At 39.0% G+C, this 72,089-nt stretch overlaps 1 protein-coding gene and 2 non-coding genes across 3 annotated transcripts; all 3 read left to right on the top strand.

The window, feature by feature from the left end:
- Positions 1-18,257: 18,257 nt before the first annotated feature.
- Positions 18,258-18,365, top strand: LOC131252404 (small nucleolar RNA R71). The gene has a single exon (XR_009174426.1). It is a non-coding gene; the product is annotated as a small nucleolar RNA R71 (small nucleolar RNA).
- A 27,368-nt stretch (positions 18,366-45,733) lies between these two features.
- LOC131250592 (large ribosomal subunit protein bL19cz-like) lies at positions 45,734-46,455 on the top strand. Its single transcript, XM_058250880.1, has 2 exons — positions 45,734-45,883; positions 46,165-46,455. Exons 1-2 carry the CDS (start codon positions 45,734-45,736, stop codon positions 46,453-46,455), a joined length of 441 nt encoding a protein of 146 aa, XP_058106863.1.
- A 2,294-nt stretch (positions 46,456-48,749) lies between these two features.
- LOC131252437 (small nucleolar RNA R71) lies at positions 48,750-48,855 on the top strand. The gene has a single exon (XR_009174458.1). It is a non-coding gene; the product is annotated as a small nucleolar RNA R71 (small nucleolar RNA).
- Positions 48,856-72,089: the final 23,234 nt, after the last annotated feature.

Genomic DNA, 72,089 nt, shown 5'->3' with positions numbered 1-72,089 from the left:
GCCCCTACGCGTAAAGGTTTTATTGGTAAGTGGTACCTTAAATTCAAACAGTGATGTCCATACATGGTAAACACACAATAGGTCAATCGGTTCATTTAGTAAGTTCGATTGGTATGAGCACATGTTGACTTAATCGACATAGAGTGCATAAGCACCCCTTGTGGCCTAACCACTGTCGACAATCGTCGTGCGACACAGATTCGTCAAGTTACCCAATGTGGCAAGACTAATTTAGCCACCTGTACAAGGATTGTTACCGATTGCTAGGGCCACGTTGTAGCCCCATTCTTACTCAGATACAATAGGTAGACACACGTGACAAACATATCAACATTTAACAAAAAATCCAAATACAACCCTCATTTGAGCATTTTATCAAACATATTGAACATGTCACCAAGAACTTGCATTTTATCCATAAATTGCGTAGCGGTAAATATGATTACATGAAAGAAACTATACATATGATTAAGGTAATTGAGAATCCTATCTTAATACACTTAATAAATACAAATCATCAACATTTTCTCATTCAGACATTTTATCAAACACTTAAGTTACACTTCACTACATACATAGACTAGATTAGTTACGACATATATTGTGGCAATTCCTTGCATAAAGAGATCATTATGCATACAACAAATATGAATCCTAGATTAACAGTCATGGCAAGCACAAATCACGTTTACATGTTCATTCAAACATTTCAATAAACACATCGAATGCATATTTGGTGCAACATAGTTCATACATGTAAAATACATTGAAATCAACGTGTCTAAAACGATATGGTGGCAATCCAGTCAAATATAAATCATTAACTGACATTGAAAGCATTAAAAACCATAACCTAAACATTTATAGTCCGCACCTTCCGTCGAAATACTCGATTCAGACTCAATTCGAATCCTACATTCGCAAAAATGGCAGGGCAACCTTGCTGGAACAACTTTCAAAAGAAATTGAAATTCAAGCTGATAAAGGAATAGCTGAAAATAAGTTCTACACTATTACAACATTCTCACAAAGCTTGAATTAAATGATTACAGCATTCACCACCATACATACATCCTACAAAAGAATAATTAAAGAATAGAAGAATAAAACAATCAACCACAACACAAGGGTTTATAGTGGTTCGCGTGTGTTGTGGGACTAAACAACAAACACACAAAAGCTACTCCACTCTTAATATCCTCACACAGGGATATTAGCGTTCACTAAAAATAGGTTTTCCTGTTCACCCAAAACCCTTACAATTGTGTCTTTGTCTCGTGGGCTTACACAATTAAAAACCCCACTCGAGTTTTCCTAGCTTTCCTCGTATAACCAATATAACAAGATTTTTCGCAAATCTTAAAAGAAACCAAAATAATAGAAAGGAATTTACAATATGCAAAATACCTGAATATTTTCTTCGTTGTAGCAGCCCGGTAGATGATTGAATGTCCAAGTTCAATGTCCAGTACTCGATTACAATGGTTCTAATTCTAATAGATTTTAAATTAAACCAAATAGGGCTTGCCTTAATTGAATTTGATTCTAAAGAAAGGGAATAATAATTCCTCTTTATCAAATCAGATTGGAATAGCAGAAACAAAATCAATTAAAATAAAGCTAAGGAAAGAAGAATATTAAATAAGCACACTTAGCTTAGATGGAGCACAATTATCTCTCGAAGTTCGACGAAGATTGGCTTGAATACTTTAATTAATTCGATGATTTCTTCGAGATTCGTGCACTATTTATAGGTGAGAAGATCGGGTCTTCGAATGCGTCTAGAGTGCTCTTTGACTAGTCAAGCGAACAGATATTTGAAAAATTCGGCGGGATATACTTTGACGTTCTACGAGTCGTAGCCTCTCCTACGACGGTCGTAGGTTTCCTTCGTCGTCGTAGGTCCCTGTAAACCTCGGACTTCGAGTCGAAGGTTGTACGATCGTCAAGATCGACGACACTGCTGCTCGATGTCGAATAGATTCTGACTAGTCGAAGGCTAACAGATTTTATCTGGAATATGTAACAAACTTACGACTGGTCGAGGAATATCTTAGACTAGTCGAAGCAAGTCTAGGACTAGTCGAAGAAGACCTAAGACTGGTCGAAGAACAGACCAATCACATGTAAAATAAACATTCAGTTTATGTATCCGAAATGACCTACTTCTAAGGTCAACCTATGGTCAATCAAACCTCAAACATGAAGTATAGACATTGAAACATTAGGAACTTGAGACCTTGAAGTATGAGCCTTATAATCTTGATGTAGATCAAACCTTGATGTAGCTCAATCTTGAAAGTGTATTAACTGCTTTGAACTCTTCTTGAAGTCTTGCAGCTTGAGTCTTGTCTTGTGAGCTTTGCTTGTTGTGAGCTTAGCTTGGTCATGGAGTCATGAATGTTGATCCTTAAGAGAGCTTCACTTAAGCAGGTTATATATAACATAACAGTGATTTTGGCACCACAAATTTGACAACAAACAGGGATATAAACTATAGCACTTACAATATCTACCCAACCTATCAAATCAATCAATCAAGTACATCCCATCACAACCCATACCTAGCCCATCCCTCTCTTACCAACAAAGCATGGCACCCATCCCTCTCTCATCTAAAAGTCAACTCTCACCCATCTTTCTCTTACACACACCCATCCCTCTCTCCTTACATCTCCTCTCTCTCTCTCTCATTTTCTCCACCATTCCTAAGCAACCAAAGAAAGGAACGTCCAAGCTCGAACCCAAGTGTGTGGCCCACTTCCTACCCCTAATCTCTCATCTCAACCCTTCAATCTTCATCATCCTCCATCAACGAGCAAGCATGGGAGCTAAGGAAGCGAAGGGGCCAAGAAGAAGTGAAATAGGTGGGTGTTTATAAGACTATATTTGTGATTTTGATGATGGGCCAAGTGGGGCCTACTGATTGATGGTATGGATCTCACTTTGGACCCTAGGTGTGGCCGATGGACCACCATGATTCATATGTTCATCCTATGATGGGGCCATTCTCCATGGACCCCATCATGATGTTTATTTGATTACCATTGTAAGAAGGTCATCTAGACCTTGCATTTGTTGGTGGGAAAGGGACATCCACCATTAATTTTGATGATTTGAGGGTGCACATGTGGTGGGACCCATTCGATATATGCTTTATATCATGTATAAGGAGGGCTAATAGTGGTGGAGCCCCTCCCTATCACACATTTCTCTCTCTCTCTCTCTCTCTCTCTCTCTCTCTCTCTCTCTCTCTCTCTCTCTCTGATCGTAGATCGCCTTAATTAGGCCTGATTAGATGATCCAGACCGTCCAGCAAGGGGACAGCCTTGCTGTCCACCCTGCTGGATAGTTAATTCGTTTGGACTGTTTAGATGACGGGAAAACACAAATATCATCTTGTTTCAACAGGTGGGCCACTCACGTGGACCCTGCTGTGATGTACGGGTTTTATCTTCGCCGTCTAGGGGACAGGGCCCACCTAGTTGTCTGTTTGGACAGGCCTGGATGAAGGGAAATATCAAATATCAGCTTGATCCAAACTCTGGTGGGCCACCACATGGACCCACCTGATGCAAGTGTTTCATCCATGTCTAGTCCCTCGACGTCGACCACACATGATATAAGTGTTTTATCCACGACCGTCTAATGGATGGTGGGACCTACTGTGTTGTATGTGTTTCATCCACACCATCCACGTAGGGACGGTGGGGCCCTGATGTGTGTGGTGTCCACATCATCCAGCAGGTGGAACGGTGGGACCCACCTTGATATGTATATGTTTCATCCAACCGTCCCTGCTACAACAGTGCAGATCAGTAGTGTCAAGACTACTGACTATCTGAATGCAGGAATAACAAAAATATTAGCTTATTCAAAGCAGGTGGGCCACCCATACGTGGACCCACCTTGCTATATTGGATCCACACTGTCCATCCAGACCTCACAGGCCATGGGCCTGGGAATGAGGCAGATTCAAATCTCATGTAGAGCACACCGCTGGACAGCACATTGTCCAGCGTGTTCTCGAACACTGTGAGGCCCGCTATTGGGTCTCACTGTGATGTTTATGTTTATCTACACCCTCCATCTGTCCAGCCAATAGGGCCAGCAGCCTAGCAGGCCCTCTTGTTGTGATGTATATGAGGCCCATTGTGATGAGGCCCTTTGCAATGTATGAGGACCAACTGTGATGTGTAAGGCCCACTTATTATACATATGAGGCCCATTGTGATGGTATGAGGACCATTGTGATTGTATGAGGCCCATTGTGATTGCATGAGGCCCATTGAAATGTATGTGAGGTCACTGTGATGAGGCCCATTGAGATATATGTGGCCCATTGTGATGAGGCCCTTTGTGATGGGATGAGGACCAACTATGATGTGCAAGGCACACTTGTTGTATATATGAGGCCCATTGTGTTGTGTCAGGCCCATTGTGATGGTATGAGGACCATTGTGATTGTATGAGGCCCATTGCGATTGCATGAGGCCCATTGAGATGTATATGAGGTCACTGTGATAAGGCTCAGTGAGATATATGTGGTTCATTGTGATAAGGCCCATTGAGATGTATGTGGCCCATTGTGATTGTGTGTAAGGTCTACCATATTGTATGTACCATGTCCATGCTGGCCACCTTTTGGTAGGGCCCATTTATAATGTGCAAGGACCCCACTCATTGTATGTTTTGCTACCCATTGTGTAGTTGTGAGGCCCACTTTGATGTGCGTATTGTAAGCACATTGTCCACCATTTTCTAGGCCATAGGACTGGCCTATGAGGCCCACCATGATGTACATGCGGCCCACTCATTATTTTCGAGCCATGGGCCCTTTGTCATGAGAAGCCCACCTTGATTTATATGATTATATGTATCCTATCCATACATTCCTTAGGCCATGGACCACCTTGAGAGGCCCATAGTGATGTATATGTTTTATGTCCATGTTAAGGGCTGCCTTGTGACGCCCACCATGTGTGAGTGATGTGTATACGTTGTCCATCCACTATTTAAATAGTATTAGGGTCGTGGGCCCCCATTATAAGCTAGATTCCATATTCCAAATGGGCCGCACCTTAGGAGAAATGGTGGTTAAATGTCCACGTTGTAAACCTCCCTAGGGCCCATCGTTACGTCCATTTCCTCCCTATCTTTAATGGGCTATCCCAAATCGTTGGGCCCCCATTAATGCTAGTGATACCCATCTTTCCCTTATTGATCTATCTCAAACATTCAGCATATATTAATGTAGTGATTTTCACCTTACCTTATTGGGCTAACCCAAGCCATTGGGCCCCATTTGATAATGATGCTCTCCACCACACCCTTTAGAACTACCCAAACCTTGGAGCCCTCCTTCTGTTCTTAACAGGGCCTTCCATAGCAAATGTGGTTCACCTAGATACATGTGTTTGCCCAAGCTTAGTAACCCAAACCTGAGGCCCACTTAGATGATGAGCAGGACCATTTGTAGGGTTACATAGTCCTATATGTGTCGATCCTACCAAGGCCTACCTTGTATTCGTATCGGGTCCTCATAGGAGAACCCAGTTGTTCATGATAAAGAGAGTGAGGAAGCCCACTTGTTATATACTCACTTGACTCACCCCTTGAGATGTATCATACCTTGTAATCGATTGTTAGGACCTTGTGTTATGTATGTATCATCCACACTATCCATTTACCTTCTTAGAACGAGTGTGAGGCCTATCTTTGACATTAGTACATCATCATTACCTCCCCTGCTGTAGATGGAAGATAGTATCAGGTTTGGTATATCTACTATGTAGAACCTATCTCAATATATGGACTAGACCCTTCGTCCCCATTTTGGATCATGTAGAGCCTTAGAAGGCTAATATAAGACATAATGCATGGGCTCCTATAGTTGTAGAAGGAGCACGTCGTTTAGTTTACACTCTTAGTATGTGACATGCCGGTGATGGTCGATTGTGGATTATTTTTGTCTGCCTTATCAGATAATCATGCCTATATACTTTATTACATCATGATACATGCACATACGCATCATTTGTATGCTTATTATGAGGAGTGATTAATCATAGTATATGTCATTGGGCTTATTTATTATGGGGCTCCTTGTGAGGCGGAGTTGCCCCACATGAGCACAGTACACGCAGGATTAATGCATGACTAGATGGTATGACTCATGCATCTTGCATTTGTGTGACATGATCTTTGTACGCCCTAACAACATTAGGGTCGTAGCCTCCACAGGCATTTCGTGGATGGCAGGATTAGAAATTGAAAATATTGGTTCTAGAATGAGGGCATCATAAATGTCCTAGAGTGAAAGTCCCCAAACCCTTATAGTACTATAGAGGATGGTCCAATGTCAAGACCAAGTGGATACATGAGCCCACGAGTGCCGAATACCAAGAGGTTGTGTCTCCCACTATGTCATGGTCGGTTGGAAAGGGGTGTGGCCTTACCCGCCCGAGGGAGGGGGCAATGACTAGGTTGAGTATGACCCATCTTGAGGAATGGGTCCGTTATCTACGAGCCGGGCCGATATTGGCAGATGGATAGTGAGGTCTCTTCCACTTACCCAGTTGTGCGCTTAGATGGGGCGGCAAGCTGGCGTAAAGTGTATTAGACCCCAGTGATGATCCCAGAGATGTACGGTTTTGATATTGTGACACCTCATCTTTATTACACACGTGGGCGGGTACACATGGGCGGACGCTGATGTGGGTGGGGCCTAAGGGCCTGGGCGAGCTACTGGTGGTTGGCAGGCTACTATGCATACAGTGGGGCGGAACCTTGTCCCACATCGGAAGCGTTGTGGTGGTTATAAGTGGACTTACTGAGCAGGAGTTGCGTACTCAGCATTTGACTCATTCATCCATTCATTCACTATCCACTCGGGCTGGTGGTGCACAACCAAATCATTATGTGTACCTTCGCAGTGGCCAGGATTTCGGTTGGGCGTGCGACCAACCTGAGATTGGGAGTTTACTACATTAAGTCTAGCTATCCAAATTTAGGTATGAGACTAGTTTGGATAGAAGTCCCATGTGATGGACCCCACAGCTTGCGATACTACGTACTATCATCTCGACTTCACACCCCAGCTTGGTCATTTCTTTCGCACTGCATATTGCATTGCATCCTTAACACATATCATTTAGCTTACTATGTTTCTATATTGCCTAGCTTGAATAAGGTTGATGGTATTATGACTCGCTAGGATCTCCATATTGCATTACATCTGTGGCATATGACATTTAGGTTGTTATGTTTCTACATTTATATGGCTTAAATGAAGCTAATGGTATTCGTGGCTCGTCAAGAATTGCATATTGTATTGCATTTTTGGCATCTGATATTTGGCTCACTATCACTCCGCATTGCATAGTCGATCTGAATTGCATACTCTAATATTGAATGACTTATAAACTTGCCAGTATTTTGCTTACACTGATCTTATATGCTTAGCACATGCTTTGCGCACACACGTACACCACCCTCTAAGCTTCGTAGTAAGCTTATGCACAACCGTTGCATGCGAGTGACGTTAGGTTGTAGCAGCGTTAAGACAACAGCATATATCAGAGCTTTGGAGTTTTGTTTCATATATATATATTTTCCCTTTTCAACATTGCACTCAAATGATTTTATTAGTGGATATGTGGTGATGATGTTGTTGTGACTTGATTATGCTTGTGGTTATGCTCCTTTACAAAAAAAAAATCATACTGAAAAATCATCCTTGTACGATCCCAGGATCGGAATCTGGCGTATGGGCACTGGGAGCCGAGAATGGGGTACTACGGAAGTTGTTAGCACTGGATTCGAAGATCGAAAATTTTGTGAGCCCGGATCCTGAGTTTGAGGCATGACACTAACTATTAACTCCTAGTATTCATCTAATCATGCATATAAATAATTAAACATTCAATCACATAAACATAATTAACAAGTACGTAAATATAATCTCAAAGACAAGCATGTATAGTAGTTCGATTTCCCTACTCCGCTCTTGGCGGACACGTTCAACCCATGAATGTACCGGATTTCACTATTAGAGGTTTTAAATCAGGTTAAACTCTAACCTTTACAATACTATATAATGAAGGGCTCTTACAAGAGAATTTTTGTGGTTTTCTATAGTCTTGTCACAAACCTCGGTCCTACACAACAACCTACTGACGTACATATCATGAAGCCCAAGTGAAGGGTTTCGATGTAGTAATAACTTGGTGAGATCGAGGTCGAATCCACAGGGAATGAGGAACATGATCTAGAACTAATCTAAGTCTAATGTGTTGGACTGGGTTTTTAATTTAGCAATTTAGGAAAGACTTTTAAAACAAATAAATAAAAGACTAAGGATTCAGGAATCCACTCATATAAATCTTAATATTCGGTTTACTGATTTAATGAATAACTCAATTCGAATTGAAGTCCTATCATATCTAATTGGAAGATAATTCTGTTAAACCATTCATAAACATTAACAAGCATATGATTTCAATTGATTTTTTTTCTCATGAAGTATTCAGATCTTAATCGCAGAGAATCAAAACTATCTAAAGTACCCATAAGCGATATTAAATCAATCAATTGTACAGATTGAATCCTTCTCTAATTCAGACTAAATAATTATTAAATCAAAGCATTCATTGTACCCGAGATACACAATAAATCTGAACAAACAACTCAAAGACTTAAAGAAAATCCAAAGTAAATCAATCTAATATCTGCATTCAAAATAATGTAATTAAATCAAATAAACTAAATACTGTAATTAACTACAAGCTTTATCCCTTAGCTTTAGCTAAAAAATTAGCTAGTCATAGATAACTTAAAAATAAAAGAAAAACTAAAACATCTACTAGAACCCACGAAGATATCGAAGTGGAAGAAAGTTGTCGATGCTCCACCTAAGCATTCTCCCCCTTTCCAAACCATATAAGATGATTTGGAATATCCTAAAGACTTCTTTAAATAGTTTTACTACTCTAACTTTTGTAACGCTTTGGAAAAGGTGCAAACTGACTTTGAATTTATACAGTCATGCACACCTTTGATGGCACCTCGACGGCATCAAAGAACATGTCCAACAATTAACTTAAAAAATTCATGACTTTCTCGATGGGATTGAAGAGGGTTCAATGGGATTGAAGTTACCTTTAATGGCATGAAACTGTCCCTGATGGCATCGAAGGGCCGTTTCTGTAGTTTTTCAGGATTTTGTCTTTCTAGCCTTGGAATTTTAGAATGTGATTTTTCTGGCTATAAATTTCCAAGATTCCTTTTCCTTGGTTTCTTCACTTCAAATCTTTGATTTTCTTCTTTCCTCACTTGATTTTCTTAGATCTTTGGTACTTGAATTCTTCAATATTGTCCTCCATAGATCCAATTCTTCATTATTTTCTTTTGAGCTCTAAATCCATCCTTTTAAACACATATTCATCTTAAGCTTCTGAATCACCTCGCTTGATGAAAACCTATATAATTAAATAGAATTAACTGTTAAATGCTAGAAAAACTAATGTAATTAAAGGGTTAAATACGCAATATTTGAGTCTTAACACACACCCCAACTAGCATTTTGCTTGTCTCGAGCAAAACATGCAAAAGATTTTTTGAAAATAAATGAATAATCTTCAGAAGCCCAAGTAGTTCTAAAGAGATACATATTATAAAAATCTAAAATACATTAATATTGAGTACTACTTTCTCCTAAACTCTAGCACTTAGTAAATGTCCTAATCAAGTTCAAAGCATTAATCTTATAATTAGAAAATGTCTAAACATTTAGTTCCATGGGTGCATAGTGAAGTCTAGACTTATCACAACCAAAGATTCAATTGTCTACTTTATTGATAACATTGATGATCAAAAGAACATTCAGGATAACCAAAACCTAAATAAAAACTTGCCTTACAGATTAACTTTCTACTAATCTAACTTTTGATTTTTCCATCAATGATTTTTACACTATTTTCACACTATTTTCTTCTTCTTCACAGTCCTTTCATATAACTTTAATAGGTAGCCCTTTTCGATGACAACTATTTTTTTTTAGCTAGGAATAATTTTCTTTATCAATTCAATTTTATTTTATTTCTATTCATACTTGAACGTGATGAAAAAATTCACCAAGTTTAGCTCCTATCATTCTCAATCGTCAAGTTAATAATTTCAGTATCAAACTTTAACTTTAATGTGTAAGCTAGATGTGATATGTGAAATCATGACTCAATTAATGTTTAAATTTTTAATTTAAATATTAAATACTTCAAACATAATTTTAAAATCTATCAAATAACTAAAATTCATATTTCAAAAATCCTTAAATTGAAGTATCTTATCATTCTAATATTTGTATTATCTTCAAAATTACTTAAATTCACAGAAAAATTTTATAACTAAAATTTTTTACAATTCAGCACAAATCCGAAGAATTTCTGAAAAAAAAAACCTACTCCCAACCTAAATTCTACATTATTCTTAATGTATAAACATATACAATAAGAGCAAAATTGAGAGCAATGAAAATAAAGATGAGTAGATGAAAAGTACCAAGAAGGATAAAGATAGGTAAGCTAGTGTGAATTTCCTATTAAAAGATGTATCAACAAATAAACTAAACTAAGTAAAGAAAACTAATTCTCTGAAAGAAATAAATTTCTAATCCTAACTGTTAATCATCCAAAGACATCGGTTCTTCCTCTGACAAATATCTCAACATATTTCTTAGAAAGCTTTCAACAAGATCATCTAGAAAGTTACTTTAGAGTAAGTTTAGATGTCCTGTACCATGATCATCTAGAGAAATCTGTGCACCTCATCAAAATTTTCCTTCTTATTGTCATGAGGTGTCTAAAGAATGCATGATTCACCTATGGCAGAAAGTTTTTCAATATTAGTATACCATGGTGAATAAGAGATTAGAAATAGTAGAATATCAAAAAAAATAATTAACCAACATAGTCTCCATAAAATCTGAAGTATCAAACTTCAGTTCAAAATTCAGCTCCTCCACCTGTAGTGGTAAGCTTTCAGCATTGGTGGAAGGAGGATATTCAACACAATTATCTTCCTGGTCAGTGTCAGGCACTAGGACATAATCCCGTAAGGAATTCGCTATGTCTCTAATCGTAGGATGAATCTACAAAGTGTGCCAAACATACCTCTAGAGGTTCAGAAGTTTTAGTCGAAAGAGGTTCATCATCTTCAAATATACCAATCAAGTTTACCTCATGGATCACATTCTCATCCTCTTATGGTTTGTACAAATTAAACACGTTCAGTTTTAATGTCATATTCCCAAAAGATATTTTCACGATCCCATTCCAGCAATTGATTATGGAATTAGAAGTAACCAGGAATGGTCGGCCTAACATGATAGGGATTTGAGTACTCGCATTTATAACTAGGTGTGTATCCAAGACAATGAAGTCTATTAGGCAGTAGAATCTATCAACTTAGATCAACACATCTTCTACCACACCTCTCGGTATTCTAGTCGAGCCATCGGCCAATTGTAATATTGTCAGTAGGTTTCAACTCACCAAGGCTCAATTGCTCGTATACCGAGTATGGTATCAAATTGACACTTGTCCCAAGGTCTAGAAGTGCTTTATCAACCCTGAAGTTTCGTATTACATATGAAATCGTAGGACTTTTGGGATCCTTGTATTTGGGGGAGAGTTTTGATTTATGATGGCACTTACTTGTTTAGTTAAGAAGACTTTCTTATGTACGTTTAGCTTATGCTTTACCGGACATAGATCCCTTGAGAGTTTTGGCATAAGATGGGAATTTTCTAATTACATCCAACAAGGGAATGTTGATCTTGAATTGCTGGAAAACCTCTAAAATATCTTGACTTTCACTTCCCCAATATCCTGAGACATTGGGGAAACAGTGTCACAGGCTTGTTTTCCTACACTGGCTCTATACCATGTGAAGCACTGTTAGATTCACCATCATCTTTCGAGTCTTTAAACTCTTTAGGTTTCTCAACCTTCTTAGGAATCTCCTTGTCAATCTCTTTTTTACTTCTCAAGGTGGTGACGGATTTAACAAGTTCCACTTATATAGTTGAAGAGTTGGGATCACTTATCTTGAATTATCCCTTAGGGTTAGGTTGAGGTTGATACAGAAAGGTCCATTTCTCCATAACATTTAGTTGTATCTCAATTCTTGCAACCGAAGTTCTAAGTTCATTTATGACTTGCAGTCGGCCAATCGCCATTGCATGAATGCATTCAACGTAACCTCAAGAGTTCTCCTGGATGGGGGTCTACTAGATGGCCCTTAGGGATTATTGGTTACATTCGCAGTTGCTCTGTTCCTCCAACTAAAGTTTGGATGGGTCCGCCAATTGAGAGTGTACGTGTTAGAATTTGGTTCACTAAAGGGGCGTTGATAAGTGTTTGTAGCATTTGAAAGTGCCTTGGTTTGTCAATTAGCGTAAGTTTTGAATCAGTCAAACTGCAGTGCCTCATAGGAAGATCAATTCAACCGTCTGCCTCAACTAGGATGTGTACAAGCTCGCCTCAGGTAAATCTAAGCCACACATCCCATATCCCAAAACACCAGGCATATAAAACCCTTAAAACAAATTAGAACATTATAGGGTTTATAAGTGAGAAAACTTTTTCAAAAATCAGAAAATCTTCAAGTTTTCTTGCTCTGTCAATTGTATCGATACACATCTCGATATGCTCGACCTGCTCTGTCGATGTCCTCGATACTTAAACGATATCATCGAAATGAGGACAAAAGTGTCCAACAACCACATATATCTCTAGACCGATTTATCGATATATCGATCTACCCATCCATATCATCGATATTTAAATCTCGAGTCTATCGAAAGTGACTCAATAATATCGACAGACAGATCTCCAGCGCCCCTGTTTTTACTTAGAAAATCACATGTGCATCGATATATCGAAGTCGTTCTTGATACCATCGAAGTTCAAATCTCGATGATATCACAGGGCTCTCGATATTATCGGTCATAGGCGCCTAGTCTTCCAGCAATTATTTTAAGATTATTTATCTATGATCGAGGGGTACTCGATAGAATCGATATTCAAATATCGATGATATTGGTATGGTTTCGATGGCATCAAACAAGGACAGAAACTATCCAGAAAGCTGAAACGAAAATCCTTTGGATTTATCGATGCCTTAACACTCTATCGATATAATCGACATTCAAATTTCGATGATTTCGAAGGTCCCTCGATTATTCTTGTAAACCTGAAATATTTTGTAGCAAGTCTGTAACGACCTTGGATTTTTTTGTGCTAATCTTTCCTTAAGTAGTTGTTTTTGGGGTAATTAGCGCTTTACTCGATTGTTTGTGAAATTCGCATCAATCACTTTAAATTATATCTGCATGGCTCTAAACGTGCAGATTAGTGAGCGCTACGTTACTCTGAAATCTGGGATCCATCGCTATATCCAGTTGTTCTGGGGATTTTTTGGAAGATCTGGATCGGACCTAGACCGCGCGTCGAAAGTCCGATGGCGATGATCTTAGGCTGTTGCGGTCACTGAGTTGGGCTTGGTCTTCACCTCAAAAATCAAGTCGATCTGATGTTCTGGGTCGATTTGGTTGAGCTCGGAGTGAAGAGTGTGAGAACGGTTCGAATTTAATAAGCTTTTTATGAAATCTGAGTCGTGTCGCTTGCGCGACGATTTTAAGCTATCTGACCGTTGGATTCTGACCCAATTTCACCCTCTGATCAGGATGGTTGGCCCAGGCATATCCTAGTGCTTGTGGACCTGATCGAGATTCCGTGACCGTTGAATTGAGTGTGGTCCGCCACGGCTGATCTGAAGAGCCGGTCGGTACAAAAACTCAGCTTGACCTAGATCCAGGGTCAGTGAGCTTAAGTCCGACCTTTCGTGGTTATAGGCCCACCAGAAGTGCTTCGTTGGATCGAGAAAGGCGTACTTTGGTTATAACCTAAGTATACCTTGACCCTAGGGTTATTTCCATCATTTTAAGGTCTATATATAGTCCTTAAACCCTAGCTCTCATTTCCATACGAATTTTCTCTAACCCTAGCTTGGAAAGAGAGTGGAAAAGAGAGAGTTAGTGAGAGAGATTGGTTGGTGAATCACCTTGATTCTTCCTTGTTCTTCTTCACCTTTGAATCTTCACTTTGAATCGTTCCTTTGGCGATTCTGAGTTCTTTTGGGGTAAGTTAAACTAACCCTAACCTGTGTTAGAGCTTAGACTAGACTTGGTGTTGTTGTATCTCATTTCTATCCTTATTTTAGGGTATTCTTGCGCCGTTGATGAAGACAACTCGTCTAAATCAGTTCGGCGGTTCTTTCTTTGCTTAAGGTGAGGACTTTAAGTGTATAGGTTATGGTTTTCAAGGCTTTCAATCCCAGTTAGTGATTTATTCTTGTTATGGATGAGATTTCACATGCCAAATGTTGCGCTTACGTTGCTTTCCTGATATGCATGTGATATGTTGAAATTTGTGTATTCTATGTGTATTTATAAAGTACCGTATACGTATAGAATATGCACTTATGTTTGCCATGATTAATTGTCATGTATGTATGCTGGATGCATGTATGACAACTCCTTGGGAAAAGGAATTGTCTAAGTGCACGTATTTCAACATGCGTCATGTATGTTGTTCCATGTATGCTAAGTGTTTGTAGAAATGCATGAATGATCTAAGTGTAACTGATTAACTAATTGTGGGCGTTGAGAAGTGATTCTCAATACTCCTATTGATGCGCATGATTTCCTTTATGCAAGTTACATTTCAAGTTATTTAAATTCAAGCATTCCTATGCTTACATTTATGTTAAGTTGATATTCTTCAGATGTGTATGCACCATGATTTGAGTGGTTGTTCCATTACTGTTTTACATTCCATATGAATATCTGTAGTAGTGTAATGTATTTGGGACTATGCCTTAGTCCAGGAAATCGGTAATTGACCCTATGGTCATGGTTGAGATTGCTTTCGCCACGTGAGACGCATTAGACGAACCCGAGTCGTATTAGAGTTGTCGGCGGTGGTTCGACCACGCGGAGTGTTTGCGCACTCCATGTCGTTCAATTCAACGTGAGCTCGTGCTAGTCGAGTTCGTCAACTAACCCGATTGTCCAGTGTATGTTAACCATGTATGGACGCTACTGCTTGAATCTAGGGTACCGAACTTACCAGTGAAATCCTAATAACCATGGTACCTGATCCGCTAAGACTCATGAGCCGGACATGGTGGTATGGGACACCGTGGTCGAGCTGTCGGCCTACGCTGGGGTGACGAGCCTCCCCGTAGTGACCAATGAGCAACTTAACTCGTGAGCCGATTATGGTGGTATGGGACACTATATTCGTGCTGTCGGCCTACATTGATTGGTGACGAGCCCTTTGTAGTGACCTCGAGCATACCTGGATACCGCAAGGAGGTGACGAGCTGATCTGTGATAGTAAAGGCATGAAAGGCGTGCATTGATTGGTGACGAGCCCTTTGCTACGACCTCAACTATATGATCGTATGCGATATCTAGGATTGACGACCCTAGTATGGATCACTGTTTGGATGGTGATATGAGGAAGGTATCTTAGCTTCCCAATCCTGTTGTGTGAAATGGACTAATAACAACTTGGTAATCATAACCATGCACCGCATTTGCATGTGCTTTGTAGATGTGGCGCACTTTGAGGCGATGTCATGCGTAACGTAAGATGAAGACGCTGAGGGTGTACATGTGAGGGCACGCATCATATTGCATTCATACCTGCATTAATAAGAGTAATTAGGCTTTATTTAAGTGTTATGCTTTATCATTACTGTTTGATTGAACTGATAGCATGTTAACCAGTGCCTTATTGTTCCACTGAGTTGATCACTCACTCCCACGTTTCTGGGGCGGTGTTTCACACCCACCAGACTCTGTCTTAGGCCCTGATGTTGCAGATGTGGATGCGACGTCTGAGGCAGAGCGGGAGCTGGATGACGACGAGGCTGCCTTCTCCTATATGCAGTTTTCAGACGGGTTCTAGCGAGCCTCGGTCTGTTGCGCGGGATCTATGGGATTACTATTTTAGGAAACTGAAATGATGTAACTTGTACTTATAATTTTGATAAATAACACTTTTACATGATCTGGTTGTATATGTAATTCAGGGACTTACACTTGTACACATATTTTACTATAAGTCTTCCGCTTGCTTTATTCACTTATCCCTGAATCATATCTGCGTTTTGGCTTAATCTATCCCATGTTTATGTGCTAATACAGTCAACATACATCATTCATTAATTATGTTGCATAAGTGATGTTTTGGAACTCGGGAGCTGAGTTATGCTCGACCCCCGAATTTCAGGGTGTTACAAAGTCTCTCTCATTTTCAAGTGTCGAGGAATCAATCTAGTATCGATAATATCGGAGTTCAAAATTTGATGACATTGACGCTTGTATTGATTCCCTTGACCAGTTGGCAAAAGGTTTCAAAAGCGTATAAAATTTGAGTTTGGTTCATCGAGTGGCCGGTCAATGCTATCGAGAGTATACGCTCGATGATATCGACCCTGCTTGATGATATCAAACTCTGTCATAAATGTGACCGTTTTATATCCGTTGGAACCTTTTGCCTATATAAAGAGAGCTTGTCTATTGTTGCTGGTAGAGAAAGAAGAGAGCACTTTTGAGTGTTTAACCTTAGATTATATACACAAAGCCCTTTCTCTCAAGGGAGTTCGTCCTCCAATCCACCCTCATCATTGATATTCAATAGAGTGGATTGGAGAATGAACTTCCGCATTCAAGAATCCTCCAGCTACTACCTTAATGGCAAATTATTAAGCTGGGATGCCTTGAATGCACAGATGATTGGAATCGCTCTATCTTTCTAATAGGAAAACATTTAGAGAGTAGGATTCCATCATAACCTTGACCCAACCCGTCACCATATATTGGTACATCATTTGAGTTACAAATCAAGGGAGAAGAAGACTCTTCATCAACAAGGAGGAGATCTTCGTCAATGAGCTGAATGGGACTCATCCACTTATCTGTAAGTAACTAGAGTCTAGAGGACCCTTTGATCATTCCTCTGTAGGATTGGGTCTAAGGTGTCTCTCACCCTTGCAAGCTCTCATAGGAGGCCTCTGGCGGGAGTGTACGTAGTGGGTGCATTGTGTGGACCCTTGCTTTGTGGAGAGCATAAACATCCGATTGAAGGTAAACCTGTCTAAAACCTTAGGTTAGAGGTGAACCGTGTGAAACCTCAGTTAGGGTCTTATGGAAGATCCTTGGCCAGTGTGCCTAAAAGTGGGTGCGTTGTGTTGACCCTTACTCATGAGAGCATAAACAGTCAGCCTCAGTGTAGGTTGTAAAAGTTGAAGGTGAACCTAATTTAAAACCTTAGGTTTGAGATGAACCGCTATGAAACCTCCTTAGTGAAATCCGGTACACTCAAGGGTTGAGTGCGGTTACGGAGAGTGGAGTAGACAAGTAGTTGAACCACTATAAAAATGACTATTTTTGAGATTGCTATTCTTTTGTTTGTGTGATTTGCTTTAATATTTTCATATCTTAATATCTGTGATCACACCTCACACACTTACATAGTCATATCTATCATAAACTAGTTTGAATATTGTTTACTTCTTAAATAGTTTGTGATTGGATCCTCTACCAGGCTTGGAAGCCAGTAGAGTTACTTTTGAGTAATCTTACATCTGTCTGCTATTAGGATTAGTGTAATAGGATTTTAAATAAACCATAAAACCTTAAAAAGTTCTATTCACCCCCCTCTAGGACATATTGACATATTCCTACTTTGACTAAAGCGGTCTTCACCGTAATTTCAGCATTTAATTGAGCATGCAACACCTCTTATAATGTAGGAATTGTAGGACAATCCTTTGTTAGGTGTACATCACTTTCACAAATACTACATAGTATTTCAACGATAGTTTTGGGTCGGATCACTTCCTTCCTAGATTATAAGGCCTCAATCTTCCTTATGAGATCCACCAACCTTACACTAACATCTTTCTCTACTTTAAGTGTGTACTCCCTTCTCTCTCGGCACTGCCTTGGGATTATTACCTTGGTTATATGTATCCCACAATTGGGTGTTTTTGGCTAGCATGTCAGAATAATCTCAGGCATCTTGCAGTTCCTTGCTCATAAATTCACCATTACACATCATCTCTATGAATTAGCGGATATTTGGATTTAGTCTATCACAAAAAAGTTAATCATCCGCCAAATCTCATAGCCATGGTATGGGCAAGGGAGAAATAAGTCCTTGAACCGTTCCTAACATTCGAAAAAAAGTTTCATCTCTTTTTTGGGAGAAGTTCATTATGTCTTGATTGAGAGTGTTGGTTTTATGAGCTAGGAAGAACGTTTTAAGGAACTCTCGGGTCATCTCAGCTCATGTGCCAATGGATCTCGGCCTTAAGGAGTGAAGTCATGATTTGGCCTTCTCCCTTAGAGAGAATGGGAATAATTTTAATCTAATCATGTTAGAAGGAACATTGTTAAAAGTGTATGGTTGTGACAATCTCTTCAAATTCTTTTATGTGCAAATATAGACTTTCCGAATTAAGTTCATGGAATTTAGGAAGTAATAGGGTCATCCCAGGTTCAAAGTCCACGTTTCCTGCATTGGTAGGAAAAAATCATCATTGAAGGTGTATTTGTTCTCACTAGCTATAGATAATCAAGTAAGGTCCGAATTGGTGAAACTTGGTATACCTCATTCTCATCAAAGTATTGTTCAGTTTCGGCCATAGCTTCAAATGGTGTTTCAAGAGTATTTAGATATTTTCTAAATCATTGAAAGATCGCAAACCCATCGGCTAAACCTCCTTTACTCAGAAGTCTCAATATATGGTCCCTTACCCACTTAGGCATGGACCACACAAAACCCTAATTCTAATACTGGGTCTTAAGTCATACAACAACTATGAAAGAAAATAAACAGGAAGGGTGATACTAAAAGAGAGGTACTAGATTGAAGATCCTACAATAAAAACAAACTAATGTTGTTAGTAATGTTAGAAGATCTAAAACAAAACAAACTTTTAAAAAAATCTGAATATTAGAAAATCCTAAAAACTCTAGGTTAGAAAAATTTAGAAAACTAGAAAAATATAACCTAAAACAAAAATCAAACCTAAAAAACCTATACCTAATTATATTTAACGCCACTCCATGGCAATGACACCAAAAACTTGTTCACGAAGCCCAAGTGCAGGGTTGCGATGTAGTAATAACTCGGTGAAACTGATGTCGAATCCACAGGGAATGGGGAACATAGTCTAGAACTAATTTAAGTCTAATGTGTTGGACTGGGTTTTTAATCTAACAATTTAGGAAAGAGTTTTAAAACAAATAAATAAAAGACTAAAGATCCAGGAATCCACTCATAGAAATCTTAATATTTGATTTATTGATTTAATGGATAACTCAATTGGAATTGAAGTCCTATCATATCCAATTGGAAGATAATTCTGTTAAACCATTCACAAACATTAATAAGAATATGATTTCAATTAATTGATTTTCTCATGAAGTATTCAGATCTTAATCGCAGGGAATCAAAAGTATCTAAAGAACCTATAAGAGACATTAAATCAATCAATTATACAAATTGAATGCTTCTCTAATTCAAGCTAAATAATTGTTAAATCAAACTATTCATTGTACTCGGAGTGCACAACAAATTCAGACATAAAAAACTTAAAGATTTATAGTATATCCAAATCAAATAAATATAATATCATCATTCAAAATAATGTAATTGAATCAAATAAAAAAAATATTGTAATTAACTACAAGCTTCATCCCTTAGCCTTAGCTAAGAGATTAACTAGTCATAGATAACTCAAAAATAAAAGAAAAACTAAAACATCTACTAAAACCCATGAAGAAATCAAAGCGCAGGAACGTTGTCGGCGCTCCACCTAAGCCTTCGCTCCCTTTTCAAACCCTAGGAGATGATTTGGAACATCCTAGGGAATCCTTTAAATATTTTTACTACTCTAACTTTCACATCGCCTCGGAAAAGATCGCGAACCAACTTTGAATTTATGCAGTCACATGCACCTTCGATGGCACCTCGATGGCATCGAAGAATATGTCCAGCAACTAACTTTGAAAATTCATGATTTTCTCGATGGGATCGAAGAGGGTTAGATGGAATCAAAGTTACCTTCAATGGAATTAAAATTATCCTTGATGGAATCAAAGGGCCATTTCTATAGTTTTTTTAGGATTTTGTCTTTCTAGCCCTGAAATTTCATAATGTAATTTTTTTGGCCCTAAATTTCCAAGATTCATTTTCCTTAGTTTCTTCACTTTAAATCTTTGATTTCCTTCCTTCCTCACTTAGTTTCCTTTGATCTTTAGTACTTTAATTCTTTAATATTATCCTCTATAGATCCAATTCTTTATTATCTTCTTTTGAGTTATAAATCCATCCTTTTAATCACATATTCATCATAGGCTTCAGAATCACCTCGCATGATGAAAACATATATAATTAAATTGACTTAATAGTTAAATGCCAGGAAACTAATGTAATTGAATGGTTAAATATGCAATATTTGGTCTCAATAGTAGACTTATGTTGGAGGCTCCCACAAAAGACTTTAGTTCATTTTCTGTAGGATAACCAACAACCATGGTCCTAATCTAAGGACCTACATTTACTCCCGTTAATGGCTCCCACGGAGATTAACATGCAAACACTCGTGCCTAGTGACCTACACAAGGACTTGATTTAGTCCCTAAACAATAGCCAATGTTTTACAATAGCCAATATTTTACAATAGCCAATGTTCTACACAAGAACTTGGATTTAGACCCTCCACAAGAACCAAGGTCCTACACGAGAACCTAGGTTTAGGCCCTACACAAGAGTCAAGATCCTACACAAGAACCTTGTTGAGTTTGAGTCATAAACTCTTATCCTCAATCATACACAAAGAAATAGAGTATATAGACTCCTACACTTGACAACTTGTTGGATTGAGCCCATTTTGTAATGTCATCCTGATTGCTTGATCGATGCTCTCCCATGCTTCAATAAGTTTCCCTTTGCTTCCCTAATCATGATGTTGATGCTTTACCAAAACTTCAGCTCCAAGATCAAACACCTTGCATGAACTGCTCCTTTGAATGACTAAGGTGATGGGAGGTTGGTTAAATCTCCTACAATTAATGGAAAGTTGTAATTCCTAGGGAATTGAACTAAATAAATCTTCTAGAGGATTTAGACAATGGTATGCCTATAGAGGTTGAGTCTAATCTTTATAAAATGGAGGAGTTCAAGTACATCTTCAAGGTGGAGGTTGGAATTCTCATTCGAGTGTTAATCTCAATGAATGTAACCTAGAACTCATTGGTATGCCTATAGACGATTTAGACAATGGTATGCCTATAGATGTTGAGTCTAATCTCTAAAAAATGGAGGAGTTCAAGCACATCTTCAAGGTGGAGGTTGAAATTCTCATTCGAGTGTTAATCTCAAGGAAGATGACGTAAAACTCATTGGTTTAAAGGCTTATAATCATGGATTTACCTAAGCTTCTATTACACCAAAAACCCATATTTATGCCCAAGAACCAAATACCATTTATAAGAAGTTCAAGTTCCAACAATCAGAAAATGGGAAGATAATGGCTCTATTGATACCATCAAAAGGTCTTCGATGCCATCGAGGTGACGTTCGATGCCATCGAAAGGTACCTTGATGTTATCAAGAAAATCAAATAATATGATTTGTTCTTGTTGGACATATCTAAGTTACCTGTTTGATGCCATTGAAGTGAACCTTCAATGCCATCGAAGGAGACCTCGATGTCATCGTGAAAATAAGATAAAATGATCAATTCTTACTTGATGTATCTGACTTCTTGTTCGATGCCATCGAAGATCCCTCAAGGTTTGCTCGATGGAATCGAGCACCACTTGAAAATTATTGTTTTTGGTGTATGTTTTCATAGAAACTTCACACCTCTTCTAGACTTACTTATCATGTTCCAATTAGGTTCCTAAGGCTAAGGAATGATTAATAAGTTTTACCTATTCAACTAAGATCATCTAGAGGTTCAAGGGTTATTTTGGGTCAAGGGTTAAGGTCACCAAACCACATCATTTCTTGTTATTTCCTCCTTAATACTCATGTACTCGTGTCTTCGGTCTTCAGCTTCCAAAGGTTCAACTGATTACATTACACAAGGACTCATGTGATTAACAAACAATATGCATAAATCAATGCACTAACAAAGTTAGTGATAAACATATTGAAAACCATTGAGATAGTGAAATCTAATACACTCGAGGAGAGTGCGTGTCGAGTGTGAAATGTTCACAACCCCAAGTGTGGGGTCGTGATGTAGTAATAATCTCGGTAAGACCAAGGTTGAATCCACAGGGACTGAACTTGTGCGTTTTCTGAATTTAACTAGAATTACAACTAGATGAATAACTAAAACTAAATCTGAATAATTGAAGAAAGTAATTGTGAATAAGGTCAAACAATCAATTTAAAGGTGGTAACTAGGGTGCTAAGGATCCACTTGTAGCAATTAGGATGCTAACTTGCTTGATTCAGGAAATTCAATTGGAATTAGAGTCATATCCTATCCAATATTGGAAAAAGAGAGAGATGATTGAATCTCTGAACTTCTCATAGATATAATCATCAATAAAGGAGAATTATGGGAGGAATTTTGTCACCTTACCATGCCCAAGGGATGATAGTGAACAACAGGATTAACTAATCCAGAATCTCAAATAGGAAAAGAAGATATTTAAAGCTATTGTAGATCTATTGTAATTTATCACAACAAACCATTAAAAACTAAAAATATTCCTTATAATCAAACTAGAATCCAAGGGAGTTCAACAAAACATGAACCAAAGCAAAGCAAACATCATAATCACACTACAAGATTCACCTCTTTGCTCTAGCTAAGAGGTTTAGCCAACCATAGACATGATTGAACTAAAGTCCCTCAAACAAAGCATAAAAACCAACTAAGGAAGAAGAAGAAAGCTATTGGATGGTGGCTCTAGCATTTTTCTCCACTCCTTGAACCCTAGAAGATGCCTAGGAACATCCTATGGACTCCATTCCTACAATTAATAATTGCATTTGATGTGGTTAGGAATGGTCGACCAAGAATGATAGGAATCTGAGTGTCTATGTTTATGATGGGCTGAGTGTCCAAAACAATAAAATCTATTGTACAGTAGAATTTATCGAGTTGGACTAGCACGTCCTCGATCATCCCTCTCGGTATATGAACCGAACGATCAGCAAGTTGTAGTGTGTTCCTGATGGGTTTCAATTCACCGAGTTCAAGCTATTCGTAGACTGAGTAAGAGATCAAATTTACACTTGCTCTCAAGTCAAGAAGTGCATACTCAATCTGATGATTTCCAATTACACAAGTGATGGTTGGGCTACCAGGATCCTTGTATTTTTGTGGCACATCTTGCTTGAGGATGGAACTTGTTGAGTGTCAAATATTTCATATTTTTCCCTACTTATATCTTGGTTTTATAAACATGATAATGCTTAATGGGTATATTTTATATGTGTTTGTATTACAAGGTGAATCTAAGAGCTTGGATTGAAAAGAATGTCAAAAGCATGGATTTGATGCTCAAGAATCACCAAAGCAAGGAATGGATCTTAAGAGACCATGATTGAAGATTTCAAGACCTCAAAATCCAAGAAAATCAAGTGCAAAGGAAGAAGAAAGACTAAAGAAAATTACAAAGTCCACAGCGAAGCTGGTTCGGTCCGACTGAAACCCAGTTTGGTCCAACCAAAATCGCACAAAACAGTCCAGAAACTAAAGATGAAATTCGGGGCTAATTCTGTTTAACCGAAGGATAATTCGGTCTGACTGAAGGATGGATTTAGTGCGACCGAAAGTGTACAAAAAGGTCCAGTGCTAAAAGGAGTTCATTCGGTTCGATCGAAACTTAAGTTTAGTCCAACCGAAGAGTAACTCTGTTGCATAAATTTGAAGCAGTTTTCAAAGTCGGCCAATCAAAGCTTATAAATATGGGTTCTTTAAGGAGTTCTAAGCAAGAATTATGGTTGGAAGAGTGAAGTAAGGTGTTGGAGATCTTCAAGGAGTCATTTCTTCCCTAATCTTCTTCTTCTAGTTAGTTTTATGTTTTATTTAAGAATTTTAGTTTCAATCATGTCGATGGTTAACTAAATCACTTAGTTAGGGCTAAGAGGTGAAGCTTATAGCATGTTGGGATGTTTATCTAGCTTTGATTCTTGTTTATGTTGAACTTCATTGAATTATAGTTTGAATTAATGAATATTTTCAGTTTTCTATGGTTTATTGTGACTCAAGTTACAATAGATGTTGTGATGGCTTTGAATATCTTCTTATTTATTTTGATATTGTTGAGATTGGTAAAATTCATGATTTACCATCGTCTCCTGGGCATGGTGGATGGTTGAATTCCCTTCCAATCATCATAATTGTTCTTCATGTGTGAACTAATTCAATGAAAAGTCTAGATTTGGTTTAATTATTTCATCTTCCAATTGGATAGGATAGGACTCCGATTTCAGTTGTGTTTATTGAATCAAGTAAGGTAGCATCTTCATAGCTACAAGTGGATCCTTAGTGCTCTAATTCCCTTTTGATTATTGATGACTTATTCACAATTACTTTTAATTATTCCAAAATTCAGTTTAGATCTTGTTCTAGTTCTACTTCTAGTCAATTTCAAAATACGTACAAGTTTAGTCCTTATGGATTCGACCTCAGTCTCACCGAATTATTACTACAACGTGACCCTACACTTGGGGTTGTGAACAACACTCACTTTTTCTATCAAAAAGATACTCTTTTTTATTTTGTCGTCTTTTGGTAATGTATAGGTCTTTTAAGAACTTGGCATATGAGAGAATTTGCTTAATAGCATCGAATAAAGGGATATTAACTTTCGCATGTTTAAGCATCTCTAAGATGTCCTGAGTGATGGTCAAAGGCTTAGGCGAAATCAACCATTGTGGGAACTATGCAACTAGCCTTTATTGTGTATCCAGTTCTTTCTCATGTGGGACGTCGTTAATTCCATCATTCTTCTTAGATTCTTCTAAGTCCTTAGGCTTCTCAGCCTTAATTAGGATGGTTTTATCAATTGTTTTTCCACGTCTAATGGTGGTGATGGATTTAGCTTGTTCAACATATTGTTCCGAAGTGCTCGGGTCACTTATCTTACATTGCGGTTTCAGATTAGGGAGAGGTTGGGCTAGAAAAGTCCATTTCTCCCTAGTTGATAGGTATGAATCAATCCTTTAAATGGACTTGCGAAGGTCCAAGAATGCTTGTAATGTATTTTGATTGAAGAGCTCTTGATTTTTAATTTGTTTGAGAACTGAATGCTCTTAGGGTCTTTACTAATTTGGAAATAGTGGAAAAACCCCTTGAGAATTTCTGTTTATATTTATTGTTTGACCATTCCTCCAACTGAAGTTGGAATGGTTCTTCCAACTGGAATTATAAGTACTTGATATGGGGTGTTGAATGGCCTTTGATAGTTGTTTACGGCATTCGATTGCTCGTGTAAAAACTCTTGAAATGCAGGAATGGTGGGACATTCTTGTGTCAAGTGTATGTTACTGACACAAGTACCACATACAACTTCAACGGTCTCCTCGGGTTTGACCGTCTCTACTTTTTTCAGTTCCTTGGCCTTCATCTTTCTAGTGAGATTAGCCACCCTTGCACTCATGTCGTCCCACTACCAGAAAAATGGGCAAAGGGTAGGATTTAATCCATAACCATAGACCTATGGCTACTGTTTTAGTCCGTAGCACGACCGTCATTGTAGGTGTCGAGCTAATAGGTCCAAAACCTATGGCTACGGATTTAATCCATAGTCATAGCTTAAAATAGCTACAGATATAATCCATAGTAAATATTTTTTTAGCCAAAAGTACCTACAGCTACGAATATTATTGGTAGTTAAAAGTAGTGTTGGATTCGTAGAAATATGCCGAATTTTATAATAGCTACGGTTATCAGATTACCAGCTACGGTTAATATCCGTAGCTATTTCCTACATTAAAAAAATTATAATCATTCATTCATTCAATTTGAATCATTCAATCGATTACAATCATTCATTCATTCAATTACAATCATTCAATCAATTACAATCATTCATTCATTCAATTACAATCATTCAGTCGATTACAATCATTCATTTATTCAATTACAATCATTCATTCAATAATGAATTAATTACAATCCTTCATTCAATCAAAAGAAAGTGAGCATAGAGAGTGTCTTAGTAACCATGGAATCCACACCGATAGTAGACTGAGAGGTCGGAGTTTGATCGGAAGGCGGCTACTTGTGACATTTTGGGGTCTATTGTGTTCTTGAAGGTCATGTCTCAAATTACGATGCCTCGGTCAATGACTCCTACACCAGGAAATGACATTGATTAAATGGTTAGGATATGAAATGATATTAATTAAATGGTTAGGATTAACTGATGACTAATGATATACTTGTTGGGTTTGTTGTCTGCATGGTCAACTTTTCAAATTAATCAAGCTTTGAGACATCTACAAGGGAAAGGTACTGGAGGCTTCCGTACTTATCTCTAATAAACATGCACACCATTACTTTGGAGACTGCATTTGAAAAAAAAATCTAACATATAAGGTGCACCGGTGCCTATTATAGTCTTACCTCATAGAATTCCAAAATGGTTAGCATGACATTGAAGTCCACATCATCAGTCAAGACTTGATGTAGGGCATGTGGTGTTAACCATGTAATCTTTTGGCCTTCAACCTTAGCCTACACAATTGAACAATATGAGCAAAGTAAATAGTAAAAAAGGATGCATAGGAAAGGCTAACCCATTCCTTCATAAATGCTTGATCGCTTTAACAATAGGTGGCTAAATAGTCAAGCCAATCTTCTCAGATCAGGTCATAATCCAACTGATTCAGCACTTAGGGCCGCATGGTATTCAATTTAATTCGAGTTGAATACAATTCTAGCAATACCCAACACTTTGCATATTTGCACATGTTTAATTAAAATAGAGCCATTCACTACATGTATGGCTATGTGATCAGCATTTCACATATTTGCACACATTTAATTGAAATGGGGCCATTCTTTACACATGTGGCCATGTGCTCAGATTGAATAGTGACACTATCCACCTACCTGCAAGCATACATGCCAACAAGTTATCTCCACAATACTGTTGTTTGGTTTCCTTCAATGTCAAAAACTCTACAATACTGTTGTCCGACACTATTACATTCAATACCATCTTCCCTTATGTTGCAACATTAACATCTACAAAAATAGTAAAATACAATGCATGCTCGTAGAATGATAATCTGATTGTCCAAATTATGAAAAAAAAAAAAAGGAATTAATACATGGTGTGGACAGTTCTACCTAACATGGCTTGTTATATTCAAAAGCAAATAGAAGCACCAAAAGACGGTTGAATGCCCTTTCCTTTTTTATTTTCTTCTTCTTCTTCTTTTTTATTTCTTAAATATATTTTTTTTAATCTAACTGCAATCAGGAATTTTTTAGTATGATCCTCACACATAAAACCTTACATAACTGTTTATTCAAGGAAAATCCATGGAAAAGGACTTGGGAGTGGATTAGTTATAGAGGCTAAAATGTTTCACCTGTTGATAAATGGAATCAAGTATGCTCTGAAAGAAGGAAGAAAAAACTTGAAAAGCATGAATTTAATGACTTTGCCATTTCTGGATTTTCAGTTACTGAACTTCTGCTATAAGTGACTGTGGACGACTGTATTTTACAAAACAACAAGTGCATTAGAAACAACACAAATGTAGAATTACTAAGATAGGGAAATGGTCATTTGGTCAAGTTGAAAAAATGGCATTTTTGTCATGTTCTTGCTTAGTAGTTCCCTTTTTTCCCACTTGAATAATAGCAGGGCTCGAATGTACAGTTTATAATTGCCATGTATCAACTATCATACTCTGCCCAAAATACAAGTTATAAACTTTCAAAGCAAATCAAGTTTTAAAATGTCTTGTACTAAATCTTTTCATTCGAGGAAATGCATGATATTCATGGTTTTCTTGACCTTGCAATGAATGGGAAATACCATTCATTTGTTAGTGTTTTTCATCCGGAAAGACAGATACCATCTTTATTTCATTTCCATCCCAACCTAATTGAAAAATCATCAAAAGATGAAAACCCAAATTCTGATAGAGCAATCCTATTGGATAGGTTAATTAGATGTCACACAAATGGTGGGGTGGGCCTCATGCCACATAGAGACTACATAGATGTTACACAAATGTTTTAGGAATGCTCATTTTATCTATGAATGCTTAGTTTTTTAATCTTCCTTGAAAATGGTAAAACTTACAAGCATGGAGGACAAATTGCTACATTACTGTCTAACTGGAGAGCTTGGACTGAGGTTGATTACTCAGCGTGCAAAGCTGCAGGAAGAAAATTTTCTAGCCAAAAATTCATATGCATGTTAGATACTACACTGGTGATTGGATACATGTTGCCAAAAGAAAATGTATTGGTAAAAGAAGCAAAAAATCCAAGTGGCATGGACTATAGCTATATGTTTAGTACAAATAGACTAGTAGAGGCAGGAGGAGAACTTACATCTAAGAGGAAAAATCATTGTCAGGTTACAAAAATCATGTTGTATGGAAGTGCATGCTACACATACTCCCCTAGTGACTTTTGAACCTGGGCTTGAACCTTGTCTAACATCTCTCATATTTGAACTTTCAGAACTCCTATGTTGCAAATCTAAGCTACCTGAAGACTAGTGGTCAAACTGTAAAAGACGGATCCGCAATTAGCTTCTTTTTTTTGTTGATATCACTTTACAAAATAAGTCCATTCAATTCAGGGCATTATTACTTCTTTTTTTTTTTACAACTTCAATTTGTTCAATTCATGAATCCAAATCATCTAGTCCACAGTTACATGTTTCTTGTTTGAATCTACCAAGCCTAACTACATCCCACCAAATGAGCTTATGTGCATGAATTGGAAACAGTCAGAATTTCTTGTTAGTTAGGACTTAGCAGCTCCAAACCAACAAGCAAATCTGACGAATACAAGAGCGTGGAATTCACTTTCAATTTGCTCATCTGTTGCAAATGTGGTAAGCTAATTGAGTTTTATTTTTTAAGATTAGTACGCTAGTTGAGTATGGAAAGACCATGTTTAAGATGATTGAACCCATACCGATATTATCTACCAAATACAATGTATTAAGGAGTTTGTAATCATTATATTTTTACAAAAAATTAATAATGTTGCTAACATTTTGCTCTACCCAATGTGGTTTCTGTGAAACCACTACAATGAGATATTTCATAAAAAGTCTCAGAAGAAAGATACTTTCAGTTTTAACATGTTTTTGTAAACATGGTATAAATGGCTCTTAATAGAGAAAATATATATTGCAAGACGGGTCAATTTACTAACTTTATTATCATTTTTCATTTTTATATTGCAAAGGAAGTTATATACATGGGTACAACTAGATGCACTCAACACTAAGAAAGTTGCGCTTTCACATCCTCACCATTAAAAGACAGAGGAGGGAGTCCAGTGAGCATTCACTAGCAGTACATCAGTGGGAGTCAAGCCCAGGTCACCCCACTAGCAGGGAGATTCACTAGCAGCTCAACTAACATACATACATTGGCTATGTCGACAAGGGAAAACTAGTTTTCAAATCATGTTAACACAAATCAACAATGACGGAGGGTAAAATGAAACATTCCAAACCTCAATTTGTTAGTGTTACAATGTAAAACTTGGTTATAAAATACAACAAGCTTTGGATTTCTCCCTATGTTTCCCCAATTTTTCTACTTATATATTTGTAAGCACGTTATAAATTTTCACAACAACTCTGACCCACTAGGAAAAGGCTATGATTATGATGAAGATAGTATTGATGGTGATTGGGAAAAGGCTATGATTATGATGAAGATAGTACTGATGGTGATTATTTCCAAAGAATCAATGGATAAACCCAATTGTAGGTTAGGGATGCATTAGTCCAATTTTAGTTTCATCGTCTTTCTAAAATTCTAAATAATGCACAGAGATGGACATGTAAAGTCCATGTGCTTCCCTATAGAATGGATTGTTCTCTTTGCACAACAAACCATTTAGCATTCCTGTTAGAGAGAGAGAGAGAGAGAGAGAGAGAGAGCAACGTATTCTATTTTCCAGTGGCATTTCTCGATAGAAGGAGTTCAGTTTTGGAAACATGCGACCCTTTTACAGAAGCTTTCATGTCATTAAAAGCCTTTTTACCAACTCCAAGACAAGCTTTCTTCAACAACCAGCTAATTACTCACAGGGCAGCCCATTTCCAATGCTACTTAAATGTACTTCTTCTTCTTCAGCTACATCACAAGCGGTAGCTACTGCTTACAACGAATTTTCAACATCTTATAATGGTAGACCTTGGTATCATTGTTCTATAAAAGCCCTGGATAGGAGCTATTTCGACCCAATATATTTGGGTCTACTGCCCCCATCAGGTTCTTAACAACCATGGGTGATGCCGCGGAACCTGTTGCACGGGACTCTTCTTCAGTTAGCCCTGAGACAGTTCGGCCCATCAAATTCAAAAGGCCTGATAAAACAATCAGGCACATAATGCAGATTTAGGATAAGGAAGTAGTGAAGGCAGTAAAGGCAGTGTTTAGAACAAGAAACAAATGCATTCGATTTGGGATATTATCTTATCTAAACATAACAAAGAGAGAGTATGAATGACAATCATCATATTTTATTAACATTGAGTTCATTTGCATCCTCAAACATCCCTTGATTCTAAGATAGATCATTTAGAATATATAAATTGTCAAAGTTCAAATATTCAAGTCAGAATATCAAATCCGACAGCATTTCGACTCTTGATTTGATCATCTCTTTAAGAGGAATATGACTCAAATATTTCTTCTACTGGTTTCTTGCTCTCAAAGCTTTCGGACAGAAGAAATCTGGAGATTTAGCCATTTCAGCAGCATATCGGCTCTTTGGCTTCATAGACTGCAGGGCAGTCTAGTTGCGTGGACCTGCGCAACGGATATCGGTTGCGTGGACCCGCGCAAACCACCGGAACTTCCTCTCCTACCTTTAGTCTTCCTCCTCACTCTGCTTACTCTCTAAAATCTTCAATCCGTCCAAATGAAGAAGGGGAAGGGGCATTTATAGGCCCTTGCACGTGTGAAACCTCGATTTTGGTGCCATAGGACCCACCTTTCGATGCTTTAGATCTTTTTTCAAAGAACCACTTCTGTATTTCGTTGTGCGAACCCGCGCAACTATTATTTTGGTTGCATGGTCCCATGCAACGGACATCGGTTGTGCAGACCCACGCAAACCACCCTTAAACTATTTCATTCTCCTTCTCTTCCAATTTTCTTTCTATCTCTCAATCTCCTTTTGCTTCAATCCTTCCTTCATCATTTTTTATGCCTCAACAGATGCCCCCTTGATCCTTTCTTTGTTTTCCCAAAATCAAAGAAAAGGATAAAAAATAATCACCTAGACAGGGTTTGTGCGGACCCACGCAACGTAAACCCACATACCGCACTCGACCGAAAGTCCTATAAATACTCTAGCCTTCCCTTACTCTGCACTTCTTTTCAGCCTATAGCAAACCCTTTGCTCTCCTGTGATTTTTTCCCGCATAACCAATATTGATTGCTCGGTCCCGCGCAACAACTTTGTTGTTCGCGCAAAGTTTCTGGGAGTTGCGTCGTTCCACGCAACAGACTTCGGTTGCGTAGTCCCTCGCAACCAGGACTTAGCCGATTTCTCCCGCACTTGGTCCTTTTTCCAAAATGTAGCCAATTTCTCAACTTTTCTTTAAACTTTTTCTTCAATTACCTTCAAGCCCTTAACTCGCTGTCCATCATGGCTCGTATAAGCGAACCTATCGTCTTGTAGACCCTCCTACTGACCAACCTTCTCACCCTGATTTGCCTGATCCATCTTCTTACCGCCCTTCCCCTTCTTCCGATCCACGACCAACCAAACAAACTAAAACCACTACCCACAACCCTGTATATTTCAAAGAACCCGTACTTCCAACTTTTGACTTCACTGACCGCATTGAATCACTGCCATCTCCCATTTATCGAGCAATTGCAGTGAAGGACCTAAAATGTCCTCCAAAGCACAGTAGAGAGTATGACTGGGATGAGTGGTTGAAAATAACCGCTCATATCCGCACAGATAGTCAAAGACCCCCTCTTCGAGAAGACACTCCTCCCGCTTCTCGCTCAAAGAAGACTCATCGAAACAAGGCGAAGGAGTTCGAGGAGAAGATTAAGGAGCACAATAAGAAAAAGCTCCAGAATTCGTGGGAATCAGTCCAAGTCATTGAGGGTATCATGAAGTTTGATAACCCTCATTCAGAAGGTATGACGATAATTCCCATCAATATCCATCGCCACCAATCCATGCTCGACTGCGAGCTAAAGGATTACATAGATGAAGAAAAGTTGATGTACACTACCTCGTGGGCAACGAGAGAGCCACGTATCCTCGAGGGGATATTACAAGCACACAAACCATGGCAAAGCATTGGGGAAGTCCACCCCGTGATCTTTCTAACGCCTTTTCACAGCCCGCACAACCTTTTCCCCACGTATTTCTATGAAACCATCAGGCAGTGCTTCAGAGATTGTGAGCAACTCTGAGGACCGGAAGATTTCTGAACAAGGGGCATGTTAACTTCTCGACACTATTATTCAGATTGGACTGAAGCCATCTTGCTAAAGCACGCGAATACACTTGCCAAGATCAGCCTGTACGATGCTATAGAAGTTACATCTAAGTACTTCTATAAGGAGCCCACTGTGTTGAAAGGTTTCATTGAGTACTGGTCGGCCACTACCAACTCTTTCCACTTGCCTTTTGGTGAGATGAGTATCACACTTTGGGATCTTCATCGAATAGCGGGTCTTCCATTAACAGGCAAGTTCTATGATGAATTCGTTCCGTCCAACAGAGAGCTGGCCTTCGTATCTTCTCCTGACGGTAAGCCTTCCATTTCTGAGACCACTATTGAGCTCTTCAGGGAGATGGGGAAATTTCTAAACATCCATAAGCTTTCTCCTCTACAATGGCTAGCATATTTCTCCAGAACTCTCAGGTATTTCTAAATCTAGGAGTCAACTTCCCCTTTTTCTTTCTTTCCTTTTATTATAGATTTCTTCATACCAATCTTTTACCTTTTCCTTATAGATTCCGCGATTATCGTTCGAAGGAACTAACAAAGCTTCACGATGAGATGAAGGAGAGAGCAGATTATAGTTCATTCGGGGAACTTGCAGCCTTCCTAGCTTATTGGCTGAGCCTCATGTACTTCCCAGCTCCGAGTGGGCAGATGTTATTCGCCCCACGGTCTTTGTTGTTGCAGGCGCTTTGGCAAAGGGACACAAGTATTCCCTCGCACCTCCAGTGCTGTGTTCTATTTATAGAGCCCTTGAAGAAATAGCCACCCATGTTAAGAACCCTACCATTAAATCTTCATCAGTGTACACTTCATGGCACTATATCACAGGCTAGCTGGGAGTCTACTTTCCCTGGACTTTCGAAGCGCCAGAGAAGGCATACGTTCAACCTGCACATCTCTCGCTCTAGTTCTTCCAACAAAGGGCTATGACCAAAAGGTCATACGACTAGGCGGCCAACAAGATTCAGGATACTGACCAAGTAGACTACTTCCAATTTCGTCTCCATCATTATATCAAAGATACCGACATGGTGGACCAGGGAACACTTATTGTAGCAGAAAGAGCTTTCTTTCTCTCTATTCACTCCTGCAATCTACCTCTTCGAGAAGGAACAGAGTTCTAGCAAGAGCCCTATTATCCCAGCCACTTCGCTTGTCAATTTGGCTATGACCAAGCTATGCCAGAAGACTGTGGATTGGTCACCAAGAGAATGTGTTGCTATGGAACTGGCCCTATTAATTGGGCCATGATATGGAAGCAATTACTAGGTGGTCGTGTCTTTCTTTATAATCCCTAGTTGCGACCACATAGTTCGTACTTCCTATAGCTGGATGCGGTGGTGAGATCACCAGTCATTCTTGGTTAACAAGTGTTTACCTGTGGATTCACCCATCTTTCTTCATCCGCCTAGGCTGAGGGGCAGAAAACTTGAAAGCGGAATTAGTTATATCTCGGAGAAGAGCCACGCATCCCATCACGGTGAAATTTGTAGAAAAATATCACTAGAAGACCCAATTCGTGAGATGAAGCCCATTAATACTTTGGATGCCTAGTTTGCTCACAGGGTCTTGATGGAATTTGAACAAGTTTCTCATGACTTTGGTGGTCGAGTCATAGATGATGTTGAAGGCACAGCTTCTCCTATTCCTGTAGAGACTATGGCAGCTCAAGATGAGCCAGCTTAGGGTGAACCAACTCCTTCACAACCTACTCTTCCTAGTTCATCATCTCCTATGATCAAATCTGGAGCACGCTTGCAAGCATCGCTGCTTGTTCCTCAGGAAGGAGATAGACAGATATCTACATCCCCTTCAATCCCGGCTAGCAGAGAACCTCCACCAGAAAGTAGCTGAGCTGCCTCTTCTAAAGGAAAGCAAGTTGTGATTGAAGAAGTAGATGAAGAAAGCTTAGGAGATGAAAGCTCGGCTTCTTCATTGGAGGGTACTGCTTCTACGGAATATGAAGATGATGAAGACGATGAAAGCGGCGAGGATAAAGATGATGACTTTGAGGAAGGAGAAGTTGATGTGGGAGGAGAGGAGGAGGTAGTTGCGGAAGATGTTGGAACAGAACATCCTTTTGTCTCTTCTGAGACTCTTCCTAGTGCCAAGATTCCTGCAAAGTCTCCTATGGCAATAGAGGAGGAAGAAGAACCTTTAGATTACAGAAAATACAAATATTCACCGGGTAAGGGAAATTTAATTTTAAATGTGTTTATATGCGTATCTGGTGATAGGTATTTATTTATCACTGTCATGTCTCTATTTCAGGTGCTCATGTTGCTAATATCGAGATGGGTGAAACTCCTCTAAATCCTCCTGCAATTGTATCAATAATTTCGCCAAGAGCTCCTCTGGTTCCATTGGCAGCACCGAAAGTAGTAGCCCATGAAATTATATTCCTAGTAGAAACCACTGAATTGCCCACTCTGACCATTAGAGACCCATGTACAGAGGCCAGGGCGCCTTCCTTCGTCGACATAGCAGGGGCTGGCCCTTCTGTAGTTCAGGAAATTCCTCTTCTTGTTAGCCATACTTCTGCGGCAGGTATATATATTGATTGCTTTATTAAGGGTTGCACATCTTATAACTTTCTATCACTATCTCTAAATTCTTTCCTTCTTTATACTATAGGAACCCCTCCTCACAGTAGAGCGGCAAGTTCTGAATCCGTGGCCACTGTATCTGAACTATCGTCCTTCGCAAAGGTCCCTGCCCACAAGATTCTCTTTTTGAAGAATTCTTTGTCAGTGATAGTCCACATCTTCAAAGACCCTGGACAATGGTCAAACCTGGATATCGCTATCGAAATTTTGGAAAGTTCTGCAAGAATGGTGAAGATCAGCATCTCCACTTTGCGTGATTCCCTTCTCAAATTTCGTGATTCAATAATCTCTTTGGCATCAGCGGAGAATGTTACAACGCACTTGAAATCCTGGAATATGGGAAGCAGTTGACTCTGTCCAAGGAAAAGGCTTCTCTTATTATTTCTGTTATCTCTAAATTTGACTAGGAACAACTAGTTCTTCAAGAACAACTGAAGGCCTACACTGATGACCGAGTGGTTATTCAAGACTGCATCGCCATTCTAAAAGAGGAGATCTCACAACTGGAGTTAAAGTACCGCGAGGAAGAATCATCCATAAAGGAGATCGAGGAAAGGATACAAGTCAATATTCAGTCTACTAATGCTGAGAAGTCTGAACTGCTCAAAAGCAAAGAGACGATCGCATCATTGGAAGGTAAGATGGCTGACATTCCTGATCAAGCGAAGATCATTCTCGAGGAAAAGTCAAAACATGTCACGGCTCAAATGCAATTAAAGGAGGACTTGAAAAAGTATATGGGGATAGTAGGCATTGTAGAAGAACTTTAAGCATGTAATTTCTCTTATGCATATGCTTTTTTTTAACAAGTAATTTCTTTTGACTCTCCATATATGAATTTATGATAATATTTCGATATATTTTATTCTTCTATGCATTTCTATATCACATATCATTTCAGCCATATTTATCTATGCAGTAGTCTCGACATAATATTTAATGAGGAACTAATTATAAAGCATCAACATTTTATACTTATTAGTGCGGGATTTCCTATATGATTGTTTTTTTTAATTGGCGGCGTTAAGTTTTAATTTAGTCAGTTACACACAGTTTAAGCTCTTGAGTAGTGGAGACCACACAGTTTTTTAGACTCTTAAGTAGTGGAGTCAAGTCTCATGTGATAGTCTCTGTAACTCTTAGGAGTTCACTGGACTTCTCACAGCCTAGGGAGTTTACAAACTGCGATCCATCAGAGGGGCCCAGTGAAGCTACCGGGGCCGTGAACTCGGTTGGAATTACGCACAGGGTTGGCCACGGTAACTCTCTAGAGTTCACAGAGCTCGCAAGGTGACCTTTGGGGTACTAAATCTAGGGCCGTCAGTCAGCCAAAGAGTAGGTTTAAGCCCTTCCTCATGAGTTAGTATTGAAATCAAACCAAAGATTTGGGGGGTCTTACGCATGGTTGGCCTATCTATGGACATGGCCAAAGAGCTTACACTACGGCCTACTTTTCCTTCATCTGCAAGGTCAAGCCCATTCATGGGAGGGCATTTTCCTCCGTTCCCCGTGACGCTGCTGGAAAGCTATATAGACAGCATTGGTTTCACTCGTGGCTGGCTGTTGAGGACTTTTTACCTTTTAGGCTTCTAGTCACTGGCTCCATCAGCTGTCTGCATGGGTATGCATATGATGGACTTCACGGACTTTTTAGGGCCACTGACTTCTCATTGCTGTCCGAATGGCAAAAATGATAAGTCTAATGCGTAGCTGGCCCTTTTAGGGCTTAGCTAGACTGCCTTAAAATGCCTTAAAAGACAATAATAAGTGTGATCATCGTTGTTGCGAGAATGATAGACATCTCTGACTGAGATTGATACGTCACCACTTTTGATAATATCTTCAAGAGAATCTATCTGTGTTGTTCATAATATATTAGCTTGGTGACGATACCAATTTTAGCAAAATTTTACAGAGCTCGCTTAATGATGATGATGGTCACTTTCTTTTCACAATACTTGTTAATATGTAGTCTTAATATGCTCACGAATTTCTTCTTTATTCATTCATCTAACGCTAAACATGATCTTGTTCATTCTTCCTCCTTTTAATATAAAATCATTATGCTGATAATATTCTGGATCAAAATCAGTAGCATCTTCAAAGATGATATCTCTTAATGAAGCAAGCATTGACTGGTATACTGATACCTTGTCCATCTTGATCCACTACTCTGTATGCACCATTAGAATATACTTCTTTTATTATATAAGGCTTATCCCATTTAGGCTCAAATTTGCCCCCTGTTCGACGGGTGACCATTATAGGTCTTTTTGACACCAGCACTATATTCCCTCTTTTTTTCTCTTTTTTTTCTTACATCATTTGTTATAGACTGATATATAGTCACTCTAAGTGACGCTACTTGTATTTCACTCAAGATTCTATATACCCACAATGCTTCTTGTATGCCCACTTAGTTATTCCGTACCTGAGAATGCTCGACTGTTTAAGGATTCTCTTCAAATGATCGCTCGGTTGTAACCATATTCGCCAATGATTCTTCCCCCAGTCCTTAAAATTTTCTCCCCTTTTCCTGGTCAACCTTGATAGGAATTTGAATTTCTTTTCCATGATTCAGGCCGGTGGGTTCTTCGTAGTCAAAAGCCATGTTTCTATGATCTTCTTGCTTGCTAGACTATATTTTTCGAGATAGTACAGATTATCCTTGGTCTCTCCTCCTATCTTTACTTCCACTGTGGCGTAGAATTCTATTGGTTCTAGGTGTTTTGCGCTAGTCATAACCTGAAATCTTCCTGGGGCGGCTGAAAATGGCTTGTTTCTTTCAACATATGGCAGTGGTACCATATAATTGGACTACAGAACTTTTAACTGTTCGGGTGACAACAGGGTTCAACTGTTCGGGTGACAACAGGGTTAATGGAGGTTGTCCTGGTTGTCTCAGATGCTTTGGTACAAAATAGAATTTCTTCTTGACTTCGACAGTCCTGGATGATTCCGCCTTCTCAGTTTCATTATTTACTTGAATGTCCTTTAGGACTGTGCTTTCATCATTCTTCCTTTCTTCTTTAGCGAACCCTTTATAGTAACTGGCTTTCACAAAGAAGGACTCGGCCTCTGTATATGGCTTTGCATCGGCCATTACTTTATATTGTATTCCGTCTTTATAGTATTTGAAACATTGATGCAGAGTAGAGGGTACAATGCTGTATTGATGGATCCATGGCCTTCCTAGGAGAAGATTGTATGTCGTCACTGCGTTTATAACATGGCACACAACATCAGTAGTTAGTTCTCCTACTTCCAGTGTTACTGTAATTTTACCAAGTGCGCGTTACCCATCTTGATTAAAGCCTTATATCATCATTCCACTAGGGCATAGATCTGAACGACAGTAACCCAGCTTACTCAACATTGAGAGTGGCAAGAGGTTCACTGCTGACCCATTATCTATCATAATCTGCTTAACCTTCTTCCCATGGATATGGCCTTCTATCATTAGCGGCCTGTTATGCTCTACCTCACAGATCAAATAATCATCGAAGAAGGAAATGACTGGTAAGAAATTCTCTTGCTCATCATGCTCTTCACGTCCCATTTCTGCCAATAAGGTTTCTCTGACATTACGATTAGATAATGTTTAGACTAAGCTCTACCCAAATTCCTCTGATAACTTAAGCGCATCATTGACACTTAACCGAGCTGGTATGCTCTTCAAATGATTTACTACATTATAAGTCACCTTTTCCGTCACACTCTTTTTTTCATTCTCCTCATCATTACTCTGCCTTTCAACGACTTTCTTTCTTGTGATCCCTACTTTCTGCTTCACAGGGCTTGTCATTTTCTTCCCTGATCATAGTGTAATCAATGCTACCTTCTTTATCATATCACGATTTTCTTTCTCTTTCGTATCCCCAGCCTTTTCTCAGATTGTGAGCATATTCACTGTTACTATGGTACCCCTTTCTTTTTCTTTATCAATTACTATTTTGTTCCTGTCTATCATTTGCTATATTATACATTTCAATGTATAACAATTCTCCGTTGGATGCCCCATTAGACGATGATAGCGGCAAAAATCTCTCTCTAGTTCTAGTCACATCGTCAGTGAGTTTAGGTTCTAGTAACTCTATCATGCCAGCTTTTAGTAGTTGGTTCATTATAGGAACAACATCCTCCCTGTCGAACACGAACCCCTCGTGAGAATTAAGCATCCTGGGCCTCTTTCCGCTATATTTGTTTCTTGACTGATTCCATTCTTCTTTTCATTTTGGCCCCCTTTCCTTGGAGTCCCTTGTATCTTTGCTTCTCTTGTCACGATCAACGGTGTTTACAGACATCCTACTAGGTGCTCTCCTAGCTATTTCATGGTGAAATGCTGGCATCTTATGAGTCATCAATTCCAAAGCATGAGCTTTAGTGTCTAGATCACGAAAAGTTCTGATGTCGGTGCTAGTGAGTCCAAATGCGATGCCCGTTTTCATAGAGTTCAGGCACATCTTGACCTGTTCCCTTTCTTCTGGCAACTGCCTGCACGAGGCTCCTAATGTCTTCCATCTGTCTATAAACTTTTCTACCAATTCTCCTTCTCTCTGCCGTGCAGAAGCCAATTCTATAATACTAACATCATGCTCTGAAGAGAAGAAGTTTTACATAAAGGCGTCCTGCATTTGTTCCCAAGTATGTATCGACCCTGTAGCCAGTTGGAATACCATCGGAATGCTTTGTGTGTCAGTGACGACCCGAACAATCACAAGCAATATTGTGGTATCGTAGAAAAATTCCCTATGCTGGTAATGAAGTGCATTAAGTGTTCTTCTGGCGATCCTTCCCCATTAAACTTCTAAAATATAGATGCTTGAAGTTGGCTAGAAACGAAACATCTTCTACCTCTCTTGGATATGGTGTTCGATATCTGAAGCAGCCAATATTTTCACGCTCTCTTTCTATCCTAACAGCTTCTTCAACGACTTGTCTCACATCATCTTGTGTTACTGTTCTCACGGCTGGGACAGACCCTCGTGATCCTGCCCCTTATGGTTAAGAGCCTTTATGCTGGTTTTCTTATCCATTCATTGTGCCCATCATTGGTGGAGCCGCTATCTGGGCCAAAGCCTCTCTAAGGTTTCTGCACTCATCCATTAGTACTGTAAGACCCGTGTCCTAGTCTGTACCATTCCGTTGGCTTCTGCGGTCTTTTCGGTCGAATTCCGGCAACCTTTGTACCGTATCCGATGATTGCGTGCAATCCTAAGCCAAGCCCTACATACCAAAGTCAGCTCGAACCGAAACCTATACCTTGGCGACCGCGCCATCACCACAGTTTCAACACTGTGACTCGCGCACCAAACCAATACCCAGGCTAGGAGATGTGGGCCTGCGTTGATTCCGAAGAAACGCCGCGCATTGCGATTATCGAGGGAATTTCTACGATTGTCCCATCAATCAATGTCAAGTATAAGCCTTACCTAAAGTACAACAACCCATCCCTACCTTTTCAAAAGTCCACTCTCTCTCTCTCCCCTCACCATTCCTCTTTTTCCCATTTTCAACCACAACCATACCACTTTTCACAAATTTCAAACACAATCTTACTTTCCCATCATTTTTCCTTACACCCACCACTCCATCCATTACTCTTAATATTCTCTTTCCCTCATTTACTCAAACACTCTCCCAAGCAACAATTCCATACGTCTAAGCTTCTCCCTCCCAAATGCCAAGTGTGGCCTACTTTCCCTACTCTCTCATGTCCCATCTCAACCGTTGATCCATCATCTACCACCATCAAAAGTGAAGGCAAGGAGCATAGAAGGCTAAGGGAGCAAGGAGGAGGCCTAGAGGTGGGTGATCCACCGTTGATTTCATGATCTGAGGGCCCACTTATTGATGGGACCCATTTCGATGTATGTGATGTATCAATGGAGGGCCCATAGTGGCGGGGTCCCTCCTCTCTATCACCGTATCTCTCTCTCTCTCTCTCTCTCTCTCTCTCTCTCTCTCTCTCTCTCTCTCTCTCTCTCCTTTCCCTAGAATGAAGTGGGCCCCACCAAATCATGTTAAATCCACTCCATTCACCAATGGTGTGGCCCACCACATTTTAGGCAAAATCCACCGTCCGGTGGGAAGTCTCACCTGCAAAATATATATATATATATATATATATATACACAATATATTATATTTATATTATGCTAATATATAAATATATATATATATAGTTGGTGGGCCACGTCCATGTGGGACCCACCACAATGCATGTGTTTATCCATGCCGTCCAGCGTCCCTGGACGCTGGACGGGCGTGGCTAAAATGGAGTGTGTATACTGACGTGGGTGTGTACAAAAAAAAAACATACAGCAGCAGCTGATGCTGCTGCTGTCATAGCACATGCAGGTGCTGCCTGCGCCCGGCGGACGGACGACCTGACAGGGACCCACAATCCCAACCGTGGGCCCCACCATGATATGTGTCGACCATCAATACCTTACATTTGGTGGGCCCTCCTCCCAGCTATGGGCCACCCCTAAAATCAGCCGTATTTGGATCTCAGGTGGCCCACGTCGCAGGCAACAGTTGGATTGAACGTCTGCTGTTGGAAACCTTTTTGGGTTACAAAGTTTTGGATCAGATATGATATTTATTTTTACTCTTCATCCATGTCTGTGTGACCTCATCAACGGACTGGAGGTTAGGTAAACATCACCGTGGGCCTCATGGCAAATAAACATTATGGTGGGCCTCAGTCCCACCCTAGGTCCATGTGACCCTATCAACAGGTTGGCTGGAAAATAAACATCACCATGGGCCCCCTGGTCCACGTGACCTGATGAACAGTTTGGATGTCATATAAACAGTACAGTGGGCCCTAGGTCTGAGTGACCTTGTGAACAGTTTGGATGAAAAAAAACATTAAGGTGGACCCAGGTCTGTGTGACCTTATCCACAAGTTGGGTGGAAAAAAATAAATATTTTGGTGGGCCCAGGTCTGCATGGCCTTATCAACAAGTTGGGTCGAAAAAAATAAATATTTTGGTGGGCCCAGGTCTGCATGGCCTTATCAACAGGATTGGGTAGAAAATAAATATTATGGTAGGCCCCATGCGGGACCCACTTATGTGTGTGCACCACACTTCCCATCAGTGTGGTCCCCAACATGAGGTATGTGTATGATCTATGCTATCCATCCCTATCGGACCCACCATGATGTATGTGTCACATCCAAACTGTCCAATCATTTTTTTAAAAGATAAATTTAAGGCTTAAGGCAAAAATAAGACAAATCTAATTATCATGTGGACCACACTGTACTGTGGGGATTAAACGGCTACCATTGAAATCCCTTGGGACCTTATGATTAGATTGGATGGGAAATAAAGGTTATGGCGGGCCTTGGGAATTTTAATGGTGGAAATCGTTATCACCACTTATAATTTGGGTGTGACCCATTCGAAATACCTGAGACCCATTTTTATGGCCCATTGTTGAGGCCCACCTTGATGCATTTATGGACCGTTGTTGAGGCCCACCTTGATATATATACAAGGCCCATGTTATGAGGCCATTTGATGTATTAGAGGCCCATGGGTCGAAGCCCATTAGGACGTACATGAGGCTCATTGTAGTGTGATTCCACCATGGTATACGTGTCGACCCTTATAGCAGGCTATGTTTTAGGAGCAATGATGGTTTGATGTCCACATTGTAAGGACGATGTTGGTTAAATGTCCGCATTGTCACTCTCCTAGGGCCCTTTGATAAACCCGTACCTGTAATGTGTAGGCCGTCTAGGCCCATCTTCGTTTTGATCAGAGCCCATCACCACATAACATGCTTAGTATAGATCCCTGATTCATGATCATATACATCATATGTATGCCTGATGTGAGGATTGACTAATCATTGCACATGCCTTCGGGTAGATTGTTTATGGACTCCCTGATAGGCAGAGTTGCCCTACATGAGCGCTCGGTACGCGTAGGATTGTTGCATGTCTAAAAGTATGATTCATGTACTTGCATTTGTGTGATTGTGATTATTGTATGCCCTAGCGACATTAGGGCCATAGCCTCCACAGACATATCGTGGGTGGCTGGATTGGATACCGAAAATATTGTTACTAAGCATCGGGGCGCCATAGATGTCCTTGGGTGAAAATCTCTAAACCCGATGGTACCAGAGGATGACTCCAACGTTGAGACCGAGTGGATATATGAGCGTACGAGGGCCGAATACCAGGAGGCCGTGTCTCCCACTGTGTCTTGGTCGGTTGGAAAGGGGTGTGGCCTTACTCGCCCGAGGGTAGGAGGCAATACTAGGCTGAGTTTGACCAACTCGTGAATGGGTCCGCTATCGACATGCCAGATAGGTATTGGCAGACTATTAGCCAGGCGGATAGTGAGGTTTCTTACGATCATTTGGACTGTGCGGCTAGGAGAGCGGCAGTGCCACTTGGAGTGTACTAAACCCCGGTGATTATCCAGAATGAGAACTGTACTGATATATGATGAGGATTGGCATGCTTGAGTTGCATCTCGCATCACATGGCCGTGTTATGGCCGATAGCATTCTTATCTTGCACCGCATAGCCTTGGTACGGCTAATTGCATTCATGTACTCATCAGCATGATTCCATATTACTCTGACCTTGCATTTTGAGCACACTTATATTGCGCACACACTCACACCATCCTCTAAGCTTTCTATAAACTTATACATGATTGATGCATACAGGTGACGCTAGGACGCAGCCGTAGCATAGTAGCAGCAGGAGTGTGCAGACGAGCTTTTGGAGTTTCTATCTTTTGCATTATCTTGTATTCCCTTCAGATGCATTGTACTTAAAAGTTTTTTATCATGGTGGATTTTATGATGGTGTTCTTGTGGTTATTGTTCGTGGGTTATGCTTATGGTTATACTCATTATAAATTAAATTGATATTAAAAATCCTCCTTGTAGCATCCCAGGATCGGAACCTGGTAAATGGGTGCCGGGAGCCGAGAATGGTGTTCTACGGAGGCTGTCGAGGCCGGATTCGGCGATCAAAAATTTCGTAAGCCCAGTTTCCGAGTTCAGGGCATGACAAGTGCTCTTTGTGCTTCTACCATCTCATTAATACGATTTTCTGTAGTTGACCTATTTTCCTGATTTGTCTCGGCCATACACACTGCAGCTTCTCTACTTTTCGACGAAGCTGTAGTTAGAGTGGGACTAGAGTACGTTGACGTGACAGGGCTTACGAAGAGAGGAAAGAGTGGAGTTTTATTTGACTTCTGTACGCTTTCAATGCTATTGATCGATTGGGGCAATGCAAACATCAGTGAACTCACCTAGGGCGACATGGGCATTAGTGAGCTTGCCATTAACGCTTTACCTTTCTGCTCTCTTATCCATCTGACCCTTGGGGCAACCAAAGCCGGAAAGTCACGCGATGCGAACTGTGGAACTACTCGCTCAGGATATATCGCAGGAGGAGCGAGTTCAGGATTCTTCCTTGCTGTATTGCGCGTTATCGGCCCTCTGACTCTTGGCGAAGGCAAATTCATTCTAGGGCTTCTTGCATTCCGTGCTTTCGTCCTACGAGACATTACAACAATCCAGCCTTTATCGCCTTCTAGCGGTTGAGGCGAAGCAGATACAACCCCAGCTGTCACTCGAGTTGGGTCGTCTTCGCTTGTAAGAAATTGAGTCATGTACTTTGGGGTTTGGTTCGGTGTATATTATATTGCGAACCCAGTCGGAGTGAAATGGAAGCTCAATTTTCTTACAAAAGTTGCCATTGGTTGTAATTTCTACTTGAATTCAGAAACCTTCAGACATGAAACATAACTATATAGTTAGTATTTGAAGAATCAAATGATCTATCTTAGAGATGAAGGGGAGGATGTTCCCACTGAATGTCGCCATTTTGGCGTCGGAAAGACGCCAAATTATGATGAAAGTTCTATAACTTTCCCAATATTACTGTTAAATAAGATAAAAGTTCCCCAGCAGAGTCACCATTTTGTTTCAAACAAGAAACAAATGCATTCGATTTGGGATATTATCTTATCTAAACATAATAGAGAGAGAGTATGAAAGACAATCATCATATTTTATTAATACTGAGTTCATTTGCATCCTCAAACATCCCTTAATTCTAAGATAGATCATTTAGAATGTACAAATTGTCAAAGTTCAAATATTCAAGTCAGAATATCAAATCCGGCAGCATTTCGACTCTTGATTTGATCATCTCTTTAAGAGGAATATGACTTGAATATCTCTTCTACTGGTTTCTTGCTCTTAAAGCTTTCGGACAAAAGAAATCTAGAGATTTAGCCATTTCAACTGCATATCGGTTCTTTGGCTTCACAGAATGCGGGGCAGTCTAGTTGCACGGACCCGCACAACGGATATCGGTTGCGCGGACCTGCGCAAACCACCGGAACTTCCTCTCTTACCTTTAGTCTTCCTCCTTGCTCTGCTTCCTCTCCAAAATCTTCAATCCATCCAAATGAAGGAATGGGTATTTATAGGCCCTCACACGTGTGAAACCTCTATCTTTGTGTCATGGGACTCACTTTTCGATGCTATAGATCTTTTTTAAAGAACCACTTCTGTATTTTGTTGTTCGAACCCGCGCAACTGTTATTTCGGTTCTGCAGTCCTGCGCAACGAACATCGTTTGCGCGGACCAGCGCAAACCACCCTTAAACCATTTCATTCTCCTTCTCTTCCAATTTTCTTTCTATCTCTCAATCTCCTTTTGCTTCAATCCTTCCTTCATCATTTTTTATGCCTTAATAGGCAGATAGAGAGATCCCTAACATAAAGCCCAGTTATACTGTCCAGCTTAAAGTGGAAGTGCCCAAGAACAAGCATCAAGTTTCGATTCTGAAAGGCATTGTTATAGCAAGGTGCAATGCTGGATTGAATACAACATTTAGATTACGGAGGTTGGTAGCAGGTGTTGGAGTGGAATCTGTTTTCCCTTTATACTCTCCCAACATAAAGGAATTCAAAGTGTTGGACAAGAAGGAAGTCAGGAAGGCAAAGCTGCATTACCTTAGGGATAGAATGAATGCTCTCAGGAAATAAGAGCTGTACAAGTGAGACTCTCCCCCTAATTTTTCTTCCCAATGTATTTGATTGAATCAATTTCCATATTTTATTTGAATGCATCAGCTGATGCTTTTGCACATAAGATGTCTGGGGAAGAAGGTACCTAGATCCACCGATACCTAACATACGGTTTCATCAGATTGGGTCTAGATTTTGGGTCTGATTATGAATCCAGATCCTACTCAATTGGATCGGATTCCTGTCAATTTTGGGTAATAAAAATCTCTAAATCTATTCACAGATGTTGGTTCTATTCTAATCAGGTCTATATGTGGGTGCAATGCTTCAAATCTTATTAGAAATATGGTCAGATACCTGAATCCACCATATACCTGTGTACGCATTTTAATTTTATTTTTAATTTCAGTATTTATTTTATTTTTAAAAAAAAAACCATTTGGCATTCTCCAACCGATAGTTCAACTGTTGAACATCTCAACTCAGTTTAGGTCGATATAAACCATTGGAGAAGCAACATCCCTTGATGTTATCAATATAACCAGTTCTAAAGGTTTTGGAATTTATGAGAAAAGGAACTTTGTGACATTAGATAAATTTCTATAGCATAGTAGTATAGCACATTTAGAGGAATTCAGATGCTTGGTTCCCTCACATGCTCTTTCAATGCAAGGGTACCGAGTATAATTTTAACATCCTATCAAAATCCAAAAATCCCCCAAATGAAAGTTTCAATTTTCTAGCACTGCAGAACCAAATTCAAAGAAAGAAAAACAACCAAACGCTATTTTAGAATCATCTGCACAAAATCAAAAGAAAAGGAAAAGAAAAACCCAGTTAAAGTTTCTACCATTCTAACAATAAAGAAAAGCAACTAAGAAAGATTAAACACCCAACAACATTACAGAAAAGGAAATTTCAAGAAATTTTGCCAAAAGCCAAGAAATCCAGATGAAGTTTCCAGCTTCCTAGCATTGCAGAACCAAAATCATAGAAGTAAAACAACCACAACACTATACAACAGAAGATTATTTCTGGTTCTCTGATGCGTTCATTGTAGCCTCTCTTCCACGACTTGGAGATGGGTTCTGGTGTTCTGTTGCTGGTGGCTCAGCTTCACCATGACCAGCATTAGAACATTCTTATCTCGCCTTAGAAGGCTGATTTCTACCTTGAATTGATGAACATGCACAGAGATTTCTCGTGCAAGATATATATGTTGGGCAAGTGATATTACAAGATATAAAAACAGAGATTTTAATGGCGTATCCAACCGCAACTGATTTCAGAAATAGAGAGAGAGAGAGAGAGAGAGAGAGAGAGAGAGAGAGACTAACCATTTTCTCCTTCTTGCGGTGAAAGGGGGTTTCGAAAACGCTAGAGAGAGAGGTTGGGAAATAGAGAGAGGGGAATGCGGTCGAGAGACGAGTAGAGGGTGTGGGAGAGCAGGAGATTGAGAGATGGCGAGGGAGAGGCTGAGTGTGAGAGAGAGAGAGGGTGAGGGAGTCTGAGAGATGGAGAGAGGTGAGGAAGGGGCATAGAGTCAAAAACCCTAGTTTTGGGAGGTACGTAGGCGGGAGAAAATGGTGGAATGATTTTCATTTGGGGAGGGGTGCGTGACTGATGACTCATTAGGACCGTGGGGCCCACCATGATGTATGTTATTTATCCACTCTGTCCATTAAATTTAAAATATTATTTTAAGGGTTGATGCAAAAAATGAGTCAGATCGAAGCTATAAGAAGACCACACAACATATTAACAATAGAAATTTAATTTTTATGATTACTTATTTTGTGGTCCAGTTAGACCTTTAATCTACATAATTTTTGGCCCAATCCACTGAAATTATATATCAGAATTTATGGATGGCTTAGATCAAACACATATATTTCAATGGGCCCCATGGAGCCCCTTAAGCACCATCAATATCTAATACGGCTATGATGAGGGGGTAGGCTTTAGGTACAGATCAATTAGGTGTTAGGCACGGATTAAATCTGTAGCACGATTGCTACGGATTTAATCCGTAGCCGAAAACTTTCAAAGTCCGTAGCCTTTGCTCAATTTTTTGGTAGTGTTATGTTCCCTTAAGACGTACATTCCTTCCTTTCCTCTTGATTGATTAGGCTTAGAAATCGTGGCTTTTAAGGAGGTGTCCCATTATTGCGCATTTTCAGCAAGTAGATCGAAATATTCCCACGCATCATCGACTTTTTTGTTCATAAACTCCCCATTGCACATCATCTCTACAAATTGGTGTATGGTTGAAGTTAGTCCGTCATAGAAAAATCTGACCCGCCAAATTTCGTATCCCTGATGTGGGCAAGAGTTCAAAAGGTCTTTAAATCTCTCCCAACTTTGGAAGAAGGTTTCTTCCTCTTTTTGGGAGAAATTCATTATTGCTCTCCTCAGGGTGTTGGTCTTGTGAACCAGGAAGAACTTTTTAAGAAACTCCCAGGTCATCTCAACTCATGTCCCTATCAATCTTAACCATAAGGAATGAAGTCATGACTTAGCATTTTCCTTCAAAGTGAAAGGAAACAATTTTAATCTCATGATGTCATTATACACGTTTGGGAAGTGTAAGGTTACTATTATCTCATCAAACTCTTTGAGATGTAGAAATAGACTTTCAAAATCAAGTCCATGAAACTTTAGAAGTAGTTGGATCACTCCCGATTTGAAGTCCATTCTTCCTACATTGTGTGGAAACACCATGCAAGAAGGTGTACTTGCCCTCACTAGTTAAAGATAATCTCTCAGTGTTCTTGGTCGAGGGGCATTGTGCACCTCATTCTCATCTTGGTGTTCCTCAACAAGATAATGTGGTTGATTTGCGGCCATGATTTATGTTTGCTCAGGAGATCTTAGGAGATATCTAATCTGGTGATGGATAGGCAATCCTTCAACCAATCCTCCTTCACCTAAGAGATGTAGAGTGTTGTCACGGACCTACTTGGGCATGAAACACTCTCAGCCCTTAGGTTCTAAAACTAAAACTAAGATTAAAGAAGACTACAGAAATAATAAATCTGGAAAAAGAGAAGGTTGGAAAGAAGTTACAGGATTGGAATTTCTATGTTAGATTTCTATAAAACAGAAAACAAAGTTAGTATCTAAAAAAAATTCAGGACATCTGAACTATGTAAAACACAACAAAAAATAATCATAATCCTAAACAAACTACAACACTAATCAATCTCAAAAAACACAAGCAAAGTCCCTAGCAATGACGCTAAAAACTTGTTCACAACCCCAAGTGCAGGGCTGCGCTATAGTAAGGTTGAATCCACGGGGACTTACTATATGCATATTTTCTGAAATAAACTAGAACTAGAACTAGAATCAAAACTAAACTAGAATCTGGAATATGGGAGATCAATTGTGAATAATTTATCAGAGATAATGAGGAACTAGAGCACCAAGGATCCACTTGTAGCTATCTTAATTCTACCTTTCTTGATTCAATAATAACACAACTGAAATCGAAGTCCTATTCTATTTAGTCGGATGATAGGGGCAGTTAAAACATAATGGGATTCTGAAATTTCATTGGATTAGTTCCCTCATATAGCACCAATGTAATGATCGCAAGGAATTCAAAGCATCTACCATGCCCGGAGACAATGATAGATCATGAAATTTTACAGATCACATAATTGCAAAACAACTAAGAACATATTAAAAGCTTCTCAAGCATCTATCATGACCGGAGTCTACAATAAATCACAGTAAACTGAAAATATTCCTTCATTCAAACTAAAAATCAATGGAAGTTTAACAAAAACTTGAATCAAAGTAAGATAAACATTAAAACAAACTACAAGCTTCACCTCTTAGTTTTAGTTAAGAGATTAGCCAACCATTGACATGATTAAACTAAAACTCTTAAAGAAAAACATGAAAAACTAACTAGAAAAGAAAGAAAGAACTCCTTGATGCAGCATCACTCCTTTCTCTACTATTCTTACTCTAATTTGTGCTTATAAGAACTTAGAAAACTCCTTTATATAGGCTTTGATCGGAACGACTTTGAAACCCCTCAAATTTACGTAGTTTACGCAGCTTCGATGGGAGCTTCAATGGGACTTCGATGGCATCAAAGATCCATCATGGAGTTTAATTCGATTTCAAAAATTATCACAAACCGTCTGTGTAAGTCCTTTAATGAGACCGTCCGGCCTTCAATGGCATCGAATTGGCTTCAATGTTATCGAACATGTGCTCGATGGGATCGAGAAACATTCAAAGCTATCAAGCGAGTTCACCACAAAATTCATGATAATTTCGATGTCATCGAACTGGCTTTAATGGCATCGAACTTGTCTTTGATGTGATCAAAGGGGTCTTCAATGGGATTGAGAATTACTCCCATATGTCCAACAACCAAACTTAATTTTTTCAATATAATCAAGCCTCCTTCGATAGCATCAGACACTTACTTCGATGGCATTGAAGTTGTGTTCGATGTCAATGAATTGTCAAGTTCAGTAGTTCCAGTTTTCTGTACTTTGCAATCTCGAATTTCTTCCTTCTTCATTTAGTTTTTTTTGGTTCGTGGACTCTTCAAATCTTTAACCTTGACCTCCAAGTATCCAATCATTTCTTTAATAATTCTTGAGCATTAAATCCATGCTTTTAACATCCTTTTTACTTTAAGCTCTCAAAATTACCTCGTAAGAGAAAACATGTATAAATAGATCAATTAAGCACTATCATGTTCATAAAACCAATGAATAAATAGGGAAAAGTATGTAATATTTCACACTCAATAATCTTCTAAGTTCTTCTAAGCATGAATTAAGGTAGGAGTAGAGCAAGGAGTTTTAGTACTTCAAGGAGTCCTTCCTCCTCTTTAATCATTTGGTTCTAGTTAGTTTTTATGTTTTTCTTTAAGAGATCTAGTTCCATCATGTCTATGGTTGGCTAATCTCTTAGCTAGAGTTAAGAGGTTAAGCTTGTAGTTCATTTTGATGTTTTTTTACTTTGATTTAAGTTATTTAGTTTATATGTTGAACAATTCATGGATTTTGGTTTGATTGAAGAAGTATTTTCAGTTTATTTTAATCTATTGTTGACTTCGAGCACTTTGGATGCTTAAGAATGGTTTTAATATGTTCTTACCTATTTTGCAATTGTATGATCTGTAAAATCCATTATCTATCATTAACTCTGGGCATGGTAGATGCTTTGAATTTCCTGCGATCATTACATTGATGCTTTATGAGGGAACTAATCCATTGAAAGTTCAGAATCTGTTTCATGCATGATGTTTCAACAGCTCTATCATCCAATAGGATAGGATAGGACTTCGATTCCAGTTGAAGTATATTGATTGAATCAAGTAAGATAACATTAAGATGGCTATAAGTGGATCCTTAGAGCTCTAGTACTTTACTCTTGATAGTTTTAATTCACAATTACTCTTCACAACAATTTTGATATTCGACTAGTATCTAGTTCTAATTCTAAGGTAGTTCAAAAATCGTACAAATAACAAGTCCTTATGGAGATGACCTCGATCTCATTGAGTTATTACTACTTCGCAACCCTGCACTTAGGGTGACAAGCGAACAGTGTGTCCACTAGGAGTAGAGTAGGTATTTAATTGAACCATTATATATCATTGTATTTGTGATTTCTTATGTGAATGTATTTCTATTATGATTTTATTTAAATTAATCACCAAGACACATATTGTCACGCCCCAAACCCGGGGACGAACAGCTTCCGTGATGCCCCGAATTCGGCACTAGACTTCCATACACCAAGTCCCGAGTTCGGTGCACCACAAGGAAGATTTTTGACTGAATTTTTTTTTTGGTATATGCATATAATAATACCTGAGCATGAAGATCCATGATTAAAATACCAAGCAACACTCTCCATTATAAATCCTGATGGTTACAAGTACAATGCTTTCCAAAAGGTACACAACGTCAACATTGCCAAATCGAAAAATAGATGCAATGCATCAAGAAAGCAAAGTCTTCCAAGCTACTCCAGCCCTGAAAAAAATGAGAAATAGGAAGCTTAGGCAAAAAGCCTAGTAAGTACACACGTGTGTGCAGTGTGTCCTACATGCAAGCAAGATAAATATGCCACGGAGAAATCATATATGTGAAAGGCATGTAGCACGTAAGGTATGATATCAATGTCAATGCAATGCATATACATCATAGTAATACTCCAAGTTAATGCTGCCAGCATCACCAAGTCATGTTTTCATTTCTCCTATATCACGGCTATAACCACATTACACACATCCGTAATCACATTATCATCATCATATTGTCATGTCATAATCATACAATATCAGAGTACACAATACAGATCAGTTATGCAAATGAAGAGTCATGAAGAGTCAAATATCATTTGCCGAAGATGCAATATACAATTCCTGATGAGTTCACGAATGCTGTCAGCCATATCTAAATGCAAAAGCACAGTAACCCAAAATGTCGCATGCCGTGGATGTAAGCAATATGCAGTGCGAATGGAATGACCATGCTGGAGTGTGAAGTCGAGATGATAGTACGTAGTATCACAGGCTACGGGGTCCATCACAAGGGACTTCTATCCAAACTAGTCTCATACCTAATTTGGATAGTCAAACTCAATGTGGTAAACTCCTGATCTCAGGTTAGTCACGCACCCCAACCGAAATCCTGGCCATTGCGAAGGTACACGTAACAAATAGTTGCACACCATCAGCCCGAGTGGATAGTGAATGAATGAATTAATGATTATGCAACTCCTGATTAATAAGTCCACATATCAGTACAGTTCCTCTCTGGGATCATCACCGGGGTTTAGTACACTCCAAATGACATTGTGTCTCTCCTAGCAGCACAGTCCAAGTGAGCATAAGAAACCTCACTATCCGCCTGGCCAATAGTCTGCCAATACTTATCCGACATGTCGATAGCGAACCCATTCACGAGCTGGTCAAACTCAGCCTAGTAATGCCCCCTACCCTCGGGCGGGTAAGGCCACACTCCCTCCCAACCGACCACGACACAGTGGGAGACGCGGCCTCCTAGTATTCGGCACTCGGGCGCTCATGTATCCACTCGGTCTCGACGTTGGGGCGTCTCCTGGCCTCGGAGGTTTAGGAATTTTCACCCAGGGACATCTATGGCGCCCGTATGCTAGAACCAAACATTTTCGTTGTGCCATCTGGCCATCCACGATATGCCTGTGGAGGCTACGACCCTGATGTCGCTAGGGCACACAATGCAAGATGCATGAGTCATACAATACAGTCATGCATCAATCCTACACATACCGTGCACTCATGTTAGATAACCTCCGCATATCAGGGAGTCTCATAACAATCTACCTAACGACATATGTAATGGTCAACCACATCTCATAACAAACATGCAGATGATGCGTATGGGCATGTATGATGATGTTATGCTGTCACATACTCATAATCAGTATCAATAACTGGCCTCAATAATCGGCTTCGACAATGTGGACATTTAACCAACATTGCCCCCAAGGAATAACCCACATAAACATCAATACAAACATCATGGTGAAATCACACATCACATCAATCCTCAGATACATCGCTTTGGGTCCCACACAAGGGCCGCACATTCATCGCATTGGGCCTCACTCATGGGTCGCACATTCATCGCATTGGGTCGTATTATATGTGCACTACACATCGCAATGGGCCTCGGCTCATGGGCCATAAATATACTACATCAGGCTTCACGACCCATGGGCTTCAAATACATAATAGGTGGGCCTTACACATGGGCCTCAAATACATCACAATGAGCCTCATCATATGGGCCGAAAATATATCTCAATGGGCCTTGCCCATAGGCCATAAATACATGGCTACACCAATTATGATAAGTCTTATACTACAACCACTTCACATGTCACATAGTTAATGGCTCATATTTGGTGTTGCATAGTTAAGGGCCAAGAGCTACATTTCATCGTACCATTTACGGTTTAGAGATCACAGCATATAGAATCCAGGACCTTGATAGCATTAGCTTGGGTAACATAACCCTACATCACATTCGGTTTAGTGTACAACTTATTTATATGTGATTCAAGTGGTGGTACCTATATCGATAAGTACAAACCTACGTTGTTGAATGGCCAGCAATGCCACTTGATTTCATACGGTTAGGTGGCCTTGTACATATTTCACATTCATACAATTAGATGACTACGTATACTACATATACTCCACCATTGCCTATGATTAGGTGGCTATATATACATCAAATACCTACATGATTAATGGACCAAACAGGTATATCACACCCTCACACCACTAGAGTCTACATATTTGTTATAATTAAACATGTTCAAGGGTTTAAACACAAGTCACATGATCCTATTACTTAGGATCGTACTTTAACCAAAGCGCCAAGTGATCAAGGGTTATCCACGATCAAACCATTTAAGGGATTAATCATCATTACTTCAAAAATTACAATACCAGTTCATCATATGTTTAACACATGGAGATTATAAACTCTTGTCGAAGAAGCCTAATGGTTGGCCCAAGGCTACCACTGATGGCCCCACATGGCATTCACTTAAAATAGGCCTTAACATTCTTAGACCCACAAATAAATGGAATTTATAATGAGTTCTATATGGTGGAGCTCATGGGGCTTTCCCATGAGGTTAAGTCGTATGTGACCCACTTAAGACTTAGGTCTACTTTGATTTTAGTACAAATCCTAAAATGATATGAGGAAGTGGATGGTCCGCATGGATTAAATAGATACCCCATGGTGGCCTTAGGTTGGATTCAATAGTTAGGTCCTTATTCTCACAACCTTGTATTATATGGTCTAATTCAGGTTGGATTGACTAATCTTTGGGACAATGCTCTAAAGGGGACCCGGTACATGGGCTAGATGGGTTAAATATCTAATACATCATCAGGATGACCCATAACAAAAAAAAAATATATTCATATTTGAGGCCCACAAAAAACAGGACGATCTATTCCATCTGTTGTGTGTGTCATACGTGGTGGAGGGGTCAGTCTAAGTTTCAAATGCATAAAAATTCCAAGTGGGCCCCAGCAAGTACTTTTATATGTTTTAGCATGTCTTCACATGATTTTTAATGGTGTGGCCTACCAGAGAACTGGATTAGTTTCATTTTTCCGCTCAACGCCTAAAATGAGCTGGAAAATTGGATAGGCGGCATGGATTAAATACATACATTATGGGTGGGGCCCGTTGTGGACCCACAGCCCCAGCCCCTTTTGAAAGGGGTTAGACGCTGGCAACAATCAGCGTCTCACTCTCTTATATATATATATATATATATATATATATATATATATATGTGTGTGTGTGTGTGTGTGTGTGTGTGTGGTGTGTGTGCACATGTGTATGTGTGAGTGTGTGGCTAGCCTAATGGCCATACTTGAACAGTTTGGATGGCCTACAAAATTCTGGTGGGGCCCACTATCAATGGGTCCCACATAAAGCCTATAATAAATTATTATTTATTTATTTATTTATTTATTATTATTATTATTATTATTATTCCATGCATCCATACCATTAAGCACATCATTATCATTATATCATCACAAGTATTTATTTTATTTTATTTTTGTTTATATGTACTCTCCTATGTATCCACACCATTGATCACATCATTATCCTCAAATCATTTCCACTAATAATCATACAAATAAAAAAAAAATCAAACAAACCAAGAGTGGAGTGTGTGTACTCACCTTGATGAATTAGATGGATGGTTGAGATGGAATTGATGGTTGAGATAGATGGAAGGGATGGGATTGATGGAGTTGATGGCCCATCAAGATCACTCCTCTCTCTCTCTCTCATGGAAAATGGTGAAATGCTAAGGGATGGAGGGGTATTTATAAAGAAATGGATAAAATTTTGATTAAGTTAAGCTAATATGATTAATATTAGCTTAGGCTAGGATTATGGTACTTAATTCATGCTTTGTAATTAATGGTGGATTAAAGGAGCATGGGATGGCATGGTGTGGTGATGTCATGCATAGTGTATGGCATGGAGAAAGGTTGACTTTTCATGCACATGAGAGAGAAGAGGTATGGGTATGTGACATCACACACATGGGTAGAGATTCTCTCACCCATGTGTGGCATGTACATGTGTGCATGACATGTGTTGTACACATGTGTGGAATGAAATACATGGTGCCATGCGCACATGATACACTTATTATTCTTCACGGCGTATCTCACTAACGGAGTCTCATACCGACGCACGGGTGGTACCTCCATGATCGCGGCGATGGGGCGGTCGATATGAGATAGGTTTCGAGGTCTTGGGGTTCCAGTCAGTTGGGTGTGTACTATGAACGGCCAATCTAGGTCTAGCTAAGGACATCGATCATCATGCACATATGCATGAAAAATAGTACCGAATGGACCAGGTGTTACACTTGTAGAGGATGAGCTCCTTTTAACCAATTGTTCTGACTCATTAGAAGTATGCCTAGCCCAATTTGCTGATACAGATGATGGTATGATTCAGGAGGTAGTGAATGCTTTACGTGATTATACTCGAGTGCTTAATACTGATTCAAAGTCTTTACCTTAAAATGTTGAAGCCCCAAAGATGAATTCAAAACCATTGGCTTCAAAACTGAAATATGAATATTTGGATAAAGGAAACTTGTTCACTGATGAAAAACTATTTGTAGTCTCCCAATCTTCTTGGTTTGTTGACATTAGTAATTATCTTGTCATAAGTAAAACTCTTATTCATTGGATGCCACAAGATAAGAGGAAATTTTTTACCAATGTGCTAAAAATTTTCTGGAATGATCCCTATTTGTTTATATATTGCCCAGATCACATAAGGAAGCATAAAGCCTATTGGAGTAATAAAAAGTTTAAATTCAATCATGCCAAGGCTAGCTCGCTTCATGCCTTTGGAAGATCATGTTTATTAAGATTGATCTTCTAGTCTAATGGAGATCTATTTCCTTTACTTTAGTAAATTAGTTTCTTTATTAAGATAGGTTGTTTCGGTATTTGTCTTTTGTTTTTGCTACTTTACCAACTTCAAGAAATCTAGTACATATGCTTATTCATCATCTTAGGTACTCTCTATCATCTACTTATTATTTTTCAGTTGCTCTCATTTTGTTTTTATTGCATGACATTTTGAACATTGGGGATAATGTAACATTTAGGTTGGGGGTGGATTTCCTGTAGATATATAGTTCTTCCAATCATTAGATTTTATTTCCATATTGGACTAAATTTTTGAAAAATAAAATAAAATAAAATTTAAAGGTTTTGTGTATTCATGTAATTTGAAGTAGTCTGAATTTTAGAATGATAAGGCACTTGGTTATATTGAATTCTAGATACACTATTATATTTGTAGAAATAAAAATAAAAAAATTTGAGTTCGTTTAAAAAATTCTCTGTTGGAAATTTTTAAACATTGATGAATCATAAATTTCATATTTCACATATGGCTTGCATTGTTAGGGTTTAAGTTTGATACAATAGTTGATGACCCGATGATTGGTAGAGTGTAAGGAACCAAGCCTGTTAAACCTTGACTATATTGTTCAGAAAAAATAATAATAATAATAATAATACATTTCATATATGATTGAATTCTTAGTATTGGTGAAAGTTTTGATATGTAAAATCCTTGATCTATCATTAACTTCAGGTACAATAAATGCTTAGAACTCCCCGTGATAAATTACTTAGTTATTCATAAGAAATCGTTCACTTCAGATGCATGCCATGTTTGAATGTTCTAAATTGTTTTAATTATTTCATATTCCAATTGAAAGGAATTATTATTCCATTCCAATTGAGTTATCAATGTTGAATTGGTGAATTATAATAAGAATTTGTTAAAAGTGAATCCCTACCTCCTTAGCTTGCTTTTATTATTGTTCTCGTGCTTTAGTAGTGTTCTTATGAATCAATCATCCTTGATTGACATCGGTATTGCTAAATGTATACTGCTTCGCATCCTTTGACATGGAGTAGCTAAGGTTAGATAGCTGAATAGATATACGTCAGGTTGGACCTTGGCTGCTGGTAGGCCGCTGGCACGAACGACCAGGATAAAACATATACGTTATAGTGTGGTCCACTGCAGGCCAAACAGGGCCATGAATATTTCAATGGTAGGCGTCAATCTCAACTATTTTCCTGAGGTGCGGTCCAACTGCGCTTTGGATCTGCCCATGGAAAATGAGCTGGAAAAAATGGATGGACGGTGTGGATTTCACACACATGTGGGCCCCACAGCCTAGTAGGCCCTATTGCAAAATAAGCTAAGAAAACTTATTGAATGTATAGATATAAAACATATACGTCAAGTTGGACCCTGTTGGACAGCAGGTGACACGTAAGGGGTTCTAACAGTAGGTGGGGTCCATTTGAAGGACGATGTGGAGGTGAAACCCATACATCATGGTGTTCCTCAGAGAGTTTTCAATGAGGTTTCAACGGTTATATCATTGTCCCCAATGCATAAGCAGTTGGGCCCATCTAAGACTTGATCTGCCTTACCGTTGGGCCACGTGCTGGTAAGACGGATGGACAGTAAAGACGGATAACACGTATCACGGTGGGCCTTTAAGAGTTTTTAATGGTAAGAGTTCATTCTCCACTTCTTCCAACACGGTCCACTTGATATTTGGATCTTCCTCATATATGGGTTCTACCCAGAGTGTGGGTCCCATGACGAGGTGGGTCCCCAACTCCAAGGGCTGCAAACGGATGGATTGAGTAGATTTGACACGGACATCACTGTTAGGGCTCAAATAAGGTTCCAATGGTGGCTGTTCAGTCACCACTGTTTTAAAGTGGTGGGGCCACTTTGGTTTTGGATGAAAATGGTATTTGTGTTTTTCCTTTGCTCCAAGTCCTTGTGACGTAATCAACATGTTGAATGGCAAATAAACAGTCACGGTAGGCCACACAGCGTGAAGCAGGTTGTCAACAGCGTCCACCACCTGATGTAGACCCTTCAATCTAGATAAGGGAGGAGAGGGGAAAAGAGAGAAGGAGAGAGAACGATCACGAGGGTAGGCGGGCCCCCACTACAACGGTCCCACAGTGTTATAAAACATATGCATCAGGTTGGGCCACATCAGGGTGAGTCTCGCCCCTAAAAATGAAAAGGACGGTAAGGATATATAACACATACATTATGGTTGGGTCCCACATCAGTGGGCCCACCATGGATATCCCACATATACCATGAAAGGGGCTACACAGCCCACTAAAGCAGCATGATCCAAGGTGCTATTGCGCTGTCCACGTGATGTTGCGCCTAGAATCTGGCACCCTCCATCCGGCGCCCACACACCGAGTCTTGAGTTTGACGTACGACTTATAAATTTTGGAGATTTTTTCGTTGTTATTAATAAATATCGGGCATAAAGGTTAGCATTTCCAATACAAGTAAAATAACTACTTTATATATATATATATATATATATATATATATATATATATATATATATATATATATATATATATATATATATATATATTACAATTTATCAATTTTTTTACAATTTTGCTCAAAAGTACAGAATCTTCCAAATGTTCCTCAAAAGTACAGAATCTTCCAAATGAGTTGAAAGAGTAATGTCTAGAAGTCACGCGTTATGCATAATATGTTGCTCTTGTTTTTGGCATTGTCCTGGAAATTTTTGCATGAGCTTTAAAGCCAAGTGAGTACATTGTGAATTTAGTGTCTTAAATGCAGTCAGGTAAGATAAATATGTTATGAATGAGTCATGTATAACGAAATGTATAGAATATGTAGGGTATGATGCCAATACTAATATAATGTAATGCAATGCAATGCATGTGATGCATATGCATCATGATCATGCTTTGAACCAGTGCTACCAGCATCACCATGTCATCTCATGGCATCCCATGCCAAATGTAACAAACAACCATATGACAATCCACTGCCATAGTCGCATCTGCACGGCATCCAATGCCCAAGTCCATATCATATTACTGCATCACTGGAAATCACTGGGGTCCTACCCATGCATCCAATGCTATGATGAAAACCTCGCATACTCGTCATGTCAGCGAGGTTGTGAGACACTCTCCTAGCACGTTAGTAGTGAACTATATTTATACTTCTCCTCACCAGCGTGTCAACCGTTCCCTATTTTTGCTTCATCCCTTAAGCAAGTTGGACACACCTCATCTCACTCGACTTTATTAGTGAGAGTCAAACGCACCATGACACATGTATATTATCTACCTAGTTCAATAGTGAGGCATTCATAGGTACCATCAGGGTTTAGAGACTTTCAATCAATGGGGCCTTTTCCCTCCTTAATTATTTTCACATTTTTGGTGTTCTGCAACCCCATATGCATTTAGGGTATCCAAATCATAAGCCATAATCATATTTGTATGATCCATCTCATGTAACTACAAATATAACTGAGGTGCCCAATTCTATATCCATATCTCACTAATTTGTCTATATGATGCAAAAAAGTATGCATGATGATAAGCATCCATGCACAATATATCACACGCATCAAATGTACAATGCTTATGGTGCATGCTCATGAGAAGATTTACAACCAAGTATTCCATTGGCTAATCATGTTCGTGTTTAATCATTGGTCATATAGACCGACATATCCCATCATCTGCTATCAAGTAATTGTGACCCAATGGCCCATTTTATGTACATAAGTGATTCATATCGTACGCATGCACGTGATTATGCCATGATCAATACTGCACATATAGTATGTCATACTTCATGATGCATGCATGAGCATGGTGAACACCAACAAGTTTAAGTAAATAGATTAGCATGCAAGGAAGTAGAACAATGTTAACTAAGGCGTTGTATCACATACCCTATCAGTCCATAACCATCAACACCATTACCATCATCCATAACTATCATCTATCATCACAATCATACTTACTATTAACATTCACAATCACACCTTGTGCACTGTGAAGCGAGCAATTCTTTAGCCATTTTGGCCCGATTCTTGGTCCAATATAAACAGGCTAATCTAGTGGTCTCTGCATATATCACTTGGAAACATTTAAAAAATTATTGTACATACCACAATTGGCTCATTCATGGGCTTGCTACCATCTTTATACATCAAGTTGGCCTCAAATGATGGGTGGTAGTGATATATGGTACATACAACAAGTGAGCTCCATAATGGATGGATTAGGTATATCTTTCATGCACAAGTGGGTGGCACATGATGGAAGATATCAATATACAGTACGGCAGGTCCCACTGCTAGGTGGACCTGCCAATAGATTGGATCATAAATAAACACTACGGCCATCAAGTGGCCAACCTAGATTTTGATCTACTTCATTTTGGTCTCATGCTCTAAAATGAGTTGACAAATTGATGGACAGCATGGATAAAATACATCTCCAAGGTGGGTTCCAAAGCAGGCCCCACTATTGGGTCAGTTTGGATGGCAAGCAATCACCATGGCAGCCCAAGAAAGTTTTCACAGAAGTTGTTTAATCAAAGTTGTTTTGCCACGATGTGTTTCACACAAGATGTTGATCTACTTCATTTTAGGGTGGCCCACCTGATGGATGGGTTAATAAAACACATGTACTATGGTGGGCCACTATAGACACCCTACCTAAAATGAGGATAAGCTACTCTTTGAGCTTCATCTTAACTTCAATAAAGAATCTCCTATTGACTTAAAAATCATTGAAAATTCAAACGAGTCGAACTGGGGTAATATTTGGTGTTAAGGGTCAAATATTGCATATTATCCCCCATTTATATATTGATTTTATGAACATGATAATGCTTAATGTTCTATTTTACTCATGTTTATGTTGCAAGGTAAATTTAAGAGCTTGGATTGAGAATAGTGCTAAAAGCATGGATTTGATGCTCAAGAATCACCAAAGCAATGGATGGATCTTAGGAGAGCAAGAATGAAAATTTCACATGTTAAAAATTCAAGAAAACCAAGTGAGGAATGAAGAGAATCAAAGAATTGAAGTGAAGAAAAGAAATCATGAAATCGTCTTGAAAAAGCATATTCTGAAACTCTGGGTCATTTTGTAAAAATGCGCAAAGTGAAGTCTATTTTAGAAAATTGCACAGAGTGAAGTCTATTTTAGCAAACTGTGTAAATTTGAGGCGATTTCTAGAGTTTTCCAACTAGTGCGAAAGTTGGAGTTCCACAACTATAAATAGGACTCCTTAAGATGTTCTTATGCATCTTATAGGGTTTAAAGAGTAGAGCAAAATGGTAGAGAAGCCGTCGCTAAGAGTTTTTCTTCTTCTTCCTTAGTTGTTTTCATGTTTTTCTTAAGAGACTTTGGTCCAATCATGTCTATGGTTGGCTAAACCTCTTAGCTAGGGCTAAGAGGTGAAGCTTGTAGCATGATTGGATGTTTCTATTGCGTTGATTCATATTTATGTTGAACTTTATAGATTCTAATTTGATATTTAAGGAATACTTTTAGTTTTTAATGGTTTATTGTGGCTCAAATTACAGTAGATCTACAATAGCTTTGAGTATCTTCTTTTCCTGATTTGAGATTGTGAAATTAGCAAGTCCTGTTGTTCACCATCGTCCCTTTGGCATGGTAGGGTGATAGAATCCTTCCTAATCTTCACAATTCTCCTGCTTTGAGATTATGGGTTTAGTAAATTATATTATTTACCATTGTCTCCTGGGCATGGTTTAGTGATGAAATCCCTGTCAATTATCATAATTCTCCTTAATTGAGAAATAGGTCAATGAAATTTCAGATTTAGTTTTATTGATATATTTTCCAATTTGATAGTATTGGACTCCAATTCTAATTATGTTACTTAAATCAAGCAAGAGGGCTCCCTGATCACTACAAGTGGATCCTTGACACCCTAGTTCCCACCTTTAAATTTTTAGTTTTAATTACTCTATTCACAATTACTCTCTCAAATACTTCAGAATTAATTTCACATCTTCTTCTAGTTCTACTTCTAGTTAATTTCATAAACGTACAAGTTTCAGTCCATGTGGATTTAACCTTGGTCTTACCGAGATTATTACTACATTGCGACCCTACACTTGGGGTTGTAAACAAATTTTTGGTGTCATTACCGGAGATTGACGGTTATGTTTTTTAGATTAAATTAGTTTTGGAATTAGGTTAAGATTAGGATTTATTTACTTTCTATTTTAGGTTCGGGTTCTTTCTAGTTTGTTTTTAGAAACTAACTTTTTTTTCTATTTCTAGATTTAGAAACTTTCTTATTTTTTTATTTTTTTTTAAACTAACTTTTCTTTCTATTTCTAAATTTAGAAACTTTCTTAATATTTTTTAGAAATTAACTTTTCTTTCTATTTCCAGATTTAGAAACTTTCCTAATTTGTTTTTAGAAACTAACTTTTCTTTCTATTTCCAGATTTAGAAACTTTCTTAATTTTTTTTAGAAACTAACTTTTCTTTCTATTCCAAATTTCGAAACTTTCCTAATTTGTTTTTAGAAACTAACTTTTCTTTCTATTTCTAGATTTAAAAACTTTCCTAATTTATTTTTAGAAACTAACTTTTCTTTCAACTTATAGATTTAGAAACTTTCCTAATTGATTTTTAGAAACTAATTTGTTTTTAGGACTAACTTTTTGTTTTGTTTTTAAGTTAGGGTTTTTTCTGAATTTTTTTTTAGGGACTAACATTGTTTTCTGTTTTGTAGGATCTTAACATAGAACGCTCCAAATCGCTAAACTCCTTCTAACTTCTCCTCTACTCACCTTCCATATTGTTGTAGAATTTTTCTTTTATTCTATTTTAGAATTAGGTTCAAGATTAGGGTTTCACCATGTATATGGAAGAGTGGGAACGTCAATATGCTGAGCTAGCTTCAGAAAATACGAGAAATTGTGAAGGGTTGTCAGATGATTATGTTAGAAAACAACCTACGTCTCAAAATTTTTCTAGAAATATCATCAAGAACCAAACGGTATACAATGCTCCACCAATTAAGAAATCCTTATGTGATCATATGCAAGAGAATAATTACACCTTACGGATTAAGAAAACAGTACGTGAGTGTTGGGGTTATCATAACTATGGGAGTGAGAATTATTATCACCCATCAGACAAGAAGAAAATAATGAGATATTATATTATGGGTGATAATATGTATCAACAACAATTAGATTCTCCCACCTATGACTCGTATGACTATAATCAATGGAAACATCAATATTAGAAAGATGAATCAGTAATACATCATAGTGACAATTCTCTTGGGTCTTCTACCTTTGAAATCCAACCAGAAATGATCCAAGAGGATTCACTTCAAGGTTATACAGATGATTTTGTTGGCATTACAAAAATGATATAAGCACTTGCATCGTGCATCGATAAGCTAATAGAGGCTAGTTCACCCTAGCCTCAACCCAATCCAATTCTTCATTCCGAACTCCCTACTTATGATCAGTGGAAACATCAAGATTGGGAAGTTGAATCAACAATACATCATAGTGACAATTCTCTTGGCTCTTATACCTCTGAGATCCAACAAGAAACGATCTAAGAGAATTCACTTCAGAATTCCAAACAAACTCTAGAGCTCATCCAGCAAAACACATTCCAAAGATTATAAGAACTTATAAAAGATATAGAATAGTTAGGTTCACGTGATGCGATTATGGAGAATACTGAAATTGAGAATGAGGAGTTGGATTCTGTTAATGATCATATAGTTCAATTGCCAGAGAGTCGATTTCGATGACTGTCCAAAGTAAAGATTAAGAGACATGGGTATCTTTCAAATATAATGATACTGACACGTTTCACTTACATGATACTCTTGGCTTTAATGAGGAGGAAGTGACTAGTTTATTCGAGCCTCAACCCAACCTAGAAACAGAATCTGACGAAAGCGATCCCATCTCACTTGTGAACTACTCTGAATTAGAAGATGGTGAGTATTGGGATGACAGTCATGACTTTACAACCCAAATTCCCCTGAAATTAATCTCAAGTATGGTTCAGGAAAGTGATCACGAGGTATAAGAAGTTATCGACCATAATGATCTACTCCACCCATCTGACACACATGATTTAAATGTGGAGGATGAGCCTCTTTCAATCGACCCTTCCAGCTCTTTTGAGGCATGTGTAGACCACTCCCCTGATTTAGATTATAATATGATTAGGGAGATGGATGAGTCGCTTGATATAACTCTGGAATTTGAAACCAACCAGTTAAGGCCATCATCTGAGATGTCAACCCTTGACGACATAGTGCCTCTACTGATTAGTAGCAATGAACAGAATCTTCACATCAATGCGCCTACTGATCCACAATCTGTTTATGTTGGGCAGGGCAAGACGTATACAGTGACAATTGGCTCTCACCAAGGTGAAGAGCAAGAGATTATGTTTCTCTCTATTCTAAGAGAAAACAAAAGAATCATTGGGTATATCATGATAGACCTCAATGTGGAAAATGTGCCTCTCTCAACTAACTATCTTAACTCTCTAAAAGATCGCTTGGCATATTTTGCAGATTCAAATGATCCCATAATAAAAGAAATAATTGATGCCTTGTAAAACAATACCTTGGTGGTTGTTACTGACCAATGAAAGTGCCCTGGTTTGTCAATTACCGTGAAAATTCAATCGATAAGTGGGCCCCATATAAAGATCATCAAGCATCCGTCTCAACTGAATGTATGCTCCAAACTCATCAAAGGTAAACTAAGCCTCACATCCCATGTCCTAAAACACCCAGGTAAATAAACCCTTAAAATGAGTAAAACAACATAGTTGTTTTAGTATGAAAACTTATTTTGCAAAACAGAAAAATTTCTAAGTTTTCAACCTTTCTCGATATATCGATAGCACATCAATATGATCGAACACCTTTTATTGATGTCCTCGGAAAGTACTCGATATCAACGAATGGAGGACATCTTATGTCCAACAACCAACTTAATCCTTGGACAAAATTGTCGATGAATCGATGGAAGATTCGATATCATCGAAATTTAACTTCCAATAAGATCGAGACAGCTCGATATAATCGAATTCTGGCTAGTTTGTGCCCAGCAAGCTGTTCAGGCAAATCTCATATTTATCGATGACTCGAAGTGAGTGTTGATTCCATTTGAACTCAAATTTCGATGATATCGAAGGAGCTTCGATGTTATCGAATTCGGACCAAACTAGTCCAGCGAGCTCAATAGGAAAATCCTCCGAAAATGATCGAAGAATCAATGAATTCTCGATATGATTGTAATTTGAATTTCGATGATATCGATCCATGCTCGATATCATCAAAATGGATCAAAGATTGTCCAGCAAGCTCTTTTGAAAATCATGTGGAAATGATCGATTTATTGAACAGATTATCGATGAAATCAGAATTCAAACTCTGATGACATCAACAAACGCTTGATGGCATCGATCCTTAGGCAAAAAAATTCAGATAAATACTTCAGTAAAGTTTGTATCATTAAACCTTGCTTCGATAGCATCGAAAGTATACGTTCAATGACATCGAAGCAGGCCCGATGATATCAAACTCTGTCAGAATCTGACATCTTTATTACTGTTGGAGCTTTTTGTCTATTTAAGGAGAGCTTGTTCTTGGTTGCTATGGTGAGAAAAAGAGAGAGTGCTTTGAGAGTGTTATTGCCTATCATCTATCATAAGCCCTTTTTCTCATGAAAGTTCATTCTTCAATCCACTCTCATCATTGATATTAAATAGAGTGAATTGAGAAATGAACTTCCCCATTCAAGGATCATCCAACTACTACCTTAATGGCAAATCATTGAGCTGGGATAACTTAAATGCTTGAAGGCTTGGAATCACTCCTCTAAAATAGGAAAACATTTAATAGAGTAGGATTCCAACATAACCTTGACCCAACCCGTCGCCTTTATTGGTACATTATCAAGTGTTGCGGATCAAGAGAGTGGAAGAATCTTCGTCATCGAGGAGGAGATCTTCATCAACATGCTTAATGGGGCTCACCTACTTATCTATAAGTTATTAAAGTCCAGAAACCCTTTTGATCATTCCTTTTGTAGGTTTGGGTCAAAGGTGCTTCTCACCCCTTTCAAGTCCTCATAAGAGGCCTCCGACGAGAGAGTACGTGTGGGTGCTGTGTGTTGACCCTTGCTCTTATGTAGGGCATAAACTTAGATCCTTAGTGTAGGTCATTGACCTGTGTAGTCTAAAAGTTAGGTTCCTTGTGTGGATCTTTTGCTCTTATGTAGGGCATAAAACCAAGTTGTTGTGTGTTGACCTTTGCTCTTATGTAGGGCATAAACTCGAGGGTCCTTGTGTGGATCCTTGGTCTGTGTGGCCTAAAACCCTAAGTTCCTTGTGTGGATCCTTTGCTCTTGTGTAGAGCATAAAACTTAGGTGTTGTGTGTTGACCTTTGTTCCTGTGTGGGATATAAACTTGTGTCTCATGGAGACATGTTAGGTACCTTGTGTAGGTCCTAGAGTCAGCCTTGTGTAGGTTATATTAGTTTGAGGTAAACCTGATTTGAAACCTCTGCTAATGAAATCTGGTACACTCAAGGGTTGAGTGCGTCAGCCGGGGGTGGAGTAGGCATATAGTTGAACCATTATAAAACAACTGTATTTGAGATTGTTATTTACATATTCTCTTGGTATGTTGAATGATCACATGGTGTATGATTGTTTAGAACTGATACGTATCACATCTCACACACGGTCACTCAGTACATCCATCAAAGACTAAATTTATATATTGTTTAGATAATGAATAATCTTGTGATTGGATCCTCTATTTAGCTTGGAAGCCATTAGAGTTAAGTTGGAGATATCTTGATAAATTGTTATATTAGATCAAGATAATGGTAATAGGATTTTAAATTATCGTAATATTTTATAAAGTCCTATTCACCCCCCTTTAGGACACTTTGACCAATTCATACTTCTACTAGAGCGGTCATTACCGGAATTTCATTTGGTATTAGAGCAAGTCTCTCTGAAGGGCTTCACCGCTTGGAGAGTGATCTTGACTGAAGTTGGAATCATGGACAATAGTGTGGGATTAGAGGGTGCGAAAGGTAATACTGCAAATATCCAAAACCGATTATACTCTGAAACTCTCAAATTACTAGGTACTACCAAACAAGATAAAAGTCAGAACAATTGCCTAGTAATCCATACTGCTCTGAAAGTCAGTAATAGTTCAAAATGATACCTTGATAGTGGGTGCTCCAAACACATGACCAGTGACCAAACCCACCTCTGCGAGTATTCAGATTTTGATGGTGGGTCAGTCATGTTTAGAGATGGGAGCTCCTCCAGAATAATTAGGCAAGGAACAATAATTGAACCGGGACTCCCCATGATTAAAAATGTTCTTTGTGTAGAAGGTCTGAAACATAATCTCCTTAGTATCTCACAAATCTGTGATAAAGAACATTTGGTAACCTTCTCAAAAGATGTGTGTAGAATCTTAGATCAAATAGGAAAATCTATCATGAAGGGTTTACGCACAAGTGACAACTGTTATGTAATTAAAAGTAGCAATGAGAATGTATTGTCCACAAAATATAATATGGCTGTGAAAAGCAAATCCAAACTATGACACCAAAGGCTGGGACACATTCACTACCGAAACCTAGCCAAGTTAAGTTCAAGAAACTTAGTAAGAGGCCTTCCCAAGATTAAAAAGGAAGAAAAGATTGTATGTGGTTATTATCTAAAGGGTAAACAGATAAAAGTTGGACACAAAAAGACAACAACCATAACAACTTCAAAACCATTGGATTTGTTGCACATGGAACTAGTAGGTCCTACCAAAGTTGAAAGCCATGGTGTCACACCCCAAACTCGGAAACCGGGCTCACAAGATTCCCAATCGCCAAATCTGGTGCTGACAACCTCCGTATGTAATGACCCGGAAAATTTTGTGCTTATCTTTCCTTAGTAGTTGTTTTTGGGGTAATTAGCGCTATACTCGATTGCTTGTGAAATCTGCATCAATCACTTTAAATTATATCTGCATGACTCAAAACCTGTAGATTAGTTAGCGCTATGTTACTCTGAAATCTGGGATCCATCGCTAAATCCAGTTGTTCTGGGAAATTTTTAGAAATTCTGGATCGGACCTGGACCGCGCGTCGAAATTCCGATGGCGATGATCTTAGGCTGTTGCGGTCACCATGTTGGGCTTGACCATCACCTTAAAAATCAAGTCCAGATGATGTTCTGGGTCGATTTGTTTGAGTTCGGAGTGAAGAGTGTGAGAACGGTTGGAAATTTATTAAGCTTTTTTGAAATCTGAGTCGTGTCGCTTGCGCGATGATTTTAAGCAATCTGACTGTTGGATTCTGACCTAATTTCACCCTCTGATCAGGGAAGGTGGCCCAGGCATGTCCTTGTGCTTGTGGACCTGATCGAGATTCTGTGACCATTGAATTGAGTATGGTCCGCCATGGCTGATCTGAAGATCCTGTTGGTACGAAACTCAGCTTGACCTAGATCCATGGTCAGTGAGCTTAAGTCCGACCTTTCGTGGTAATAGGCCCACCGGAAGTGCTTCGTTGGATCGTGAGAGGCTGGTTTTGGTTATACCCTAAGTATACCTTAGCCCTGGGGTTATTTTCATCAATAATAGGCCTATTTATAGTCCTTGAAACCCTAGCTCTCTTTTTCATACGAATTTCCTAACCCTACCTAAGAAAGAGAAAGGAAAAGAGAGAGAAAGTGAGAGAGAAGTTGGTGAATCATCTTAGATTCTTTCCTATTCTTCTTCGTCCTTGAACCTTCACTTTGAATCATTATTCTGACGATTCTGAGTTCATCTTTAGGTAAGTTAACCTAACCCTAATCTGTTTTAGAACTTAGAATAGTCTTGGTGTTGTTGTATCTTATTTCTATTCTTGCTTTAGGTTATCTTGTCACCGTTGACGAAGACATATCGTCTTAAATCAGTTCGGTGTTCTTTTCTAGCTTAAGGTGCGGACTTTAAGTGTATAGGTTATGGTTTTCAAGGCTTTCAATGCCAGTGAATGGTTTATTCTTGCTATGGATGAGATTTCACATGGCAAATGTTATGTTTATGTTGCGTTCCTGATATGCATGTGTTATATTGAGATTTGTGTATTCTATGTGTATGTATAAAGTACCGTATGCGTATAAAATATGCACTTATCTTTGCCATGATTATTTGTCATATATGTATGCTAGATGTATGTGCGACAACTCCTTGGTAAAAGAAATTGTCCAAATGCATGTATTTCAACATACGTCATGTATGTTGTTTTATGTATTCTAAGTAATTGTAGAAATGTCTGAATGATCTAAAGTGTGATATATTAACCTAGTATGGGCGTTGAGAAGCGATTCTCAACTCTCCCACTAGTGTGTATGATTTCCTTCATGTAAGTTACATTCCTTGTAGTTTAATTTCAAGCATTACTTATGTTTACATTTATGTTAAGTTGATATTCTTCAAATGCTTGAGTACCATATGATTTGAGTTGTTGCTCCATTACTGTTTTACATTCAATACGATTATCTGTTATAGTGTAATGTGTGTGGGACTATGCATTAGCCCAGGAAATCGGTAATCGACCTTAAGATCGTGGCTGAGGTTGCTTTCGCCACGTAGGACGTATTAGACGAACCCGAGTCGTATTAGAGTTGTCGGCAGTGGTTTAGCCACGCGGAGTGTTTGTGCACTCTATGTCGTTCAACCCAACGTGCGCTTGTGCTAGTTGAGTTCGTCAAGTAACCCAATTGTCCGATGTATGTTCACCATGTATGGACGTTACTGCTTGAATCTAGGGTACCAAACTTACAGATGAAATCCTATTAACCATGGTACCATGATCTGCTAAGACTCATGAGCCGGACATGGTGGTATGGGACACCGTGGTCGAGCTGTCGGCCTACGCTGGGGTGACGAGCCTCCCCGTAGTGACCAGTGAGCAACTAAACTCGTGAGCCGATTATGGTGGTATGGGACACTATATTCGTGCTGTTGGCCTACATTGATTGGTGACGAGCCCTTTGTAGTGACCTCGAGCATATCTGGATACCGCATTGAGGTGACGAGCCTTAGTGTAGTAACGAAGGTATGATAGGTGTGCATTAATTGGTGACGAGCCCTTTGCGACGACCTCAAAACATATGATCGTATGAGATATCTAAGACTGACAACCCTAGAATGGATCACTATTTGGATGGTGATATGAGGAAGGTATCTTAGCTTCCCAATCCCGCTGTATGAAAAGGACTAATAACAACTTGGTAATCATGTTCATGCACCGCATTTGCATATGCTTTGTAGACGTAGCGCACTTTGAGGTGGTGTCATGCGTAACGTAAGATGAAGACGCTGAGGGTGTACGCGTGAGGGCACGCATCATTCTGCATACATCTCTGCATTAACAAGAGTACTTAGGTTATGTTTAATTGTTCTACTTTATCATTACTGCTCGATTGAACTGATAACATGTTAACTTGTGCTTTATTGTTCCACTGAGTTGATCACTCACTCTCACATTCTGGGGTGGTGTTAAACACCCACCAGACTCTGTCTTAGGTTCTGATGCTGCAGATGTTGATGCGACTTCTGAGGCAGAGCGGGAGATGGATGATGATGAGGCTG

The sequence above is a fragment of the Magnolia sinica genome, chromosome 7, assembly GCF_029962835.1.
Source record: "Magnolia sinica isolate HGM2019 chromosome 7, MsV1, whole genome shotgun sequence".
NCBI lineage: Eukaryota > Viridiplantae > Streptophyta > Magnoliopsida > Magnoliales > Magnoliaceae > Magnolia > Magnolia sinica.
This window is presented reverse-complemented; position numbering and strand designations above follow the sequence as displayed.

Coding starts and splice junctions, on each gene's coding strand:
- LOC131250592 (XM_058250880.1), top strand. CDS start 45,734: ATGCGGGGCAGTCTAGTTGCACGGACCCGCACAACGGATATCGGTTGC. Junction 45,884..46,164: donor CCATCCAAATGAAGGAATGG/GTATTTATAGGC, acceptor ATGCCTTAATAG/GCAGATAGAGAGATCCCTAA.